Below are 72,089 nucleotides of genomic sequence, written 5' to 3'. Positions count from 1 at the left end.
TCCACAACAAAACCGTTTTGCTCTCTCTCGCTCTGTCTCTCTCTCTCTCTCTCCAACACACACACACTGCAGAAACTCTAAAACCCTGATTTTCTCTTCAGATCTGTATCTCTCTAATCGCCTGTCTCTATACAGCGCAGCTGCTGATTATCACAGAGACGCTAATGAGCATTCTGTTTGTGTTCTACTTAAAGGCCCAATCATTTTTTTTATTTTGAATTTTGCTGGTTCACTACAATTCGACCTATAGTTTATATTCAGCTTTCTGTGCTTTTTTTTTTAACCGACTGAGATGCGCCTGTACTCCCTACTTGTTGTCTATTGCATATTGTCCTATTTCAATGACTGAGTGCATTTCTCACAGTCAGGGCTGAGAAGTATTTTGCAAGTTATTAAAGCTGAAAACCCTTCACGGATGAGTAAGGAGAAAAAATTTAAAAGAAAAAATTGTGTGTTATTCTTACAGCTGTTTTTTTTTCCTTTTCTTTCTTTTTCAAAAAGGCACAGATGTCGATGAATAAAATGCAAACTATACTCGATTAATTCAGTAGCATCTCCCTCTGCCTGACAACACTGTGACCAGTGGAGGCTTGAAGCAAATCAAAACTCATATATGCTTTTGCTTCTGTCCGGGCTAAATGCGGCTCAATAAACTGTGTGAAATGAATGATGTAAATATAATATTTTCTGATGCATAGTGTACAGTTGCCTTCTTTAATCCAGCCTATGGACTGCTTGAGAGACGGAAAGCAGAGATGCTATGTTGCAAGCGTATCCACTGGGTGGCATGGGGCGGATGTCATTGTAAATTATGATTTTTAAACCACAGGTTTCAGTCTAAAATGCAAAGAAACGTAAATGAGGTTCGATATTAGCTTTTCTGCCTGCTGCTGCTCTCAGCCCCCAGCAGCAGCTGTGATCCTGCTCTGCATTTTTGGGGAAAGATAAAAGAGGCAGGGCGACTTGGCGATTAAAAGATGTCACACTCTGCACAGGAGGGAGAACACCGCCTGTAAGAATGGTAAAAGTCTGCAGACAGCTGCGCGAAAATGTCATCTGACTGTCCGTTGGACTTTTTTAGGCCATAAGATGCAGTTCTGTAATATCAGTAAACTACGGCCGCTGTGGACTTTGAAGATGGTGCAAAAACGCAGCTATGTCTGCCCACAACAAGTGGTGCTCTATGGATAATTGGATGAATACAGACAGTTTCTGTTATTTCTACTTACTTAGCGTACTTCTCTCATGCCCACCTCCCATTCCAACTGTTTTTATTTCTTTATTTTTGTCACTCACTAGTTTCAAAGTGGCAAAACATTTCCTCAGATCAGAAGCTTAAATGTTTATAAACAGCTTCAGTATTCTTTAGACGTTTCTGTTGTAGGAGCTCCGCTCTCTATCCACCTTGAAATGTCTAAACATCGAAACGGAGTCAGTTTGTCGTTTTTGTGTCTCGTGCTGACGCTTTTCAGCAAACAAGCCCTCTTCAAAATCCTTGTTCAACGTCAGTCTATTCGACAAGTCGGGGTGTATTCAGGATTATGCCACATCCAGCGTTAGAGTTTCAAATGAACGACAGCCCTCGTCGGTAAAAGAATGATCAAGAATACTGCTGGTGGTAAGATGTATGGAGTTAAAATCACACTGACATCTTCCGTAGCTTACAACTGTCCAATTATAGTACATAGTATAATATACAAAGCTTTTAAAATAAAATGTAACACTTACATTACATTGTTTCTGTTTCAGTGTAATTAAAATGTTACCTTTAACATTCTCTTTATAGGCTACTGCTCATAAACATAGAACATAGAAAGAAAAGTTAGACTGGAGCTGCAAAGACTCTTTCATGCACACACACACACACACACACACACACACACACACACACACACACACACACACACACACACAGTCGCAGTCGCTTTCAGTATCTCCTGGATTTGAAATATTACCGAAACACCAACACAACTAATAATATTAATAATAATAATTTATAATAATTATTATTACATTATATTATATTTATAATGTCGTTGTTGTTGTTTTTAGCGGTAGTACTCGTATTTCCCGTGCGTGTGTGTGTGTGTGTGTGTGTGTGTGTGTGCGTGCGCGCTCGTGTGTGTGTGTTTGTGTGACAGAAGAAAAGAGACAGTTATTGATCGAATGCAGCTATGTCCATGGTTGAGTTTTTTAAATGTTGAAAACCAAAAATCTAATGCAAATTTTAAAAAAAATATTTGATCGAATTCCTAAAAAAATTGAGTTGCAGGATTTTTGTTTGGTCTTCTGCGTTGCAGAAGACAGTTTCCTTTATAATAAGTAGCTTGTCTTTCTTCTTTCTAAAGATCTTCCATTTCTATGAGTAATTAAAGATCCCATGTAATGTATCAAAATGTGACCACTGTCTGTCTCCCTCCGATCATCTCCAGATGAGGCCGGTTGGAGGCACCTGGTCCCGCCTGGCCACCGGCGCCCGGCTGTCGGCTAGGGTAAATAGAAAGAAGCGCTGTCCTTGCACCGCGAAGCAGACCCTGGCGCTGGAGAATGAGTTCCTCGCCAACATGTACCTGACCTGACGGCGCAGCCTGGAGCTGAATTAGAACTGACCGACCGGCAGGTAATGATCTGGTCGCAGATCCGCATGATGAAGATGAAGAAATTGCTGCTCGAGCTCCGGGCCCGCGCACTACCTCAGCGTCTGATAGACTTGTTGAGAAGAGGAGCTTCTGGCTCGGATTATATGAAGCTGGAAAACACAGAGAGGATCTAGAAAAGGAGGCTGTGAGTTGCAATGAACTGAACGTGCAATGCCCGTTGTAGCTGCAGTTTTACAAACCTTTCACACTTTGGACGCTCACACACACAGTTTGCACACAAGGCTCGACGTGCATTGCTAGTTGGCTGGCATGAGATCAGTAAGTTGGTCAAGCCAAAAAATAAGCCGCCAGTTACGACCTAAACCTATTACATCCGAAATTGCATTATTTCTTGGAGATAACAGTGAAGTGAGTCCAGTTTAACGCGACATCGTTGTGAAATATTACCATGGAAATCAAAAATCCTCGTGTTGCTTTGATGGCTTTCCCACTTCTAATTCTCTGGTGTTCCAGCGCATCTGTCCTCTTTCTTTTGTTTTATTTCTAATAGAAATCTGAAGCATTTTATATCTAATTGAATTAGATTTTCAATTTCCATCCAAGCAGAGGGGACTCAGTCTGCCTGTCTTCATCTGATGGTGAGTTTGTGTCTTTTTCCTTTGCATAACGACATGAGATTGTTAAGTAAAAAGCCACAGACTTTGGGAGGGTGTTGATGGGTGTTGATTTGTAATCATTAGTTTATTTATTATTCTCTCGTTCAAGTCCGAAGGGTGCCAAGGAACCAGTGTTGTAGCCGCGGTTTTAGAAATAGTGGGGTCAGACAGCGCTTTTTAAAGCATGTAAGCTCTTTTAGACAACTCAATACATTTCATGTAACTACTATATTGTTTAAAAAGTAGGCTACAATTGTGTTTTTTTAATTAGCACTCTGATCAATTATACTACAATGACTGATCAGCAGTACATATGTGAACATTTTTGTCAATAGTATCATCACAGAACAAATATAAGTACATTTTAAATGATGAAACTCATTGGCAAAAGACTTAGGTACATAAATATACAAAATAGCAAGACTCCAGGATAAAAAAATATTTATTGGATCTATTATCCAGTCAAATGGCAAAAGGCAATGATTTAATGTCCCTGGAGGAGAGTAGTCAAAATTAAATATTTATAACCAAAAAATACTGGAATCAGCATATGAAATAGCCCATCATGTATAAGATTTTACTTGTGGAATGTAAACATCCCCCGGGTATCTGAGGCAAGCAAGCAAGCAAGCAAACAAACAAACAAACAAACAAACAAACAAACAAACAAACAAACACAGGGTATTGACCCAGAAGCCTCAATGACTGTCTACAGCTTTTAAGTGAAGATCTAAATTTTCCCTATTTGTAATTTTTTTTTTTTTAAATGAAACATAATGATTTGTGTGTAAACTCTGTAAGGCTGCTCTCCTGTCTGCATGACTGAAGCTGCTATCTGTTTTTACCATGACACACTGTTTTAATAAAGTGCTCTCACTTCTACTGTCTGTGTTAGACATATCAAGTTTAAAATAAGTTCCATAATTTGATCATTTGTGATGCTGAAATCTTTCCTCAAATCAAATATAGTGTGTATTACTATGATATTTTAAAAGCGCTGGTAATGTTAGATGCTTCTTCTTTTAAACACACTGAAATTCCATAGTTATGATATATTATCATTTATGGTTGTCATCTTTTCTTTTTTGTATGTCCAAATCGGCAGCTGTAATTTTCCTAAAAATAAACCCATCTGCGCGTCAGAGACGGTTTAAATGTGATGTACAATCAGAAAAAAACTTCACAATTAGTTTTATGTTTTGACTTTTCCAAGAGTTTATTTTGTATTTATATCAAGTAACACATGAAGTGTGTAGATCAATTAGTGGCACACGTTAGTGATGTAAAAGGAAAGGCTTACGTTACCTTCTTTGCTAAATGCAGCAATGAAAACACAACAAATAGGAATGACATCACAGTATAAGTAATCACACCAGTACTGTTGCTGGTACACCAGTAGTCACACAGTGGTAGAGTCACACGGGACTAGTATTAGTTGTACCCGTGGTAAAATAAGCATCACCAACAGTAGTACAGGATCAAGATTCATTCATATCATATTTGTGCCACTGGGTATCAGAATTCCTCTGCTTTTTAGTTTTGCTTTTTGTGCCTGCTTTCTGGGTCACTCCAGTCTGTGGGAAACATGTTAGTGGTTTTACTGATGTAATGTATCCTGTGAGAGCTTTCTAATTTCTATTTCTGAATTTTGATGAGTTATACTTCCTGTTCACTTGAGTTCAAAAAGCAAGAGAGACAGATGGTGCAGGAGACTTCCTTCAGACAGAGAGACGCATAGATAAAACACAAACACAATCCATTGTCTTTTAATTAGTGCATAGATCAAACAGTGCACAGACATACATGTACTGTATATATTTTGGAAGAACAGGTTATTTTCACAGTAATTCTTACTTTATTTTCCTATTTCCTATCAAATTAATTTCTGATTCTTGAAAGGATTACAGTAGTAGTATCAGTTGTAGTAGTAATTGCACCACTAGTACTAGTGACAGTAGTAGCAGGAACACTGATAACAGTTATTTCAGTGTCAGAAACTGCTTGGTTGCATCCACAAGGTCTGTGTTTTACTCCTGCATAAAGCATCACATAGCATTCTGTAGTACAAATTCACCGTGACATTAGGCTCTAGTAGTATCATCAGTATCAGATGCACTGATAGAGCTGTGGTAAATGGCTCCTGTAGTCTCTAGACTTCTCTCTACAGACACACTAAATAACTATTGTCCTGTTTCCTGACTGATATAGGGTTGGCGTTCAAGACACTGGCTGGAGAGTGGAGTATCTTCTTACAGTACATATCTAATTGGCTTACAAAGTAGAGATGTGTTGTTGGGGGTATTAGATGTACAAAAATATATGATAAGTTTATAAAATCAGGCTGCAGTTGAAAATTTCTCATGTTGGGACAAGATAGTGAGTCAGCAATAGAGCTATGTTCCTCAACCTGACCATCACTCTGTTTGATTGCAGGCTAAAAGCAACACTGAATCATTATGTAGCATGAGAAGCGACCCACAGGGCTTCAATGTGGAGCTTTGATCAGGAACACATGGCTGAACTTCCTCTGCTGCTGATATAGCCAGCTGCTATCCGTTTGTTAGAAGAGGAGAGGAGGAAAAGAAAAGACACTGGAGTTGAGGGAAGCAGCGCTGACTGTAATTCAGTGAAGAGAAAATAGAGCAAAATACAAAGATTATACAAATACTGACTCATACAGGCAGGAGAAAACAGAAGGAAACAAACAAGGAGACAAAATGGAAGAACAAAGATGCAGCGCCACACTGCCTCCCGCTTCATATCGGCCCTGTCTGCCTCTCTGGTATGCCTTTCTTTTTCCTGTCTGTCTCTCGCTCCCACCTTCACTTTTACCACATGGGTAATTGACCAACTAGTTTATTGGTGGTTGAAGGAAATGGAGGAGGTGGTTGGACCAGTGGTGTATATTACTACATATTGCTTTATTGCCCCTTATTGCCCATTGGTGGTCAACAAAAGATGCTCCAAAGAAGGATTGTGCCTCCTGGAAAAAACTGCCTCCTTTGTCATCCTTCCTGTCTGTCTCATTTGCTTTTGATGGTCAGCTTTGTCTTTAGAATGCAAATGGTTGGTTCTCCGAGACTGAACAGATATGACTTTTTTTTTCCTTTTCACAGGTATCCTCATCTACGACTCCATCCCCTGATATCATTCCTAAATTAAATTCCTCTATTTAACCCACGTGCCAGCTTACCTCAGGCTGTCTCTGTTTCCTAACAAAGTTTATCATGTGTCATCATCTTGCTGCTTCAGATGATGGCAGAACAACTTGAGAGGTTTCCAAACTCCTTTTCGCATCAGGGTCACACAGTTGGATATTCATTAAGCCAAGCAGGAACCTGGGGCTGAAGGGATTTTACTTATTAGATGTGATTTACAGCAGTAGTCTGACCTCCTGCTGCTGGAATCAGTCACATGCACTCTAATCATTTGATTATAAACAGAGGAAGGCAATGCTGCAAAGTCTCGACCAATGGCAAATAAAAATCTTAAGTGAGTTTTTGTACTGGCATGACGGTTAAACTGCAATTCAGTTAAAAGGGATTTGCATTTGTCTGTCTTTCAGATGATTCTTGGCACATAGTCTGGTTTCTTTAGGTGTTTTTATTCTTTACCACAAATGTGAACTGGATGCAAAACAGAATATGAAAAACAGGCCAGGCTAGCTGTGGAGAATAGTTTTGGAGATAAAAGTGAAAGCAATGAAAGAACCTAACTCTGCAAAGAGTTTGTGCGAAATTGTTCTGTAAAGTCATAAACATTTAGAACAATAAACAGCAACAAATTTCCTTAATTTTGCTCACATGTTCCTGTGCCTGTTAACTTCACATCCGCCTTGTGTGTTCAGAGAGAATGCAAAGCAAATTTTAGTGGTGTTGTGACCGCATCAAAGTCAATGGAAAGATGAGAGTAGATGCAAAGTCGCCCAGGGCGCTGCAAATTGATGCAAAGATTCATCTGCACGAGTTCAAAATGTTTCAACTGGAACAAAAAATTTGGTGTATCCCATGACTTTTGAATCTGCTCCATAAATGTACAGAGACGAGAGGTAAAAGGAGAGAGACTGGAGGGAAATAACAGAAAGAAGTGGAGTTCCTGTTGAGTTCTGGGCGAATACTCACTAAGTTCATCGTTGCAAATGTCAGATGATTATACATGTTGTAAATAAGGCAATAGTTTAGCAAGATGATCTTAACCACTTTATTTGGAGGTCAAACTGAAAGTGAGCCAAAAAAAAAAATCAATGACATATCTCAGTAATCAAAAAAATCGTATAATTTAATAGGCAAAATGTTATGAAATTTGCTAATCAATTTCAAACTTCTAATAAGATAAGCAGCTCTGTTTAGTTTTAAAGCACACAGAGCCTTTTGTCTTTTATATTGTCAGAGTTTTGAGACTGTCCTCACGAGAAGCACTACTCATTTGTTCAACTCAATTTTGTTCAACCTAAAAAATGCCTCCTCTGTTTTCATGCTTCACACGGTGTGAGTAGTTTTCAACACAACAGTTGGTTGCCTTGTTAAGGAGTCAGAGCTGTGTTACCTGTCACCTCCAGCTTTCTATCTAGCAGCTCAGCTCCGATACTACCTGACATACTCCAAACTCATCTGCTGATAACGAAATTAACACAACGACTGTTAACTTGTTTTGTAGGCACATTTTTGATCATCCAGCACTGAAACGCCTGTAGGAGAGTGAACAGTAAACAGTAAGGCTGGTGTCAAGGAGATCGAAATAAACACAGTAACACTGGATTACATGCTGCATTGTTTCGAGCCAATCCCTCGTGCCAAAGTAGGTTAATTTAATCCAGTGTGGGAATGGCAGATCCTGCCACGAACAATGAAATCTATGGCTAAGGTTAGGCAACTAAAACAAAGATCATGGTTACAGTAAATAAAAAAAAAAAGAATATTCATTGCAGGCCAGGTTATACTGGGGGGAGTCAGACACGCCACACAACATACAGTACTTTGTTTTGTCAGGTCTTGTCAGGGCATGTTGAGAGTTTCAGTGTCAAGTGCTCGTGTTAGTTTCAGAGATCATTCTCAGGATTAGTTTTACTGAAGAGTTTTAACCTAATCATGATTCTGTTTAAGAAAAATTGGAATCCACTGTTAAATCAGTTTCTATTCTATTGGTTTTTAATGACGAGTGTTGCTACTGTTGATCCTGTCTGAAATCCCAGAAGCCACTGTGGTGTTGCCACCTTTACCAGGAGAGAAGTCACTAGATTCATACAAGAGCTGTGTGATGTAGGTAGTTTCAAGTTGTTGGGCTGGATGCTTAAAATCACAGGAACCTGAAACTGCCTGAATCACACCAGCTGCATGCCAACAGACTGAGGAGAGGAGGAAACCAAGCACAGTCAGCACTTAACCCAACACCACTTCTTTCGGCTGTTTACTGTGTCCTTTGTTCAGCTGACAAAATGCTTTATTTTCCTATGCTGCTATATGAACAATCTGATGGATAAAACTAACTACAGCCATTTCAGATTTGTCGCTTTTGCAAAAAGCCCCATGTGAATTCAAAACACATGTTCTTTGATGTGAAATTGAAAATGGTTACATGGTGGAGTTCCCATATGTTGCTGCATCAGAAGCGTAAAGTAAATATTTTCTTTGTTTGCAGCAAGGTGCTTCCAAATGTCTTTATATTTTTCACTGTGGTGTCTTTGGCAGCCCTTCTGCCTGCTGCATTTGACAAGGATATCATTTAATGTGAAAATTACATTTTTACCAGCAATGTCCCTCTTTGTACTTGCAACTAAGTTTTCCACTGCGGAATAATTATTGTTATTCAAAAAGTATCCATGAAAATGTAGAGATGGAATGCGATGTGAAAAAATATTGTTTTGTGTCTATAAAGCACCTGTGCTTTGAATTCATGTGTAGGTTTTGATATGTGACCATTTTTTGTCTGTCTTGTCTGTCTGACGGTCGGAGGGGTCAACGAACCATTTAAGTTGACCTGAAATAAAGTTTTAAATTTTGCTAAAAAAAAGTTTTGCTAAAAAAATCTGCATATATCTCTTTGGTTTTTGTTTTGAATTGTGTACTAAAATTGGTTAAAAAAAAACTGGTCAAAATTAAGAAGAAATGTGGCCATAACTGATACTTTACGACAGCAATGTATTAAATGACAATCTAAAAACAAGGGGACAATGAGAAAGATGTCTCAGGCAGTGATGAACGTACAGAGAATTATCACATATGTTTTCCAGGTCTGCTCTGCTTTTTTATAGTGAGTTTCAGCACATTGTCTAGCTGTCCACTCCGCAACTTTACTGTTTAAGTTCACCCTCACTGCCTTTATAGTGTCATTTTCGGCCATCAGCTGTTTTCAGGAAAAGCTCTAAAAATCCACTGTTCACTATCTGCTCAGTAGCAAAGAGCAGACAGACACAGTCAGAGACCAGCTGGTGAACATACTGGAGCATTTAGCAGCTAAAGAGTCAAATATTTCCTTCAGGAGCTGGTGGAGACCACATTGGAGGGCAAAAACAGTGCTAAAAGGAAAGTGAATATTGGACTTGCGTTCATCAGGCGGACACAAATGAATTGAATTGAAATGAATGATAATGTTGATAATGTTGCTCCATAAATGTTGGATGTGTAAATAGGCAACTGTTTGCTAACAGAGTCGCCATATCATTTAAAGATGATGACATTTCAATGTGTTGATCAAACAACATGTTCACGACGTGTTTCCACTACTCGCAAGTGGCCAAAAAATGTTTCCTTTATTTTTCTGCATAGACAGTAGTTATTGTATTTGACTTCCAAGGGGGTCTGAAATTTTGGTTATAGCTGACAATATCCATACTGGAATTTGATCCATGCAATATTTCTTCAGTTCCAACAGCACATTTGTAATACCATGTCAAATACGACGTGATATTACCAGGAGTAACATACAGAGTCCTAAAGTTACAGGACTACCCACTGCTGTTAGTTTTGATCATTTGCCCTGATCATTTGCTGTGGCCATCTGGACCCATACAAGAAGGCTTAATCTTCCTTTGTACAAAGCCACAAGAACACAGCACTGAGTGTAAAGGACCTGCCAGTGACTCAGCAAGTGTTGTCTATTGGGAATCACTGTAAATGTTAACAAGCTAGGCTAACTAGCTTCCACTTTCTGAGTGAAATACAAACTTAAGAGCAAGATGGGCCCCCCAAAAATGTTTAATGTTCTAAAGGGACATAGCCTAAATCTCTTAAGTTAATAACAGTACATACATGAGGACCTGAAATATCAGTCAGCTAAACCCTGTGCCCTAGATATTATGTTTATGTACAACTAATTTACAAAAGCAAAAACGTTTTTAGGGAAACATAATCACGAGCAGATTAAATGTTTTCTATTAACATAATGAGGATATGTTTTTAATTTACGTATATATATATATATATATATATATGTTGATACTGAACATATCAGTGGGTTACAATGTTCCCAGACAATGGATTTGTTTTCCACCAAAATATATATTGCAGTACAACAACCACTTGTAGTGTCTACAGCATTATTAAACTTTTTAATGGTTATGTTTAGGCACTCACAGCACTTGGTTATGGTTAGGGAAAGATCGTGGTCTGGTTTAATACAGAAAAAGTTCACAACAACTTCAGAGATAACATGTTTATGTTTGTTTACATGCTTCCCTGGCCTTAACCAAAGTGCTCTTGTTGCCTAAAACTAACAGAAGGGACTCTGGATGTGACCACAGCCGTTGGTGACAGTCCTACACTTTATATGGCTGTCATCTAACCCAACCACCTCCTGATGACTTCACTGCCGTTAATAAATGTAGTGCTTCATTCATTCGAAAAAAAAACCAAAAAAACAAAAAACTAAACCGAACAAACAAACCTTACCTCTGAACATAACCCAGCCAGTGGTTACGTGGCCACCACAACATAACTTGGAAAAAAGTTTAGCAGTGTATGAAAGTAAAATCTCTGAGACAGGGTTGGGCGACTGCTGCCACTGGAGCAGAACAAAATGGTTTTATCTTCCTGTGAAAAATGGAAAATTATGCACAATAGCTGCAACATAATTATAGTGTACATTTCTTTACACATAGACTGAGGAGAATTCTAATTGCAGTTTGGCTGAAATGACAAGAGTGTTGTGCAACTCCAGTTTTTAAAGACAGTGTGTCCAACCATGCAGGTGTGTTCAGTTGTTTTTGTCGATTTAACCTCCACTCAGGTTAAAGTGAGCAATTGTTCGGTTGAAGCCATCAAACTCTTTGTTTTCATAACATTAACAGGTACAACAACAGTAAAAACACCTCTGTGGGTGTGCAGAACCTAGACCTATACACACTAAGGTTCATTCAATTTGTGTGTAAAATAGTAAATGATTGTTTACACCTATTCTGTGCGATGAATTGTTTTGCCCATTTTTCTTGAATCAGATTGCATGAGTCTGTGCCATTGATGCAGTGATTTTAACAGATGTTTAAGCTCTTACACTTCAATGTGTGTGACCTGGATTTATTATTATGAGGACAGACTTTTGTTTGTCCACTTACACATAAATCTTCTTACTCATTTGGGGTTGTATGACATGTTTGCCATTCCTCACACTGAAAAAGGTAATGGTAAAGGTGATAAAGTGACGATACACTCACCGAGCACTTTATTAGGAACACCATACAAATACTGGGTAGAGCCTATCTTTGCTTTCACAACAGCCTCAATTCTTTGTGGTATGGATTCCACAAGATGTTGGAAATTTTTCTCTTAGATTCTGGTCCATGTTAACATGATTGTATCACATAATTTTCTGATTCTGCAGATTTGTCAGCTGCACAAGCATTCAGGTTGTGGCATTAAAATGCTGATTTATTGGTATTTTGGGGCCCAAAGTGTGACAAAGAAACATTCCCCACACCATACACACAACCTCTAGCCTAGACTGTTGACACACGGCAGGTTGGGTCCATGGATTCATGCTGTTGACACTAAATTCTGACCATATCATTTGTATCCCTCAGCAGAAATCTAGATTAATCAGACCAGGCTATGTGTTTCCAGTCTTCAACTGTTTTGGTGGGCCTGTGCCAACTGCAGCCTCAGATTTCTGTTCTTGGCTGACAGGAGAGGAATCTGACATGGTCTTCTGCTGTTGTAGCCCATCTGCCTCAAGGTTGGAGGTGTTGTTCATTCTGTGATGCTTTTCTGCCTACCTCCCATCTGGCTCCAACACCAAAAGTCACTGGAATCACATTTTTTCCCCGTTCTGATGTTATATGTGAACATTAAATCTAGCCCCTGACCTCTATCTGGATGATTTTATGCATTATGCTGCTGCCATATGATTTGCTGTTTGGATAATTGCATGAATAAGCAGGTGTACAGGTGTTCGTAATAAAGTGTTCAGTGAGCGTAGTTCAAAATTGGGGGAAATACCCTTATTTGCTTGGTTTCTGAAAGTGAGACTGAGCAGCATTAACACTATATTTCTGTTTGTGTATTGTTCAACCAAATGAAATACAATGTGTTGAGTTAGTGAGTTTTAGAAGTGTTGATAGTTGTTTTTTATTTCCACTTTGGACATAGCCAGACTAGCTGTTTCCCCATGCCTCCAGTCTTTATGTTAAGCTACGCTAACCATATCCTGACTCCAGTTTTTTACTTAAAACACAGAGATGAGATTGATAATGATGCTCTCATCTCACTCTCTGACAGTATATCAAACATTTTCCTTTAACCTTCTGGACCTCACTGATAGGCCGGTTGGTCATTACATATTCAAGCTGTGCAGCCACACTGTTCGAACCTTCAGACCTTTGTCTTACATTTTCAAGAATACCAGATACGGCAAGTGACTTTTGGAAAAATATGTGTTGCATAAGAGCTGTGCAATGAAAATGTGGATGAAAACTGTGGTCAGACTAAACGCGTCAAGCCCTGGATGCAACTCTCCCAGCTCACTGACAAAGTCCTGTTGGAAGAGACACTGGCAAATGTTAACACAGCTCTACTCACTATACCCACAACCACCTTCACAGAAACCAATGAACTCGAATATGCCACTGCAAAAGTAATCCGAGAGATACTTGGGTATAAGATCAAGAAAGCAACATGCAGAGAGTGTTTCCCATGGAGAAGAAGGTTGGAAGCCAAGTTCAAGAAAGCCTGGAGGGATGTCACTTGGCTAACAGAGGTGCAGTGGGGTGTCGTGAGAGACAGGTCCTGGATGGAAAAAAAAGTACAACAAGAGGTCCATAAATGAGACTCTAGAGACTGCAAAAAAAAGACTCACAGCTCTGGCTGCTAGGCTGAAGAGATACAACAAAGAAGCAGAGGCCAAGAGAATATATAAAACAGACTGAGCAATACTGGAATGACATATGGGAGAAAGAGGCATCAAACAACACCAATGCCAAGTGGCTGGTGGACCCAAGAGTGGAACACAGCAACCCTACCAAAATAAGAACCAGTTAACCTCACAAAGGCAGATCATTGCAAAGAGTGGATAAGGATACAGATTCAGAGATGGATTGACCATTAGCCACTTCTAATACATGGATCACATTAAGCTGTATGCCAGGAGTGAACGAGACATTGATTTACTAATCCACCTCACCAGAATCTACAGTGAGGGCATCAGGATATCATTCAGACTGGATTAATGTGGCAAAGAGAGGGAAGGTGATTGGGACTGAAGGGGTGGAGTTACCAGAAGGCAGGACACATAGGACAGCTAAAAGTACCTGGGTATCCCACAGGCCAATGGGAGCCATGATTAGGATGCAAGGAGGTCCGCCACAACCAAACACCTCCAGAGGGTAAGACAGGTTCTGCGAAGACAGCTCAGTGGTAGGAATAAGACCTAGGCTATCAACATGTATGCCCTACCAGTCATCAGACTACTCCCAGTTGGAATAGTAAATTGGTCACAGCAGGAGATAGACGCCACTGCGGTCAAGACACGCAAACTCCCGGCAATGCACAGAGGGTTCCACCCAAAGTCCAGCAACCTGAGATTCTATGAACAATGAAAGGGAGGAGGGCAAGGATTAGTGAATGTCAGAGCCATGATCCAGGATGAAACAAGGAGCATCCATGAATACGTCAGAACGATGCCTCCCTGGGGTGAACTGCTAAGAAAGTGCCTTAAGCAAAACAAGACAGACGGTGATGAGGAGGAAGAGAAAATATTGTGGAAGAACAAGCTCCTCCATGGGATGTATCATCAGTAGATAGCCGAAGTTGCTGACATCAAGAAATCCTACCAGTGGCTAGAAAAGGCTGGCCTGAAGGACAGCACAGAGGCTCTGATCATGGCAGCACAACAACAGGTCCTAAGCACCAGACCCATTGGGGCAGGGGTCTACCACTGTAGATAGGACCCAAGGAGCAGGCTGTGCAAAGATGCCCCTAAAACAGGTCCAGCACATAGTAGCAGAGTGTAAGATGCAAGCTGGGACAGCGTACACTGAAGAACCCTCAATCTCCCAGGCCTCCCTGTTAGAGGACCAGACACACACCACCCTCTTCCACGTGTGGGTGAGAGGGAGATATTTTTATTTATTTTTTTATTTTTTATATATATAGTGGGGTCCAAAAGTCTGAGACCACTTTCCAATTCACATGAATGTATATATATATAATTAAGATAAGCAACAGTATATAAACCAGTTAAAAGTAGCTCAATTTTTACCAGCTGCGACATTAAACTGATGTACACATTCATGCATCAAAAATTATAATCCAATAATATAATATATATTATTCTGAAATGGGCAATTGTGCATAATGCGTACTTTACTCTAAAAAATTACTTAATTAAAATTTTTGCAACAATCAAAGTCAAATTCAGCAGTCCATGTCATTTAAACACACTAAATTTAATTGTCTAAAGTACACTGCCCGGCTTAAATTCGGGATTAGATATGTTTAAAATTTGGTTTCACTGACAAATAAATTGTGTGTGTGTGTGTGTGTGTGTGTGTGTGTGTGTGTGTGTGTGTGTGTGTGTGTGTGTGTGTGTGTGTGTCAGGGAGGGGTCAGATGGAATTGGCCTTCCCTTTTTCCTCCTCATGCACCCACTGTAGTGCTGTGATGACGAACCCTGCTTTTCATTTTCAAACATAATATGTTTTATGAAGTTCAGCGTGCTGCCATGAAGCTGTAAATCTGTTCTCTCGCTTTCTCCCCTGTGTCAGCGGCCGAGGGTTTCTGTATAATTTGCAGTGCATTTAATAGCACATTAACATTTAACAGCCACAGTTCACTGTCTGACTGCGTTCTGGCACTGCTGCCGCTCCACCAGCCGTACAAGCTCCCCGTTCTATCAACATTACATCAAACACAACACGTAGACTGTTGTTGACATACACACTGTAAATGAAGCAGGTCTCTGTAAAAAGTCATGGTGCATTTTATTGAAATCCACAATTTTTAATCATTGCCTCGGTAAACGTAGATACGTTTTTTAAGTTTCAGCATCAGAGCTGTAATCATGAGTTCCTGTTTCACCACTTAAATTCATAAAATGAATGAAAAGTATCATCTCATCATATATAATTATCTTAGACATTTTGAAATATCGTAACCTTATTAGCATGCTTCCTAAGATTGTAGGTTAATTTTTGAAAGATAAAGTGCTGGTTTTCAGCTTTAATTTGATTACATCCACAGGCGATGAGCAATGATTGTAGCCCAAGTAGTTGAAAACTTTAGGGGGCAGAGAGTAATTGTGCATAAACTTGAAAGGACAGACTACCAATTTTACACATCTTGTTTAGTTTACTCAGCCTGTGGAGTCATACTCATCCTGTCAAAACAGTTATTTAATATCTTCTGTTGCTCTGGAACAAGTCTGAGTAAAAAACCCTGATAATTTCATACTGATGTTATCTGAGCTATCTTAGCTTGGGCATTGCAGACTACAAATTTTTTAATACAAATCTTGCGTTACAGGCAGGGTCTAATGAAAGATGCTATTGAGTAGCATTATGGGAAAAGTAGGGCTTTAATGAAGTGCAATTCTTAATTGCTGGAGTGTCCCTTTAAATAAATGAAATAAAAAGATAAAAAAATTAAAAGAAGTATTCAGACCCTTTTTGAAAGTAGTCCCACAATGTAAAAATGCAAGAAAAGTTTACAAGATAAGTCCCATGTTCAAAAATGTTCCTAAGTGAAAGCAAATAAATATTGTTAAGTAAATGTACAGTGCTTAATGTATCAAAATGATATGTGCAGCACTCATTAGAATTGTTAGATGCTTCTCATGCTGGGGAGCATGCTAGAACATTGTGTCATATCATCACTTTATATATTATTACTTTACTGCCTCTGTAAGCAGCTGGTTCAGATGGAATTAATTTGAACCAGTTCATACAATGTTACCTTAGTTTGATCCCTAAGAAAGCATCAAATTTTATAAGCTCGTCATATGCTTTTTATGTAAAATGTGTATCTGTAGAGTACATATAGCTGTCAGATAAATGTAATGGATTAAAACATACAGTATTTGCCTCTAAAATGTAGCAGAGTAAAAGTTATTATCAGATCGTGGAAGTTATCAAGTTAAGGTCAACTACATCGAAATTGTCTTTAAGTACTCTAGTACTTAACTAAATGTAATCAGGAATGTTCCACCACTGTCAATAACTGTCTGAAGTCAGTGACCTACACAAATCAGCAGACACTTGGCCTGGTCTTCAGCAGTGAACAAATGATCAGTTGACTCTAGGTCAGGCGACTAGCTTGAATAGACTGTGTAAAGTAGTATCTTTTTATACTATTGAGATAATCCGATGTAGAGAAACATAGTAGTTGAGAAGTCTGTAGGATGTAAATGTTGCTTGGTGAAATTTTAAGGATCATCAGTTGTGAAAAGTGGAACCTTTCTTGCAATCCAAAACCTTCCTTATGCTTCAGTCCCAAAAATCTGGGGTTAATTGCATGTCATTCCGTTTTGGTAATTCAATTAATTGCACATTTGTCAGAGAATTTGCACTAATATAGTACAATATGACCAATGGTTGGGCCATCTTGTTAGAGTGCCTTTTGTCAAAATCTTACTTCCAAGATCTTTATTATTTTAGTTTATATTATGCTCACGTAGTACATATTCCTAAATAAAGTTGTGTTTTTGATCAAATATCTACAAGCTAATTGACAGATAGAAACCTTGAGAACAGGTAATGTTATAGCAGCACTTGAATATTGGTCTGTTTCTGCATCTTCACAGAATAGACACACATAATAAAGCTGTCATGTATTTATCTGCTGTGTGCATTGTACTTAATGGGAACAATGAAACACCAGGGTACCTACACAATCCACAGAAGGCTGGAGGTATGGGTTGGATGTGTGGGGTCAATAGGGGTCCAATAGCATGTGTGCAAAACAGGAAATGCAGTGAAACTCTTTAGAGTCACACTGAGCCCTTGAAACCGAGCAGCTAGCTTATTCAAATAATTTCAAGCTTTTACAGCTTGAAATGAACCCAAACTGATTTAGAATACCAAAAAAAAGAACAAACATGAAGTTCACAAAATTCTGATTTTTCCAAATTATTTATATTATTCATTGAACATCTTTTATCTAACTAATACAGCAGATCATGTCAACAAAAATCTGTGAAAAGGCTTTAAGTGCCACTCCAAAGTGAGGTTAAAGTGAGGTTGTTGATACAAATGTCTCCTAAGGGCAACTGTGACAAATGTTAGCCAGCACCTACTCTATAAGCTAGTTAATATGAAACATTTAACTTTACTGTAGTTCTGTCTTCAGTTCTGATGCAGAGTAAAGGACAACTGTGGAGTAGCGCAAAAAATTAAGCACTCTTTGCTAGAGATAACCTTCAGTCTGAAACCATTAATTTGCCCCACATGTATTGTATTTTATAAACTGAACAAACTGGTCCAACTTTTTACTTGTTTTATAGTGATGAGGAAAATAAAACCTGGACACAGAGACAGGATTGCTGGGCTTGTATGGCAACGGCACCTTAAAGACCCATGGCACACATAAAAACCATCTTTTTGATGTAACGATGTGAAATATTACATATACATTATATGTATGTATGTATGTATGTATGTAACAGTGCTTAGTTGAAGAACCTTTGGCAGTGATTACAGCCTCCAGTCTTCTTGGACATAATGCAACAAGCTTTGCACATCTTGATTTGGGGAGTTTCTGCCATTCTTCTCTGCAGATCCTCTCAAGATGTGTCAGGTTGGATGGGGCCCACCTGTTTTTCAGCCATTTTCAGGTCTCTCCAGAGATATTCGATTGGGTTCAGGTCAGGGCTCTGGCTGGGGCACTCAAGGACAATCACAGAGTTGTCCCAAAGGCACTCCCGCATAGTCTTGGCTTTATTCTTAGGGTCATTGTCCTGTTCAAAGGTGAACCTTCAGCCCAGTCTGAGGTCCTGAGCGCTGTGGACCAGGTTTCCATTAATGATGTCTGTGCTTTGCTCTGTTTAGCTTTCCTTCAAACCTGACCAGTCTCCCCGTTCCTGCCACTGAAAGACTGCCTCACAGCACTATACTGCCACCACCATACTTCACCGTTGGGATGGTACTAGGCAGGTGATGAGTGCTGCCTGGTTTTCTCCAGACATGGCGCTTAGAATTGAGGCCATAAAGTTCAATTTTGGTTTCATCAGACCAGAGAATCTTGTTTCTCACAGTCTGAGAGTCCTTTAGGTATTTTTTTGCAAACTCCAAGCAGGCTTTTATGTGTCTTTTACTGAGGAGAGACCACTCTACCATAAAGCCCAGATTGATGAAGTGCTGCAGTGATGGTTGTCCTTCTGGAAGTTTCTCGCATCTCCGCACAGGATCTCAGCCAGAATGACCATTAGGATTTTGGTCACCTCTCCTACCAAAGCTCTTCTGCTCTCATTGCTCAGTTTGGCCGGGTTGACAGGTCTAGGAATAGTTCTAGTTGTTCCACACTTCTTCCAATGAAGAGTAATAGAGGCCACTGTGCTCTGCGGAACCTTCAGTGCAGCAGAATTTTTTTGTAGCCTTCCCCTGGTCTGTGCCTTGACACAATCCTGTCTCTAAGCTCTGCAGGTAGTTCCTTAGACGTCATGACTTGGTTTTTGCTCTGATATGCATTGTCAGCCGTGAGACCTTATTTAGGCAGATGTGTGTCTTTCCAAATCATGTCCAATCTATTGAATTTACCACAGGTGGACTCCAATCAAAGGGTAGACACATCTCAAAGATGATCAAGAGAAATGGGAGACATCTGAGTTAAATGTCAAGTATTGTAGCAAAGGGCCTGAATACTTATGTCAGTGTGATAATTCAGTTTACCCTTTTTAATAAATCTGCAAAAATTTCTAAAATTCTGTTTTTGCTTTGTCATTATGGGGTATTGATTGTAGATTGGGGAGGGAGAGACTGAATTTAAATGATTTTAACATAAGGCTGCAATATAACAAAATGTGAAAAAAGTGATGGGGTCTGAATACTTTCTGAATGCAAAGTAGATATATTAGATATAACAAAATCCTTCCCCTGCTCTCCAAAAAAAAAAAAAGACCATATCCAAAAATAAAAATGGCAATACCCTCCCCCTTTTTGACACCTCCTTCCCCTCCCAATAATTTTCGTATAGTCACTAAATAGAGATGATATTTGTTACAGTGTTGTGTTGAAAAGTTCATCTCAACAAAATGAGGAATTTCAGAATCAGTTGTATGAATAACCTTTAATCAGGAATCTATTTTTTTTCATTTATTCTGTATAAAGTAATTACAAATGCATTTTGTAAGATCACAAAAGTGCACACATGCTTTCAATAATAAATGTATCTCTCTTACACACACACACATAGTGCATGTACACAGTCTGTGTCTATAGCACATTATGCAATAAAAAATCATGTATTATCTGTAACATTAATAGCGACACAAATGACATAAGGAAGATCCGGCTTCTAAAACACACATGATGTTAAACTGTGTCTGACGGTTGGTAGAGCGGGACTGCAGCAATAACATAACTATCATACATGTTACACAGGTCTAGCTTTGCTATCTGCATATTTTCTTACATGACAGTAATGTCATTCTACATAAAAGGTTCATAGATTTTAGCACATAGACCTTTTAATAAAGTCTTTGGTTTTAGCTTCACTGAAACAGGATGCTGCAAAATGTTTGAAAGAGTATTTAAGGGGGAAGTGAAGGTAATGCACACACACACGCACACATACACAGTCCACAGCGGCTGGACTTTTCTCTCTAAGATGTGTCTCAGGGCATATCATGTTGCTGATGAGAGCCCGTCCCACATCATGACGCCTTATTAGTTTTCCCTATCGTCCTGGACAGTCAGTAAATAACTCTCTACTGACTTTGTTTACAAAGACAACTTTACCATCTGAGCTGTAAAGAGGCTCAGGGAGAATGCCTGGAGCCTCCTTGTGGTTTTCAGCTGAGAAATGTGATGCTGTACATGATCTATGAGGCCCAGGCATTAGCTCTTATTGAAATATATAGCTTGTATCAATCAAACAGGTTATCATGCTCAATAGCCATTAATGTTCGGTATCTGACACCTTTTCATCAAAATAGAAAGCCTAAATCAGTCTTTAAAAATTATGTTTTAATGATTTATATTTAAACTACAGAAGAGTTAGTGTTTGTTTTGGTAAGTATTGGCCTATATTACACAAGACTGAATATTAAATTTGAGGAATGGTAGAATGAATATTCAGGCATATTTGCCAGATACATAATCAATCAGTTACTTTTTTAGCCTATATCTGACACCATGTATGCAATGCATTTTTATGGATCCATGTATCCAGTCTTAGATATATTTTAATATAATGGATGTTTATTGAAAAATATCAATTTGCAATTGAATATTTCGGTTAAAATATACACGGCATAAGTCCACCTATGTTTTTTCCCCACCTACCATTTGAACAAAGTCATATACTGCTTTACGTTAAATTTTGACTGTATTTCACTGAGCAGCTATGCTAGACATCTTTTACATAGACCTCCATTATCTTAAATAAATAAATAAGATAAAAATAACGTATTTTTGAACCGGATTCGGAGCCTTAGATTATGCCTTATTCCAGCACTGAAACTGCACTGAAGAAAACCGACAACTCGAAGTTAAAAACACCATATAGCCAAGAGGGATTATTTCGACCGTCTTCCTCAAATATTCCGTATCTAAGTTTTATATTGAAAGAAAAAACGTTTTAGTCGATCTGAGATATTTGATCAATTCTAAACGTTGACTACAAAATATTTTATACGATGGCTTGAGTTTAAGGTATAATGAAGTCAGTAACCTGCAATATTCTACTTTGCAGCAGTAGACGGGTCTGGATTTGACTGCGTGGCAATTAGGTATTTTAAACTGTTTTGACATCTACTTGACCCGCTTTCTGTTTCAAAAAAAAAAAAAATCGCGTCAAAAGAAATCTGTCGTTTTTGAGATTTTTAATCAAAAAAAAAAAAAAAAAAAAAATCCATCCTATACCTTGTCTTTGTAGGTGCCGGAATATTTAAGGAGAACGTGTTAATTTGACCCTTTTTCATGAAGTTGAACGCCGCTTCTGATTTGCCTTTAGCAAGGTTTAGCAAACAATAATAAACTGTCAACAGCTAAATAAACGTTAAACCTAAAATAAGATATTTAGCTGATTATAATGTGATAAATTCTTTTCATCCCGAGACAACTCGTAGACAATATTTCACTTTCAAAACAAGATACCCCCTGGAAGTGCATCAAGAAATACGATCTAAATCTAAGCTTTCTAAATCCAGGTCCGTTGGTGGAAAAGCAAATTACTGCCCTGAAGTCACATGTCAGTATTTCAAAACAGCAGAGAAGACTGCGGCCTCAGCCAACGTCACTGACACGGTCGTCTCGGTTATCTCAGATCTTTTGGGGAGAAAATTGTGCAGCTCTGAAATGTAAGCTCGTCTCCAAGTTGAGTTCACCTGTTTTTTTTTGTTTTGTTTTTTTGGTTTAATAACGTCTGTTTTTTGTTTTTTTTAATGACCCAGTTGGTTTTATGGTCGTTCGCTAACTTGTTCAAATCCTGTGCTTGAAAAGGACAGAAGATACTATAAATGCCATTTATTTTACTGTAAATACTTTTATTGGTAGCTCGTAAACCTAAAATACCCTTAGTCGACGGATTCGGTCACAATCATTCACTTTGAAAAAAAAATCGATGTTAGAACTTTACCGATTCATATCAGCTGACAGTTCATGGTTCATTTCCCAAAAGCTTGAAATGTTAGCTTATCTCAGCTTTACGGTCTGGAGAGATATAAAACAACGGCTCAGAGTGAGCTGACGAGGCTGTAACCTGCATCTACTCTGTCATGCCCATTCTTCTGAAAGCAAAAGTCCCGTTTCTGGCCACAAATAACCTCCAGTGGCCTGATTCCTCTGCCCTAACCTGTGTAATGACTGATGGAAAACTATTTTAACGTCATGATATTGGAAGCTCGTGGCCAATGATAATTGCAGCAAGAAAACAACACTCACAATATTACATACATTTCGATTTAACCCCATACATTCCCTAATATAAGCGCACATTCTGCTAATTCTGTGTAAGTGTGTGTGGAGAGCGTTAATTGTCCGAGACTTCTGCTGTGGCAGCGAGGCAACGTGTAGAAAACGAGGGTGGTTTTCAGAAAATGTCTTCAGGCTTTTTCAGCACCAGTGTCTCCAATTAACGCGCTGTCTGGATGGCAGCCCAGCCTGCAGGGCGGAGGCCCTCCGAAAATTAAAATTCCCACAGCCTGCGGTCTGAGGAGAGGCCATTTGGACTGAAAAATATCCCGAGCATCTCCGACTGGAAAACAAAGTCGATTTTATAACCTAAACATGCGGGAAACACTGCCAGCGACGTGGGATTGTGTTAATGAAAAACAAGTTCCGTTACTATTTGAACTGACACATGCAAAGTACCCAGGTTGAGGGGCACTTGGTATAACATTTCTTGCTCCATCACTAAAGTGAGGCTATACACTATTCCATAACACACAACACTGCTACTATTATTGATTGATCGATTGATTGATTGGTTGATTAGGTAGTGATTAATCATTCGGGACGCAACTAAAATTTCTAGCTGTTCCTTTATGCGGAAACCTTAATTATCACATTTTACGCATTTGACACATTAACCTGTAATGAAATCTATACTTTTCAGTCTGGTCCTTACTGGTTCGCAGTGATCCAGCGGAAGCTGTCCAGATGTGCTGGAAATAGGTCCTTCAAGACGGATGGATAGAGGAATGTGGTGGATTCCAGCTAAAAGGCCAAGGCTGGACGCTAGAGTCGCGACTGATGTTTGCTCTGGTCTGTCTCCGGTCCAACTCATCATTTCTCCTCAGCAGGTCTGAAAGCTGCGCTATGGCCTACCTTAATCCTCGTAAATAAAGGCGTTAGCCCCAATAAGCAATGCGTAGTTCATATTTATTTGTCGTAAATAACGGTGTTAGCCGTATATGCCATGCAGAGCTCAGATTTATAGCCCCGACCAGCAGCCTGCCTTCCCCAAAGACTCCAGGACTCCACGTCTGTGATAATTATAAAGAAATATAAACACTTACAATCCCGGTGACTTTGATAAAGGTCAGCAGGAACTCAAATGTCTGGACTCACAGCCAGTCCAGCCTGCTGCTGCTCATGACTCGCCTCATTAAAGGCGAAATGACCGACTGTGCTCAATTGCTGCCGTTTGAGCACAGGTGGACAGCACCGGTAGCCCCAACACAGACCAAGCAGAGCCAGGTGCCCTCCTATTCCATCACAGAAGAAAAGCTGTTACCAGCGACGAGCCTCAGTCCCCGATATCCCCAGAGAAACCAAGCCCGGGTTGTGTTAACTCATGGCATTCTGACCGCTGAGTGAGAAGCGCCCTTTACCCGGCCGTGAAAAAGGCTGCAACAGCCTCAGTCGCTTTTACGGTCCGTGCCACCACAGGCCATATATCAGCCCTATAAAACCAAAGCAACCGCCCTCATGTAGGATTTTATTATGGTATTAAAACGACCCCAAAAAGTAGTTGAAGTAGTTTGCGCTGTTGAGACAAGGCGCATAACCACGCAGGACCCGGTTTAATGGCTCTCGTTAACAAAAATGACTGTTAATCTGCCAGTAAAAGAGTGTCAGAGGCTCTGCAGCTCTCAGAAAACCTTCCAAGCAGATTTAGAGAGCGGGTAAATAATTAAACACACCTATGTGTGAATTTCACTATCTATCTTGGCCTGGATAGAAAATATCTACGCTGCTGGCTCGCCTCAAGTGTAAGACTATCAGCCCTTATACTAATGGTGTTTTAAATGCAGACTTCCTGTGTTGAGACTGATTGAATTGATTGCTTGTGCACAGTTCAACCAGAGAGAATGTGCCATGGAAATGCGTCTCATGCTCTTCACACTGAAATGCACACACATCTATTTTGATTATGTAAATAAATAATAAACGAATAAAGGAATTTAAAAAATGGCGTTATTTAGTTGTCAGCCATTGTCTCCGCTCTGCATTTCAAACATATACTGTCTAGACGAAGCATCTACGGATTTCTATAATTCTAGCTTGACAGCAGCCATAGATTCACCGACTCGATATACGGAGGAACTGTTCATTTTGCATATTGCATATAAACAAGACAATTTATTTAGAAAGAGAGAGAGAGAGAGAGAGAGATGGAAAGGGGGGTGAGGGGGGGGGGGGGGGCAGTGCAGAATTGACTTACGCTCCATTGACGCTTTATCGGGCTCGAAGAAAAAGGAAAAAGTCCGGCCAATCATTTTGCGCCTCGCGCAGAGTCCCGACTACCCCCACCACCACAACCACCACCACCACACACACACACACATACACACACACACACACACACACACAAACACACACACATGGACACACACACACACACACACACACACACACACACACACACACACACACACACACGAACACCCTGCATAGTGCGAGACTGTAGGCTGTAGCACTTTGTTTCACTATAGTGAGCAAGTTGTTTGGAAGGAAGGGAGCTAGAGGAGAGAGAAAGAGAGGCAGGGAGAGAGATAGAGGAAGGGAGGGGGATAGCTAGCAAAGGACAGAACAGAGGAAGAGAAAGAGAGAGGAAGAGAGAAAAATCTCGTAATGTCTCTCTTTTTGTTCTCTATTTAGCGAACTCGCGGCGTTTCGCAGATAATGTCCGAGAATGTCCATTTCTGGGACTTTGAGCAACTATTACGTGGACTCCATCATAAGTCACGAGAACGATGAACTCTCAACCCCGGCTCGCTTTCCCAGCGTCCAGTATTCCGGCTCGAGCTCCAGTGCAGCCGCGGGCGGAAGGCAGCCTGGCGGCGTTGTGCACGCAGAGCATCCCCATCCCGAGTCGTACCCATCTTGCAGTTTCCAGCCGAAGCCTCCGGTCTTCTCGTCGTCCTGGAGCCCTTTCAGTCCGCACCACGGTGCCAGTGGCCTCCCTACTGTCTACCACCCTTACATCCCAGCCCAGCACGTGCCCGCCGCGGACACACGGTACCTACGCTCATGGCTGGACTGCGCACCGCGCGGCTCCGAGTCTGTCCCCGGGCAGGGCCAGACAGGGCAGGTTAAGCTGGAGCCTCAGCTCGGCCATATCGGTGGGGAGATCGCATCCAAAATCGGCGGGCAGCACCAGCACGAGACCACCACGTACATCTTGGAGTCGACATCCACGGCTGCGCGCGAGCTAAGCCACCATCCAGCCGCCATCCCTGCAGCACGATTCGAAGAAAATAAGGACATTTGTGAAGGGAGTGAGGACAAAGACGGCCTGGATCAAAGTAAGTTATTAAAGCAGGAAATAGCGCGGGAGAGAGGGAGAGTGGAGAGTGAGAGATTGTAAATGCCTTTAATGCCGCCATAAAATAAGAACAAAGAGCGAGAGAGCCGAAGTGCCCCCACCTTCTGCTCTCTACGTTTACTGTGATATTTTCCCCCGTATCATCCCTGTGCTACCAGCCGGCTCCTGCAGGAACCGATTGCCGGTAGCGGCACGTAGGGAGATGCTCGATAACCGTGTTCTGTGAAGTGACCTCAAACCTTCCGCTGTGTATTATTTCCCCGTAGTTTTCTAATGTGGCACACACGCTCACTAGCCTGCAAGTGGTTGACAAAACAATACAAACAATTTAAAGGACAATTATCATGATTTTAAAAATTAAAATTAAAATTTATATATATATATATATGTATATATATTAAGATTAACACTCCACGCAGGCTTGACAAAAACTGCGGAGACAAAGGTTTCAAGCCTGCTGCTCTTCATCTTCAAATCTATCACTCAGAGAGTAATTACCTCTCGATTGTTGCTGAATGTTACTAATCGCCGGTACATGCGCACTGCTGGCTTGCTTGAAAAGGGTCGCGTGGTTGGTGCTTTAGATTTGTATTTTCGAACTGAAGGTAGATTGTAGATCACAGGGCTCTCTTCATCTCCCTGTCTTTTTTTTTTTTTTTTTCAACATACTCCGCCCGTGCGCGCACATGGTCTTGTGTCTGCGCTCCATTGCATTTTAAAGCTGCTCCTGTCAGTCAGTCTGCAACAAGCCAGGACTGATCGACTGGTCCTCAGAGTGAACATCTCTCTGGAGCAAAGTCACACTGCTGCACACCTGTGTATAGCGCTGTAGGCCTCCTGGTCTTTATCCTACTGCCCACTGAGTTTTAATGCATTGCAGTCGATGCTTTTCTTCGTCGTGACATGAGCTGTAGAACTTTATGTGGCATAAGGACATCCTGGATTATCTTTTATAGGTTAAGGTAGCCAGTCATACAATAAAGTGACGCTGTACAGCATAATATGTGGTGTTACGCTTCTGGGAGGCCAGACGGGCACAGAGCCTTACTGTTTTCCGCTTTGCTTTGGTATTATTTCTTCAGCAAATAACTTTCCATCATTTCCCTTTGTAGAGGCATGGACGCATGTCTGCGTACTTCTCGGGGAGGGTGCTATACTGTCATATTTCTGTTCAAATAGCCCTCTAAAACGGCGCCCTTCTGTAGCCTCGGGTTGTAAACATAATAATGAGGATAAACCAGCTCCTTGTTTCCGCCCCCGTCTCTTCTCTCTGTCCGTCGGCTGAAATTATCCTCTGGATGTCAGCCATACACATGGCCCGTCTTATTCTAAAAATCTTAAAAACCATAAAATGAGTCTGGTCGTCCATCACTGGCCCGGCGGCTCGGAGCCGCAGAGCAGGCAAGATTAGTTCTCAATAGAGCAGACGCCTCATAACTCAGCCTGCAGCATGGACCCGCTCTTCTCTGCGGGACTCAACACCGCTCACATCTGAGGGGACAGTCAGAACTCTGGACTCTGAAAGCATGTATAAATCTGTTTAGGATCATGTAAATCCCACAGCTTCTTCTGATGGTGTCTCGGTCTCTAGACCAGCGCGAAGACGAGTAGAGGACAAAAGAATTAAGCTTTGTCTTCCTTCCATATACGAAGTGTGTGTCTTTTGTAAAAGAGACACATGAATCATCAAAACAATACGATTTTTTGAGGGCGTATCTCAAAAACTATGACATATCTCCTGCGCTTATTCTTTTTTAATTTTTTTATTCAAAATATGGAATCAAACGTATCTCAACACTCCAAGTTAAGACAGTGCCCAGAAAATGCAGGCCCTGATCATTTATTCAAGCTATCTCCTGGCGTTGAGCAAATGCAGCTGATTGAACATATACTCTATGATATTTCACACCAGGCACAACTCTTTTGATGTTATTATGCTCTGCAGTCTGCGGGCCGAACAGTCGCATGTGAGTTGCTGTTGTATTCATCTGCTCGCCCTGTAATAATGATAATATTTTACCTGTCTTGAAATCGCAATCATCTTGATATAAAGCCATCGAGGGTTTGGCCAGTAAAACACGGATTTGCTCTGTTTTTCTATCATCACTTGCACTAACAACAACATTTAATCCATCATGTTCTGGCCGGGTTGGCTCATACTGAAGCTCTTTTCCAAAGCGTTCTTGATTTATTTTTTGAGCGGTATAGGAAAACGCTCCCTTGAGAGGTATTCATTTGATTTTTTTTTTTAAATTATATTTATTATATATGTTTTTTTTAACAAGGCCGGTTGTGAATGGGTTCTGTTTCCCTCCTCTAATCCCGCCGGATTGATCTAAATTTCTGACAGGAGAGTCTGATCCATGTGTCTGAGCGTGTAACCGTTTGATCCGTGTACGTGCATTGTCCGCGCGCGCGTGCACGATGAAGGGAGCACGAGGGAGGCCTCCACCCCCATATTTGCCTTTTCAGAAGAATAAATACAAATTACAGACACTACACATATTCTTATACACACTTTATTACTGCACTGCCACTACACAAACACGCACGCACGCACGCACACACACACACACACACACACACACACACAGTTCTTTTCCCCTGTTTTTTCTCAGACACAGACGCATGCAAACACACTCATTCACCTTAGTGTGCTATCCATCAGAGAAGAGGGCTGGTTAAGGGCTGGATGGAGCCCAGCCTCCAGGCTGAATTATTAGACTTTCCACCAGCAACACTGTGTATCCCGATCTGGCTGGGTGGTAGTAAAACATAGTCTGTTCAAACGGGCAAAACTCAGAGTCTTCTCAATAAAAAAAGTGTCTCTTTGAGCTTTTTTAGATCGTCAGCAGTTTTTCTTGTGGTTTGTCTTTGTCTGTATTGCAGTGGGTCAGTTTGGCAGGTAGTGGGAGCTGTACTGGTGCAATTGAATGCTATGTCTATTGTTCAAATGGCAGCCATTTTGAACACTACAGTATATGGGTGCAAACATGTACATGTATTTCTCTATGCAGGCTATAACTATCATCACTTCAATACAAGTTGGTCGGTGCATCCTCAGTTTAGTAGCTGCTAGTATGGCCGCACTATTTGAACATGTCTACTGAGAGTATATGTCACCTTCAAGGGAATTTGGTTGAAAATACACATTATACTCTTAAAGCTATGTTTTTTTTAAATTGGATATCTTAGGGTATATTAATTTGTGTTGCAAAGACAGAGTGTTACAACCGTGATTATTGATGAGTGATTATAAATGAAATGTGTAACGACACAGCACGCAACTCTCCCTCACAGCTGTCTGGTTAGATTTTGTGGCAGTTTTTGTCTGGTTAAAGTTCAAGGAATACTTTGGTATTTTGTCACACTTATTCACTTTCTTGCAGTGTTAGATGTTCAGATTACAGTAAATGTGAGGGTACAATCAGCAGCCACTTATCTTATCTTATCTTATCTTATCTTATCTTAGCTTAGCTTAGCTTAGCTTTGTTTAGTTTAGTTTAGTTTAGCTTACCTTAGCTTAGCTTAGTGTATGTTGGCTTGTTTTAGCTTAGCTTAGTTTATCGCAGTTTAGTTTTTCTTATTTTAGTTTAACTTAATTTAGCATAAAGACCTGAAGTAGGAAGAAACAGATAACGTGGCCCTTACTAAAGGTAACAAAATCCACCTACAAACATGTCTAAAGCTCACTAAATAACGCATTATATCTTGTTTGTTTAATACTTAAAACAAACAAAGTGTAAAAATGCCGCACTTTTCCCAAAATGTGGAACTATTCCATTAAGGTACGTGCTAGATTTCAATAACATTTTGCTCTTGGTTTTGCTTAGTCAAAGTCAGAAAAAAATTCCTCATTGTGTCGACATTTTACTTATTTGGGCAAACTATATCATAGTCTACAAATCTTCCTTTCCAAAAAAATAAGTACAAAGTTACTGAGCTGTCAGCCATGTGACTAATATGTGTGAGTTTTATGCATGACAATTTAAATACAGATCGAGAACAGTAACATAAACAGACACTACACTGAAAAATAACTTTTGGCATACTGAAAATATGAGCTACATCATTGTTGCCTTGACCCACTGTTGGCACACTGGGTTTTATGTCGTCTGAAAGTTATATTTTGTACTGTGTCCACTCGACATGACATGAGTGGCCTGACAATGTAGCATTCAAGAAGAGCCAAATTCCTTTGAGAGCTTTGACTTGTGAGCTGATAGTATGCTAAACATTACAGCATGGCAGAATTCCCGGAAGTCCTTGCTATTATTGATAATTACAATGAATTTTGGACAGACAGTTAGTGTTTCAGTGGTTCTAAAAGTAAATAAGTTGGTGCCTCTTATACGCTGCCAAAGAGGGACACATTCCTATGAGGATGCTGTTTTGGCATCACTTAAAATTTTATTCTTCCCACTTCCAAACTGGTAAATTTGATCATATGAGGGCATTGCGAAGGCCAAATTCCGAGATCACCAACATGGCTTGAAGGCAGGATCTTGCAACATGTGTCAATTGCTCAAATATGGTAAACTGTTAACCTGGACTCTTTGAATTCGGTTGTCTCTGCTGCACTTTTAAGTGTCTACATGATGTATCTTGGCCGGCAATAGTAGTACAGATCTAGTCTGAGTTTCCCTCCCCCGGTATTCAAAATGACTGCTGTGTGAATAACATCAGTAGTATTCTACCTTTAAAAATATCACATCCAGTTAAGGCCAGCTTCCAGCTACAGATACTCTTTGTGTTACTGGTGCTAGGCGGCCATCCAGAATAAACTACAAGGTTACACTTCAGTCTTTGTGCTGTTGCTGGCGGGCAGAGCGAGAAAGTTATTACCTCCGAAGTTTATTAAGTTATAATGCTGGTTGAACAACCCCATTAATTGGCGTGTTGCTGTTGGTGGCTGGCTGAGATGGGGTGTAAGGGTTGAGGTGGGTGGGGGATAAAATACGACTTCGGGAAATGTAATAACGTGCCTTTGGGATATATGTGAGGTCAGTTTCTGGAACTATTAGGATGAAATTGCAAAGGGAGGGAGAGAGAGAGATGAAGGGATGGGATGTGATATTAGTCTTGTAGCCGTTTCGGTCACTGTTTCCATACATTCTTCACCTTGGTCTCTCTCTCTCTCTTTCTCTCTCACACACACACACACACACACACACACACACACAGACACACACACACACGCACACACACGCACATATACTGTAGGTAAAAACACAATAGGCAAACAATGAAACACATCGTGCTGCAGGGCCATAGTAGGCAGCTTTACGGGAATATCAATCTTTTCATTCCTGTGCCTGTCCATATGACATCGGGGCTAGACACTGCTTCTGCAGCCACATGGATTAAGCCTAGAGAGAGAATTTCAAGTTAGGACTATACCAGCTACACCACCTCCCACGTTCTCTCTTTCTGTCATAATCCTTACTGTCTTCCCACCCCTTGCGATAAAGAGTGCATACCATCCAGCATCACCAGCATCACCCAACTCACTTCCCCCGTCCCCATCCCCCCACCCCTCAACTGGTTCGTCACCCTGGGTGACAGCCACGGTCGCAGCACAGCTACGAGGGTAATGGATGGTATTGGAGGTGATTGTACATCCAGGGAATGCAAAGCACCCACTTTACCGTGTGACAAAAGCACCGCACATCCCCACCCCTCGCTCCACCCTCCATCCTCTCACCTCTTTACCAGGCGTTATTTTGTTCTGAGATGAAATCGATCCTCTACATGCTGGCCATGTTGGAGGGAATTGATTCCAGAGGGTATTAAAGACGTATTTACTGATGATGGCCGCTGACTAAGTCGGCTGGTGGGAACAACACACTGGAGGCTATTTTCTGTCAGATCGCGAGGCTGGGTGACGCAGTGCACATCACTGTCAGCCATCTTAGCCCCACGATCGAGTTCCAAACCCTGAGCCTGCATGACCAAGTCTCAGCATCTAACACGCTGAGTTTAAACCATCAAACCAATCAGAAATGCTTGCAAAAGAATTCTAATCTCATCTTGTTCTCAAAGTCTGCATGTTGGCTGACAACGTTGGCCACATGTCTTTATTCCTACATTTTTGAGTGCGTCAGGCTTTCATCATGAAATTTATGGACCAAGATTGAGTCCACGCAGTATGCTTGATTTTGTAAATTTGAAAGAGCAGTCTACTATCTTTTCTGAGGTTGAAATGGGCTTGTCTGCTTATTAATCTTATTCCATTATTATAATGGGATTTCTTGCCTGAGTTCTGTACGGAGCTCCCTCTTCTATAAAAGTGAAAATAAATTAATAGGGATTGCTGTTTGTGGAATTTTCTCCTAAACTTGAAGAGTGTTATGAAACTGTTGTGTTGGCTCATATTTAGTGAAGGGATAGTGCGTTGATCAGTGGATTAGATTTTGGTGATGAATCAGCTCTAGAGTCGTCACAGTTAGAGAATTTCTTTTATACTGATCATCCAAATCTAAATTATGATTAAAGTTACATCTGTGACATTTTGTGTCAAAAAAGAGTTTTGACTGATTAACTTGTACTTTTTAAATTTTCCATCTCAACACCATGACTTAGTTTTTCATAATATATATTTAAAAAGCAAGGTGAAGACTTAATTTCAATACAAAATTTTTACTTACTATCCCCTAATTTTGGCTCTTCATGAGTGTATAAACATACATATATACATACATGAAATTGAGAATCTAGGAATCCAGTCAAACATAGACTAATACTGCCCATGGTGCCACACAAAAAGAGTGTGTTGTGTCTAACTGGGAGAAAAAGAACATTGTTATCAATGTCATATGGAATTATGTTAATGCCTTGGCATTGTAACAAGTGTGATTGTCATAGTAGTAAAATATTACCAGTGAAATTGAAGACAGACGAAAGCTCCACCCAAAATCAGTTAGGAAAAAGACTGGCTCCTCAGGGAGGGACACAAATGCAGATTTTCCCTGCATGGCATCAAAAGGTGCTGAAGCTCAAGCTTTCCCCATGACTTTTGAGGGATAAGATCATCCCTTCTGCCATTTTAGGCCCGAGAACTGTGGCTACATTTTACATGGGAACAGAAAATCTCCTTTATAACACCTTTGCCCTGCAGAGACGATCCGGTCTGCAGCTGATCCTGGCTGCAAGGCATAATCTATCTTTTGTCATTTTAATTTTTTTATGCGATCAGACAGTAACAAGGAGAAGCTTTTTGGCCCTAATGTTGCACAAACTGATTTAGATGGTGCTTATAACAAAATTTACTTTGATGGTTAGGCTACATGTGTGCTGTGTTTCATTCGGTCTGACTTCAGTAGCCCGAGGAAGGCTGAAGTATAACAAAAACAGTGACTCTATGAAAACCAACCTTTTTACCAATACATCCAGAGGAGAATCTCCTCTTGGAGTAATATTTGGGTTGGGTAATTGCCCTGCTGACGGAGATGGTGTTAGTAATAAAATGCAATGAAGAAACAGAATAAAGAAAGTAGTTCCAACATGGTCTTGGTTTCTGCTTTGCGTGCTGCTCCTCCCTGCTTCTCCTCATCAGAGATGGTCTTTAAGCTTTTGTAACAATTTTTTATTTGTCTTTGCTTTTCAGAATAAATTTTAAGAAATAGTTAGCCCCATTGAGAAAGCAGAAATTTCAATCTTTACTTGATCATACATTGTTTTTGTTGTTTTTTTACAGACTCTAGCTAGTGGGAGAATCTGTTTCTTGGCTTTACTGAGCTGTGATTGACTTGAGGAAGAGCCTGACCTAACCACATGGAAAGATTGCTCTTGGTTAAAGGTTTTATTTAGAAGATGTAAAAGTGGAAGTCAACTAGAACAAAATCTTTCCTCTCCTAAGACTAAGGCAAGGACAGTGTTAAAGGGATGAAAAAAGGTCAAAGTGAAGAAAAGAGCTTCTTTTTTATGGTGGAGTTGTCCTTTAAAGAGCCTCAGTGCCGCAAGACTCCCAGCAAGCTACTTCATAGCTGAGATGCCTGCTGCTTTCCTGAGGGGAAAAGCAGATAGCTTTCAGCCCTAAACCAGAACCATGCGTCCCAAACCAGAAGTCTCCACTAATTACATCGGTCTGAAAGCTGTATGGGGTGGAGTGGTGGTGTTTTTGTTGTTGTTTTTTTTTTGTTATTGGTTTTTTTTTTTGGGGGGGCGGGGGTGTAGGAGTAAGGGTCGCCTGGCAAACAAGAGATACGAAAGAAGTAGAGACAGAAAAAACCAAGACAACAGCTCATACTGTAATTTTCTCTCACTCGAAAATGACGAACATCCTATTTAAGAGTCTGTTATTTACCATTTCAAACACGTTTCCACAATGAAAGAAGAGATTCCCATTCCTTTTTTTTTCTCTCCCTCTCAAGAGCCTTGAAGCCTGCCGCGGTTCTGAAGTGGCAAAACGGAGCTGGGTGTCATCAGAAATCCTTTATTTTATCACAACACATTCAACTTCGTACCGACGCTCACTACAAAACGTCGCCAGACTTTGTGTGAAGAGAATCTGCGTATTTATTAGTTAATTTACGTGTTGATGTTGAAAAATGTGCTGCCCACAATGTGTTCAAACGGGTTCAGTGCAATCTATTATGTGGACTGTGGTGAAATGATATTGAGTCTATGTACCCGTAATGAAAGACGAAGGATGAACACAAGAAGTATTTTTCCTCTACTCCCATCAGGGCCATAAATTTACCGACGCCTATTAATTTAGGAGCAATCAGAAGTGACGCAGTGACAGCGTGCTGAGCTGCAACTTGATCACCATTCTCATGCAAACAAAGAAGAAGAAGAAGAAGAAGCAGAAGAAGTATTCGGCCTGTAAAACATCTTCCCTGATGTGTGTGTGTTTTTTTTTTGTCTGTTTGCTGTCATCGCGCGGGGAAAAATCTCTGCTCCAGTTTCTGGTCTTAAAATGTATTTTTTTTTTTACAGATACGCACACAGTGCTGCCGCGCCAAGCGCTGACTGGTAGCCTTGCTTTATTTTTCGGTTATTATTATCATGTTACCAAATATTGCCCCCTTGATCACAGCAGCTTCGGATTTCCCGCTGGAGGTCACCTTCAGAGGGAAACCTCCAGAAATATCTCCCCGCCCTCTCATATCTATAGATTAATCTATGCAGTTAACAGCGGCGGTGACCATATCAGCTGACTGGCTGGCGAATTTAAAATGAATTATTGCTTTTTTAATACTTTTGCTTAAATTGTGACTTAAATCGGTGTATTTCTGCAAGGTCTGGGCTGGTTCAGGCTATAAGCTCACATTAAATACACGCACCAGTAAACTATATTGGGATCAGACTGTGTTATATCTATTTTCTCATGTTATCACTTTTTTTTGTTAAAGATTTGTATTTTCCGTTTACATTTGTCCATTCTGCCTTCTGCAAGTGTGAAGAAACAGGCCGTCTGTCGTTCACGTGGTGTCAAATAAAACAACCATGGATCCACGTGTCAAAATTGCAGCCCTACTGACACCATAAACCTAGTTTACGCACCAAAGTGTCAATTACAGAGTCGGATGTTTTCGAACAAAGATCTAATGCACAAGGTTCTGCAACTTTTAGGCATTTTAGGCATGTTATTTTGATCTTCTAGGGAGCGTTTTTTGGGTGTGCTCTGTCATTTTGATGTTATCTAAACACAAAAAGAGAACCAGGGAGACTACATGTGCATATGCCCCCCCCCCTTTATAATGAATCCTTTTCCTTTTCTTTTTCTCTTCCTCCAGATGACCCCTCGGCCAACTGGCTACATGCTCGCTCCTCCAGGAAGAAGAGATGTCCTTACACCAAATACCAGACTCTCGAGCTGGAGAAGGAGTTCCTGTTCAACATGTACCTCACGCGGGACCGGCGGCATGAGGTGGCGCGCGCGCTCAACCTGACGGAGCGGCAGGTGAAGATCTGGTTCCAGAACCGGAGGATGAAAATGAAGAAACAGAGCAAGGAACATCCCAAGGACTAGCGAAAATCTCACTCGCGAGCGCACACACAGTCTGACACACGTGCACGCACGCTGACATCGTGTATCCAACATAAAGTCACTTATTACTCATGTCTAGAACACAAAATGGCCTTCCCAAGAACTGCAAAAATATACACACAGATCCACTGTTTCTAATTTCTTTTAACCATCAGGCAGAAATCAGGCGAGCTTCAGCCAATCGCAGCAATCTGTGCAACTGATCAATTGCGTTATTGATCCCTAACAAACGGCGCCACGTTAACACCGAGGTTTTAAGAACGCCTGATGTTCAGCAAGATGGAAAGAGGCTGGAGCTTTGGAACCATTTGAGTTTGTGTTAATTGAGGATGATGGGTAAAACTCACAGACCACCCACAGTTCCTCCTGGACTTCCTCGCCATTAAATGGGTCGGACGTCATAGAAAGCTGTTGACTGGACTGTTTGTTTGATGTAATGATAGCTGTTGTGCGTCCAGCGTATTCATAGTTTTATATTACGCTGTTAATTAGGCTTTGATATTTGGCTACGATGTGAAAGGACAAGAAGCAGCAAACCACCTAGCGATGCTACAACAGTCTGTGGGTGGGGGCAGACAGACACAGAGAGAGAGGTTTATCTTTTTTCTCAGGCACTGCTCTTCCTTTATTAGTTATTTATTGTTCCGTCGCTGACACCAGAGGCTCGCGAAGGTGCTGAAACCGGGGTTTCACGTGGCCATTAATAAGCACAAGGAGCGGAGGGGGGCGCACACACACACATATGTTCATCCTTCTTTTTCTTCCCCTCCTTTCCCCTTGTTTCTCTCATTGATGGCCGAATTTGATTAGAAAGCGCTCAATAGTCGTCATTGATACCATCAGCAGGCCGCCATTTGTTTCCCGGTTGTCGGCCTAAGTAAAGAGCAGATACGGGGGGCGAAGTCATGGGGTGCTAGGGGTGTTCAACCCGACTCAGCAACCGGGGATCCGATTAGGCTGCTGTTGATACTGTAGATCCCCACCCTCCAGCGAACTCTCCGATTGCTTTATACGCTGCGGCGGCGGCTCGTCCGCGACTTGTGTCGGCTATAGATAGTCGCGATAGTCCCATTCCGCGTCACAGGAGCCTCGAGCAGGCAGGGTTTTTCTGAGAGGAGACACGGCACAAGCACCAGATTTTTAGATCATGCCCAAGACTCCGTTTTGGGTCAATCCGAGTCAGATTTCTTCAGGTCAAGCTTGATCACCCACTACTCGGTAAAGAACCCAGATAATTCTCACACTGCCTGACCCTGCAGGCTTTCGCACCACACGCTCTCAGACAACAGTAAAACACTTCTAAAGGTGATTCGAACGCTTCTTAGTTAAACTGGTCCGTCAGTACATATCTTTCATAGCGGCTATTTTTAGGATTTTGCTATAAAGATAAATTTTAACTTCAGATTCTGCAGCGCACAAAGTCCGTGTATGCATGTAGCATGGCTAAGAAGAAAAAAAACCAATACCCCCTCTGGTACTATCTTCCAGTCTTTATTCAACGTGGTTTTTGTGTTGCATTTCAAGAAAGAATCAGCTCTATTTTTATACGTACAGTATATTGTGTATTATCTGCTATGCAAGGCGGTTTTCTCTCTCATTTCAGGAAATTGTACAGATAGTCTGCTCAACGATGGTTTCCAAATGCAATCCGGGACTGAAAGACCGAATTACCACGATGTGCTCATACATTTACTGACAATTTTTGGATTCCTGGTCAGGGGTTTCTTTTATTTTTTTCCTAGAGCTTTTGTTACAAGATGATATCCACAGACACAGCAGCACACATACGATTTATTCCTGCACGAAATGTTTTAGCAATGGTGCCTACATTTAATAGCTCGGAGTATTAGATGGTTAGAAGTTCAGTTTATGCAGAGTTTGATTGATCTGAGTGTTAAAGAGGCCATGTTGGAAGGCCGACAGGCTACAATGGCATTATTTGAAGTGTCGGCGTAGTTAAATGGCGTCCGATGGCAGTTTTATGGCCGCATCATAAACAACACATTGGCTTTACAGCGTTTACAGCTTTGTGTGTGTGTGTGTGTGTGTGTGTGTGTGTGTGTGTGTGTGTGTGTGTGTGTGTGTGTGTGTGTGTGTGTGTGTGTGTGGACGTTTCGGCTTGCAAGCACAAAGGCAGCTTGTAACAATAACATTTTAAAAAATTAGACACTCACACACAAACACACACACACACACACACACACACACACACACACACACACACACACACGCACACACTCCCTCCGCTTTAGCTGACATTACTTTAATTTTTAATCTACAAGCAGAAGTGAACGGATCTACAACCAGCCTGTTTTGCAAAATATTAAACAGAGAAGCGCGGCAATTTGTCGACCAGCGTCATCAAGTCCTCTACTTAGGAGTAAAAATGTTTACATAGTTTTCGCATGCCTCAAGTCACCCGTCACCCGTTTGAAGACGTTATTTCGTCGTTTAGCTCTTTATGTGTGTTAAATCTGTCGGAGGGGAATGCTTATAGAAAAGAAAAAAAAATTAAGTAGAAGTTCTTGATAGGAAATATTTCTAATTTATTGTGTATAATGTTAGTAACCTCGTCTTTCTTATTAGAATGAGTTAAATATGCTGAAAATTGTTTTGTCTTGTTGGGACATGGCATCTTGCTGTATTAAAGAGGATTTTTCTTATTGTCATGTTCTTTAGATTCTGTTTTCTACGTTGTTGTGCCGACTGTCTGAATGATCTGTTCTGATGTCAGTCCGATGAGCTCTTTTTTTGTCTACGATTTGTTTAACAGTGAACAGTAACGTGTTGGACTTTGCTGGTGTAGCCTAAATGCCGCTATGTGTTGACATAGAGAGGACGCAAGGCTTTGATTAAAACGAAGCAATGCTTCTGTATAAATGATCATTTTTATTTTAATGACGGAATCTGATACTTCCTGCTCTCACTTTGCCTGGCCCTCGTTTCCTGTCTCAGTATCTGCTCTCCTGACTGAAGGGACAAAGTGTCGAGAGTTTTGCTTTCTGATAAATATGGACGCACTTCCAGAAGTCTTTTCATTTTCCCTCCGGGTTTTAATGAGACAAATCTAAGCCAGTAAAGGCTTTATGGACGAGCAGGCGACCTCCAGTCACTCTGATCCTCTCTTCCATGTGAGATGTTCCACTCCCTTCCTGTATGTTTTTCTCTCTTCTTTCTTCTGTCTTGTTGTCTCTTGTTTCTCTGTGCGATGGCACTGCTGATGCTGGATTCCTATTAAAGAACTGACTTTACAGTACGACCAGGCTTCTTTTGAGTGCATTGCTGCTTCTCTATGCTTATTCGGTAGAAGCTTGTGTGGGATAAATGGCGGGGGGTAATTCGTGATTTATCACTGAAATCGACCATGTACAATATTTCTTTTATAGAAAGATCTCTTCTGCTTTTCCGGGTGTCAATGTGGCTGCAATGGGGAAGTTGAGAGAGAGCAGCTCAGCCTCCCTTTTGGTTTCTTCTCTTCATACTTCTCCAGATTGAATTTGGTCTCTGTAAGAGACAAAGAGACAGAGGGGAGAGGGGGGGACCGGGAGAGAAAGAAAAGGACGAGCCAGCATGTGTTAAAAATATGCTTCACTTGTACACTGCTGCTTAAAGGAGAGGGGCGTCTGTTTGGCTGCAACACCAAAAGACTGTCATAAACCCCTAAACACCCCCCCCCCCCCCCAACCACCACACACACACACACACACAGATGATGAGTGCATTCATTAGAGGCGTCGTCATCCGTCCATTAGGAGCTTGTGAAGCCACTGAGGTTCCTGTGTTTGTCTCCACACCAAATGACTCTGATAGACACAGAGTCTGCAGGATATCTATTTCATCTCCGGCTCCTCGCGTTATGTGGAAACATTTATAATCATGCAGTTATTAAAAGTTGCCTTTTTGTTGCTGCCCATGCAAAAGAAGCCCAGGCTGCGAAGCTGCGAGGTATCACAAGAGTAACGGAGACAGTGGAAGCTTCAGTAACTGCTTGCAGTTGCAGAGTATCATTGTTATTAGATTTGTACCAAAGCAGTGCTAGTAACACTAATAGTAGATATCCTAATAATATTAGTCGGGGTCGCAGGCAGAACTATTGAACTCATGCGTCCACATTCCACATCACGCAATACACACATAAATAAATAAATGAATGAATAAATAAATAAAAAATCATGGCGTGTCATAAAGCAAGTATCAACTGTTTAGACGCATGTAAAAATTATTCACATGTAGGTTTAAAACAAATCAATATATATGATTACAGCTATGATATATTAAGTTGTCAATCGTTCACTGACTGTTTATATTGTTATGAACGCATAGGAGGGGTTAAAACTGTTGACATATGCATTCACTGGTAAGCACTTAAAAATGTCTACCTGTTTACGGCTACACTTAGTGTCTTTATTAACTGTTTCTGCACCAGTTATAAGTTATGGTTGTTTACAAACACACTGATAAACCCTAAAAAGATATTTTTAAATCGGCTTGTGACTACATAATAGTTGGGTAAATGTGAAACAAACCATTGATTAATTTAGTTTAGAATGCTTCTGGTTGCTCATTGTGAAAGGTAAGGTTATAATAAATTGTGTCATTGTTTTAGTAACTCTATGTGTAGCTGTAGCAGTATTTGCAGTAAAAAACAAACAGTGCTGACAGTGAAAGCAGTGTAAACAACCTAAAGAAGTACAAATGTGATGACAAACAAAGTGTCAGCATAGCCTCTCTCCTTCACCCTGCTGTGCTGGGCCCAACCAATGAGGCCTCAGGATTTAAGCAGATTTAGGCTCAGGCACCAACAAAGCCGTCCCATAAACCATCTGTGGAATTATGGCAAGTGATTGTGATACTTCTCTAAGGTCTAGAAGGGCTGGGGCTTCATTAAATCCAGAAGCCCTGCGTTCCATGCTGCAGGCCTCCCTCCAGCCTCAGCCCGCTGTCCCAGGGAAGAAGGAGAAGAGAATGCTGCGGACAGGAGCCTCACACAGTAACACACGTTCGCATCAGTTTATAGATGTGGAGTTATGGAGGCAGAGAAACACCGGCGGACATCATGGTCACATCTAATGGAACGGCAGCAATGTTAATTCTGGGTAAAGGGTGAGGTGGTTGTATTTCTACATGTTCAAGAGTGGGCCAATCAAAGAACTAGCTGTAGGTTTAGAACAAGGAAGAACATTTTATACTTGCACAAACATTTTCTCTGACATGCATTAGTTTAGGAAGATTAGTTAGATTAGTAAGTAACACTACGCAATCATAAGCAGGAACAAATGATCTGTCAGACACATTCTATGCATACCATACAAATAAGCTAAAGTAGTTTAAAGAGAGGAGGAAAATATTCCTTTAGGTTCCCATAGCTCTCTTTAAGGAAATCATGCGTGAGTTTGTTGCCTAGCCCTGCTGTAAATGTTCCATATATTGCTAATCTACCTATAAAAAATCAAAAGATATCATCTGTCTGTGATTTTCTGGAGCTTGCGCCAGAAGAAACCTGGATCGAGTGAAACTACTTTTATTCTATTTAGCATGTTTCTAATAACATTCCTGAAATGTGTAAATCACTGGTCTGGAGTCAGTTGTTGGAGGTAGTTACGTTGCTGAAACAGTCACTACAGTCACACAGACACACTACCCACTGCAGCCCACCCCCCAGTTCCGTCTCCCTTTCTCTGTAAGCATGTGAGGCAATGGAAAAATCCAGACTGTCTCATTACACAGTGATTTAGCTGTGCAGCTAAAGTAGGTGCAGGTCTCATCCTTTCAGTTATATTTTTAAAAACCAAATGAGCTGCACAAGACAAAGCTTGTGCTGCTGCTGCTGGCAAAATTCATATTTCAACCCAGGAAAATGTGGCCAGCCCAATATGTCTTCACTTTATCCTCTCACATTAAAACTGAGTCCACAGATAATAACTGGCTTCACTGACACACTGCGAGTGGATGTTAGAGTGCAGCAGGCCCTGAGCAGCTCTCCCCTGTCCCCCACACTGAATGAGCTGTTTTACACAGCACAGCCTCTATAATTCATCAAACAGCAGAGAATATCATTCATATTCATAAATTTTCTCAAAGAGAGTTATGGTCCAGCTGATACAAACGGCTGTATGAATCAGATCACATAAGCCATTCCGGACTCATTAACAGTTGGACAGCACGCCAAATGCTGCTGGCAGCTCTGCACATGTTACATCTGCCTCTGACTGGGCAGCAAAAATTTTTTAGATCAGACATATAAATAATAACAGTATTTGCAGTTGTTACAGCTGCCTCTGACTGGACAGAAATAACAACAACAACAACAACAACAACAACAACAACAATAATAATAATAATAATAATAATAATAATAATAATAATAATAATAATAATAATAATAATATGTACATATGTTACAGCTACCTCTGGCAGAAAAAAGTGACCTTGACTATAACGTGTGCATAAATACAGCATGTATATATATATAACTATTAATTAAATGTGCAAGTTGGAGATCTTTCTTTCGTACCGGCTCAAGAAATACAAAAGATAATACAACAGTTGTAAAAAAAATAAATAAATAACAACCTAGCTTTTTGCAGCGCTTTCGATTGCATTCCAAGGATCCCCTTGGAAGACTGAGTTTGAGGAGGGAAGCTATGGAAAAAGCAAGGAAATGGACCTTGAGTTTTCTCAAACTACGTTTACCAAAAAATAAAATAAAAAATAAATATAATGGGTGCTCTAGCAATGTGCGCACAAGATGTATATATATTTTTTATAGATTATATAATTTATTTTTGAAAATAATATTTAGAAAAATGTATAATATTTTGTAATAATTGATTGCTTTTTCATAATAATGACTAACAAAATAAAAAAGGAAAATAGGTTTTAAAGTGCTAATAATAATAATAATAATAATAATAATAATAATAATAATAATAATGCGTTTTCTTGCTTATAAGCACTACAAATAATAATTTAACAAAAAACATAAAAGTAAAGAATCCGGCCTGTAGCAGACAGTCTCATATTATTTGTTTGGCTTGATGTTCGCCCCTGTTGGCCCATTACTTTGAAAACGGTAAAGGCAGCGGCGCATACACAACCGATCGCTCCGTTTCTTCCAAATGATTCACATCCATCTGAATTAACAGTAGCTGTGTTTCAAAGCCACAAATCTCAGACACGTTTGATTTCCTGCATAGAGTCGCCCGGTGGAGCTTCACGGGAGAGATGAAGCTTCCTGCATTTATTTCTTCTGTAATTGTAAAACCACAAGTGGACTCTGCCGGTCACAACAGGCCGCCGGGGTTTATTTTGTTTGTTTTATTTCATTCGGCTCTGAAAAAAAATATATAATGGCATTCCCCCCATTGGGTCAATAAAGCTCCAGTAGCTTTCTCTCCTCCTCCTCCTCCTCTTCTTCTTCTTCTCTCTCACGTCGGTTGTTTTGAACACTTCATATTTTGAAACAAGGAAACAAACAGCACGATAGGAGCAGGATGTGCTGCACGCACCGGGTCTCTTGAGCTCATGGGTAAAAAAAAAAAAAAAAGGAGGTTGGGGGGTGGGTGGGTGATGAGGGATGCGGGAGCGGATGCGTGCGGGTTGAAAGAAGCCGCCGCCGAATGTTGTAAAAACAGCAAAGAGGAAGACGGAAAAGAAGAGCAGAGGAGAGAGAAAGACGATTCAGTGCGGTGCGGCGCAATAAAAGAATATGACGGCAATAAAAGTTTATAGCGTATAAATTTCTGAAGGTTAAGAACTAAACGGCTGTAAAGCAAACACGCCGAGAAAAAGAGAAGGGGGGGGGGGGTAAGATACACGGAAATATTAGAGGAAAAGTTTCAAATTCCCCTGCTTGGTAATTTATTTGGAGGTTATAATGGGACTGATAGGAGATGAAGACAGAGGGAGAGCGCAAATATTAGCGTAAAGCTTCAAATAGCTGCTAGGTATTAGACATTGTAGACTTGAGAGAGGCAGCGGGGTGATGGAAAGGTTGGGATCTGCAAAGAAAATGACAGAGATTTTTAAAAAAAGGAATAGTGGTGGGATTCTCCTCATTTTATTTTGTGCTACTTTTGTGTTGTAGTAGACGGGTTTCCCTCCTCCTCCTCTTCTTTTCAGCTTCGGGAGTTTTATTGTTTTGTAGCCGTTTGGCTCTATGGGGGTAATTTTGCAGGGCGGTTGTATGTGTATGTGTGTGTGTGTGTGTGTGTGTGTGTGTGTGTGTGTTTGTTGTCTCCTGTCTAACCTCCCTTTGTCACTCTCAGATGCACCCTCCAGCCGGGGCCCCAACTCTTCCTCCCTAAAAACACCCAAAACACAGCCAGACAGCAGACCCCGTCAGACAGGGTGTGCTGTGGCTGGCTCCCAGGCTTCTTTTGGGGCCTAGAGGGCACAGCGGGAGCCCTCTTATTTAGACCTCATCTCCACATGATGTTGAACCTTCTGCTGAATCACGGGGAACCTTCTGTGGAAACAGGAACCTTGAATTGGGGTTGTGCCTCCAGGACGGCTGTCTGCATTTTTTTTGTATGGTCAAAGCGGTTGAAATCTCGCGCTATTTTCTTTCTGCGTTTTCACCGTTATGGTAGCCTGACAGGGGTTCATAATCCACATGGTGAAACTGATGATCTGAGCTGCAGTGTCTTCAGATAATGGTAACAATTGTTTTTTACAGACTGTTTACAGCCTGCAACCCAGCAGCCTGCAAACACACACGCACACACACACACACACACACACACACACACACACACACACACACACACACACACACACACACACACACACACACACACACACGCACACAAAACATAAAAGCAATGATCATCGATGGTAGCAAAACAGATTTTCGAGGGTTGAACTGGACTTCAGAGACACAGCGGAGGAGATACGCTCAGTTACACTTTCCATCCTAAAACGCCTCAGCTATTCACACGGTCTTAGTTTTATTTGATTGTTCTAACATCGGCGAGGCTTGTGGCAAAATTTCAGATATGTCTGAAACAAACCAAAAAAAAAAAAAAAATATATATATATATATATATATATATGTATCTATATATATCGATATATATATATATACATATATGACATATATATATATACAATATAACACTGAGACTATAATATTGACAATTTTTATAGTTTAATTATTATAATTTTAAAATATTGACAATTTGTATTGTCTAATTATTTTTTGGTTGTAGTCTTAGTATTACTATTTTGTTGCATACACAAACACACACACACACATATATAATTATTTTTAATAATATATATTATATACTAATTAATTGTAATTTCATTTAAATTGATATTTGATAATAATAGCTAATAATAACATTATTATATATAAACTCTGTAACTGTTGTACAAATCAATACATACAAACACCAGTAATAGGCGCCCAAACCCCGGTATTAAATGATGAATATATTAATAACAACAAAAGTAAGCTGTCTAACAAATATGGTTTAAAACTAACAGAAAAAAGAATGAAAAACAGAACACTAGTAAAGTGATCACATCTGGCGAGAATTGTTTATAGCCCACAGTACAGTGATATTGATAGAGTGTAAAGTAAAAAGCGTTATATAGTATTAGCAGTGTTAGCCCTGTGTATTTACCTACAAGTTACAAGCAATAGTGCACACTGACCTTTTGATCTTTATTTTTATGCTGTTGGTTTAATTTGCCAGCCTGGTTGAGATAAGAATAGAAAGAAAGTATTACAGGAGGTACCGTTCCTCGTCCGCCTATTTGCAGTTTCTAAAGTACAGTTCAGACTTGACTCTCTAACAGTCGAAATAAAAATATAACCGTATATATATATATATATATATGTCTGTGTGTGTGTGTGTGTGTGTGTGTGTGTGTGTGTGTGTGTGTGTGTGTGTGTGTATACCGTTTAAAGTTCATTCCATGTGTCATCAAGAGAGGATTTTGGATTATTTTATGGTCCCATTTCCAGTCAGACGTTCCGATGAAACAGACCCGCACCGCCTTCATTTCACTCTTTTTTTGTCCCACAAATCCCCAACCAACTCTCTTATCCGGCCTCCAATTACAACACACAGTTTCATTTTAAAACAGCTTATTTCGCTTTGTGTGCGGACCTAAATACCCATAGAGTCGCATTCCAGGCCAACTTCCCCGTTTGCCTTACTAAGGCCGACCGCTTGATGGCGCGCTTGCTCCACCGATGAACCAGGGCTCGCCTGGGGCTTGCCTTGCGTTCATGGAGGACACACATGCAGGGGCTCCTTTAAGGGGGTCAACCTCGCCGTATTCCTTTCCCTAATGTGTTTTTAAGGAGGTATTTTTAAGAAGGCGTGAGGTGATTAGGCCACTTTTTGACTTTGCCCTAGAACATCCTGACATTTGAAGCAGTTTCAGGTCTTTCTCACAGCGTACAGTGGACGAAGAGGAAGGGTTGAAGCCTTGGAAAATAATAACCCACGGGCGTGCAGGATACGTATAGGTTGCCAGGAAATGTTTATTTTTTCAGGTGCAAAATTCACACTCAGTACGCACACACCTCAACTTTTTGTGGTTCTGCCTAGTAGGCTATGCAGACATGTATGGGTGAAAAGAAACTGTGAGAGGTAGGCTGCAAGTGCTCGTGTACTGGGAGCGAGAACATTTTTCCACAGGTACGATGTGAAAAGCGCATGTACAATACACACAGGCCTTTATGCGCACTGCTCCTACGGTCAAATCCAATCTAAAATCAAATCCAAGTGAAGATTTTATGCAGGACGCGACGCATATTAACGCGAGAGGGGCGATCCAGTTTTTGATGCATATTCCGGCTCCAAATACTTTGCTGTGACTGTGGACGCAGTTGTTTACTGCCGTTAGCGTCTCTAACACTCACTGAGGCGACTTATTTTGTCAGGTGTGACTGTATTCTGCAGGAATGACCCGATGACAGGCTTTCACGGTCTTCTAATTTAGTTGTCCGGCTTTGACAGCGGGGATGTGTGGACACTTGTTCAGGGGCAGGGAAGCTGGTCAGAAATTTATGACTTGTTTGGGCACCACATTCACATCATAAGAGAACTCTTTATTGGAAGTGTAAAACACGGCGCGGCGAATTTTCAATAAGATCATATTCTAGATAATTAAAAATTGGAAAAATACTCAGAAAGTCGCGCTTACGATCAGCTGATTTACCACAACACAGTCTGTGATCCAAGAAAGTGCTGGCAACATTTGGGCCTCTTCTATCAGCGCTGTGTAATCTCAATGAATTAAACTCGGGTAATGACATTTTGATTTGGCAGATACGAGCGCGCATAGCTCCAAAACAAAACAATATTACTAGAATCAAAAGATGAACTTCTGATTCCTTGCACAGGCTGCTGTACCTGCAGGAGCCCACATCACCAGTCCCTCATATCTGCTTGATAGGCAGCTTTCAGGCCTCTGGTAGACACAAATAGGTCTCTATCAAGGAAGAATCAACTCCACAGTTGAGTCTTTTTGGGCTAATCGCTGCACTTCGGGCCATCTTGCTTTTTACGAGCCCCGGCTGTTCTACAAGGCCGAGCTTAACCTTCCCACAACTTATCCCTCGTTAGAAAAGCCCTCCCTCTACCTCTGCTAAAACAGGGAGGACCACAGCAGTATGGAAAACAGGGCGAAAATGACAATTAAATACCGGCCAAGGATGAGGCACTTATTACGCCTCCGATCGCGCAAAGGCCGCGTCGTAAAAGAGCCCTTTTTGTTTCTCTGCTGCAGGGACGTAAACAAGCAAATACTGCCCCTCCGCTTTATGGAGCTTTATAGTTTGTTAAAGCGTTTACAGCCACTTTCGCCTAGAATATTACCCTCCCCAGTCCTTCTTACATGTTTATGGAGATCATATTTATAGAGGTATACCATGATCAGAAAGCATGTGTGCGGGGTCCCGGAGCTGACCAGCAGCAGTAGTCAGGAATGGAATGGAAGACAGGAAAGGCTCCGACACCTGACTTTCGTTTTAAAACCTCAATTACATTTATACGCTAGTGCTTGTTAAAACCGATACCATTACGAAGCACGACACCTCTACCCAGTCTCTCCCTTTCTCCTCAGTCTGTGTAGCTTCTCTTCCCGAGGTTCTCTGACATTTTCGGGGCCTCATTCCCATGCAGCGAAGCTCTCCCCTTAAAGGATTCAGGGGGAGAGATGAGAAAGAGCAATTAATGAAAGAGAGAGAGATACTCTCAACGATGCAATGCAATACATATACCCCCCCCATGCTCCCTACACCACGCCACGCCACCTCACCCCACCACCATCACCATAATCAACTAACCTCAATCTCAGCTGTGAAAAAGGAAGAAAATCTCCATCTCCTTTTGTTTTGGTCGGAAGAGTAGTTAGTGTGTGTGTGCGTGTGTGTGTGTGTGTGTGCTTGTGTTTGTCTATGTGTGCTTATGTGTGTGCATTTGATCAGATGCAAAGCGGCAGAACTCTCATTAACCCCCTCGCACTCCTCCTCCTTTCTTGCCTGATGCTACAGCTATTCTCTTTCACACCCGTCCCTTATTCCTCCTCTCCTCTCTTTCTTCATTCTTCACTCTCTTCGCACCATCGCGGAGCTCCTCGAGTCGACGCCGGGAGAATATCATCTATGTTTACAGGCGCGTGCGCAAAAAAACGAAGAAAGTATAACAGACTCTGTGTGTATGTGCGCTCGTGCACGTTTGTCTGTGTGCGTGGAAAAGCCAATGGGATGAAGAGCTGATAATAGATGCAAATTATCCCTGAAACCGACTCTCTCTCTCTCTCTCTCTCGCACACACACACACACACACACACACACACACACACACACACACACACACACACACACACACACACACACATTCACCAGGTCCAGGACGAGAGAGAGAGAGATAGAGAAAGAGAGTGGGAGAGCGCGCGCCAGGGAAAGCCAGAGAGAGAGAGGAAGAGAGAGCGAGAGCGAGAGAGAGAGGGAGAAAAATATGAAACAACTCATTTGCAGAGGAGTAAATCACGGAAAACCCGTTTGAGAGCGCGACAGGGCTCCCGCTTACAGCCTAACACCGGAATTGTGATGCGCACGAGCCCTTCCTCCTCTACTACTCCTTCTTCTTCTTCTCCTTCCTCTTCTTTTTCTTCTTCTTCGCTGGAGATTTTATGGAATCGGTGTGATTGTTGTCATCGTTGTTGTGGTGGTGGTGGCTCTGGCTGTTACTGCTCTGGCTGGCTGCCGTTACCGTTACTCACATCGCAACCGGCTCCTCTGTTGTGGCCGTGAGGGGGAAAACACCACAACAACGGTCACCGACACCGGCGGCAGACCTGCCTCACTTTCTCTCTGTCTCCCTCCCCTCCGTCTCTCTCTCTCTCTGTGTCTCAGTGTTCTTTTGCCTCCAACCGCACGACAGAGGCAGAAAAAAAAAGAAAACATAGGCTAACTGAAAGCCGGCGGTCGCTTCCTTCTGCCCCACTCTGACTCTGCCAAGCCGAGCACAAACTGAAACAACAACACACAACAAAAAGATGAGTTCATATTTCGTCAACTCGCTCTTCTCTAAATATAAAAGCGGGGACTCGTTACGTCCGAACTACTACGAGTGCGGTTTCGCGCAGGACCTGGCCGGCAGCCGGCCCACCGTGGTGTACGGCCCGGGATCCGGCGCCACTTTCCAGCACGCTCCGCAGATCCAGGACTTCTACCACCACAGCGCCTCCACGCTGCCCAGCAACCCGTACCAGCAGAGCCCCTGCGCGGTCACATGCCACGGCGAGCCGGGCAACTTCTACGGATACGACGCCCTGCAGCGGCAGACGCTTTTCGGGGCCCAGGAAGCGGATCTGGTCCAGTACAGCGACTGTAAGCTGGGAGGCGCACCGGGGCTCGGCGGCGAGGACGCGGAGGGAACCGAGCAGAGCCCCTCGCCGACGCAGCTGTTTCCATGGATGAGGCCGCAAGGTGAGGAAGCGGAGAGACGGACTGCAAGGGTTGCTTTCTTTTTATCCTTTGCTCTTTCCCTGTCCATGTCAGGAGCAAAGCTGCTCCTCCAGAAAGGGCAGATAGAAAATGTAGACGCAGACAGAGTAGGAAACAGTGGGAGAAAGTTGAAAAAAGTGGTTGTAAGAGCAGCAATTTAAGGAAGGCATTTAGCACTTCCTGTGTTCAAAGTGAGAGACAAAGGCGCGTTTATGGTTTTATTGGCAGCACAGAAACTTGTGAATGACTTTAAGGTTTAATTGCCCCGGTCATACAATGAGAGAATCGACGGGGAGATCCGGGACAGAAGCTCAAAGAGCGAGAGAAAAGTAGTCAAAAATAGGCGAGAAGTGGTGAAGGCGGGTTAAAGGAGAGAGTACTGAACTTTACATAGCCTGCTCCCTCATTAGAAAACCCATTCCAAAAACTGAGAAACACCTGTTTATAGCAGAGGGGAATTATTGCACATATACTCATTAAGACATGCAGCTCTGACTCTCTCTGACTCCAGTTAAACTTTTACTGTTTTTTTTTTTTTTTTTTTTTTGCTCTTTGACTTTTTTTGCTTTTACGACTTGCCTCTGGTCTCCAGCACTATTTGGCTACATGGTGGCCAGTTTCCCACAGGGTTAAAGAAGGAGGGAGGACGTGTATGTGTGTAGCAAGCAAAGCGAAAAGAATGTATTTTGACTCGAATTTAGCACCTTCACAGCGTCTGTGATCTCGGAACGCGCGGCTCTGCCTGATCCGTTAACTCAAATATCGTGATTATCCCTCCGTGTGGTTCAGATTTGAGCTGGTTTGCTTTGTGTCTTGCGTGTGGGCGTGCATGTGTGAACACTTAGTGGTCTTCTGTGTGTCTGTGGCACACAGCCTGTGAATAGGGATCAGACCCGATTGGCTCAACTGGATCAGCTTATATATCACACAAGAGAATTTAAAAAATGTGGGTTTTAAAAATTATTTGCGTTATAGGGAAGACGGGTTTATAATTGATGGCTTAAAGCAATACAACAATAAACTGATTATGCGAGAGGGCATATTTGTGTGTAAGAGAGACCGGGAGAGAGAGAGAGACAGAGAGAGCAGGCAATGGACTGATATATATATATATCCTATTTTGTTCGAGCCCATATTTCTTGTGTTGTGCTGCTGTGTGTGGCTGTGTGTGTGTGTGTATGTGTGTGTGTGTGTGTGTGTGTGTGCGTGTGTTTGTGTGTGTGAGCGAGTTGTGTGTGTGTGTGTGTGTGTGTGAGAGAGAGAGAGAGAGAGAGAGAGAGAGAGAGAGCTTATGTTCTTGGCTGTATTTTTTTAATTTATTTTTAATTTATCTATTTTTTAAGTGGGGCTGCAGACGCGTTATGGCCTGACGCGTTATGGACGTTTGTGGCTATGATCATAAAATAGAAAAATAATAAATAAAAAACAAACAGGTCTGTATTCACCTGGAGTTGCTTTACTTTTACACACCTGCTAAACTAACAGTAATAATAGTAGCTAATTTGCTATTTACGCGCGGTTTTATAGGACGTGAACACTTTTCCTGCACCGTGTCCTCGTCAGTGCCTTCCAACACTGTGTTGCTACTTGTGTGTCTGTATTGAAGGTTTCCTGTTTGTGCTGCCTCTAAATTGCCATAATTTACACCTTTAAAGCATCTGTTATATTTTCCCAGCACCCCCCCCCCCTGCACGTAAACGCTTTGCCAATCATTCCCGGCTTTAAATACGACCGTCCACACTGATGCGGGCGCGTTGCTGAAAACGACTTCTTAAGGGGTTCAGCCCTTCTTTAAAGACGATGACATTGATTAGTCCATTGATTAATAGTTTTCGAACAGTAAAGCCGGGCTTAACGGAGTGCAGTTCCCGGGTGCAGGCAGCTCCGATCATTCGGGGCAGAAAAGTCGAGTCAAAACAGGAAACCAGGCGTATCAAGCCGTGCAACACTGCACCGCTACGGTCCGAAAATGCTTTGTGCGCACGAGGTTACAGCCCGTGCACAATTCGATGGGATATTGTCCTTTGTCAGTGTGAGGATTTATTAGTTATAATAGCAGAAAAGGGCGGACCGGCTTTTATGGGTGAAACGGGAGGATGGCGCACAGCGGCGGAGGTAGATTTCACGTTTAGACTACCTCGGAAATTTCTCTTTAATGAGGTGGTACATTGCATAATTTGTATTATAAAGAGGACTATCGCCTGCTCCACACCTTTTATGTTTTAACCCCAGTATGGAAGGAGGCTCCTACTCACTGAGTATGTTTTGAAATATTTTTGAGCCCCGTAGCTGGATGTTTAATATCCGAGCTTGGATCTAAACTCGTGAATATGAGCCCATTTTACGACTTTAACTGCTGTGGCTGGAAAGCTTCATTTTCTTTGCACGACCTTAAAAATGAAAAAATACAACCAAAATCTGATTAGGCCGAAGAATTAATTTACGTCTGTAATAGTATTAGTGTCTTTTGCCTCGACTCTCATTGGCATCTATTGTCTAGCGGATACCTCGTTTCTCCTTCCTCCAAAATGTCAACTGCCAACTGCCATTCATTTGTTTAGGGCTTGTTTAATTGGCTTTGTAAAGGTTTCATATGTAATTGGTTTTAAAATGTTTCGTAAACCAAAGGCTTGTATCATTTTCTCCAACAATAAAACAACATGTAATAATTTAGCCCACGTTAAAATGGGAAAATGACAAATAAATATAAAAAATGAATAAAAGATGCTGGGTTTATTTCTCTAAAAGCTGTTTGATCCTTACAAGCAACAAAGCTATAGTGGAGTGGTATATGATAGGTGTGATGCTGTGAAGCAGCCAGGGTTGGGGGTTAAATTCCCCATGCATGTTGTTCCCTCAAAAACCCTTCGGATCAAAGCGTCCGTGCCGTTATTTTATCCAGGAAAGTGTTTCTCATTTCCCTTAATTCATGGCTGGTGACAGCAGTGAATGTGGCGCCCACTTCCCTTTAGCCTCTAAAGCACGAAATCACGGCGCCAGCCCGGTGACAGATAACACATACAAGGCATTTACATCACTTACAAGTTCATGCATTTCCATAAAGACTCCCTTGTCTTCTTCCTCTGGCTGCTTTAACATAAATAGCAGCTCTGTACCCATAGATGGAAACTATGTGGAAATCTAATGAGACCAAGAGAGTTACAGCACTTTTTTAAAGGTAGAAACCGTCCTGCAGGACTTTGGTTCTTGGCAGATATATAATGGATACCGACGATATTTTCACCGTTTACCTGCAGGCTTTATGACATAATACAACGTGTTCAGTGCAGATTGGCTGACAAGACGTCTATGTGATTATAGCGACAAATGACCCTCCATCAAAGTCATTGCCTTCTTCCTTAATTTAATCCTGAAACTGCACTGTCCTGGAGAGAGAGAGAGAGAAAGAGAGAGCACAAAGCTCCTCCCAAAGAAAATCTAAAGTCTACAGCTAATTAGGCTCTTCATCATTACACAAGGAAAGAAATTGCAAAGGAGAATTCACTTTTCCCCAAAAACCGTCTTTTCTTTGCTTTTCTGCAATTTACAAAAATATTTGAATTCTGCCAAAGCTACATAGGTCGTAGTATGTTCCCCTTCCACTGCTCTGTTTATGGTTATGGACACTGATCAATTCTAAACTTGCCAGTCATGCACAATCAGAATTTCCCTTCAGATCAGTGATTTAGAAGCAGCACGATTAAATCAAAGCTTTATATTGGTATATTGTACAGTAATCAAAGAGAAAGACGAACATTTTAATGGAAATGTAATTGCACTATGCGTAAACTTTCGGGAGTCTGCTGCTGGGCTTTCATGGTTAAATGCGTCAGTTTTATTCCCCCTCTTTATACTGAAATAACTTCTAGTTCCCTACCAGTGTTGATCTTCAACGATACGTCTTTTTTAAATTAAACGTATTTAGATTTTTGGGTACTACCATCAAGGTTGGACAGTTTGGGCTATTGTAAGCATATATAATTACAGTTTCACCCAGTTTGATGGAATGAGTGTGTAGAAATTATATTTTCCAATCATCTGTCTTTCCTCCGCCTGGTTCACAAAATGCGGGTAAATGACGTCTATTTCACAAGATATTTCTTGAAAAAAGTCGTACTTCTTTTTCTTCCATGCTTGCCCAGTGTGTATTCAAAAAAAAAAAAAAAAGGTAATATCTGGACTTGTGTGCGTTTATTGAGTATAAAGCATTTATGAAGTATTGAGCATTTTATAATGCGCCTGTGTATCGGTTTCCCTGCCTGCGCTATTTTGAAAGCTGTTAAACAGAAACAAAGAGACAGCAGTAGATTAGCTGTTGGTTTCAGTGAACGTTTATAGAAATAATTTGTCTTTATCTTCACTTTTCATCGTTTAAAAGTCTTCTTCTTCCTTGGAGTCCGCTCTGTTCTGATCCTGTGCTGTCCAGGATCATTTTTCCTCTCTTAAAAGTTTTTTACGATGTATTTATAGCATCAAATATTTATGTGCACTTCTGTAAGTGCTCAGTAGATTTGTCGTCGTTATATTTTTGTAATGACTGCAGTTGGCTGATGGTGCGGTGTGCGTTCCTGATGGACTCATGTCTACGGAGAAGTAGTAAAGATTGTGTACGTGTGTGTTTGTGTGTGTGCGTGCATGTGTGCGTGTGCTTGTGCGTAACATTAAAGTCACATGAGGATCACTTGATTTTTTTGCATCCGAACATTAACGACTAACATCGTAATTCAGTTAGCCTGATTAGCTGACTAATCGAAGGACCATTTCTTGATTGTCACCAGTTAAATTTTGATAATATTTTGATAATCAAATAATTAAACAATACTTAAAAAATTGATCAAGTTTTTCAATTGTAAAAGGAATATGCCAATCATGCTTCTGTTTCAGCTTGGTGAATGTGAGGATTTGTTACTTTTGATCTGTTTTATATGGTTGTAAATGGCGTATCTTTGGGTTTTGGACTCCTGATCGGACAAAGTAAGTTATGTGAGGACGTCACCGTGGGTCTTTCGGACTTGTTGGGGGGCATTTCCTTTAAGTAGGTTTTGACATTCCATAGACCAGGCTATACGATTAATCTTAAAAGTAGCCTAATCAACAGAGATTGCAGCCCTATACCTATAAAACCTAAAATAACATCCTTTCTTTCAATGATTAATTGGGTCTTCTATATTTGATCAGGTACATCGTTGTAAAGGGCCAATATGAGGGGCGGCGATAAGCTAATGACCATGTGAAGATTTAAGATGAAAGGATGAAAGATGTAATATGCAGATCTGTCTCTAATAAGCGCCCCCTCCCCCATTTTTTCCTCCCCTCTCCCTACCCCCCACCGTCCCCCCAGTAGCTGCGGGCAGGAGGCGGGGCCGGCAGACCTACAGCCGCTACCAGACCTTGGAGCTTGAGAAGGAGTTCCTGTTCAACCCCTACCTGACCCGGAAACGCCGCATCGAGGTGTCGCACGCGCTGGCGCTGACAGAGAGGCAGGTGAAGATCTGGTTCCAGAACCGGAGGATGAAGTGGAAGAAGGAGAACAACAAGGACAAGTTCCCCAGCAGCAAGAGCGAGCAGGAGGCGGTGGAGCGGGAAAGGAGGGAGAAGGAACTGCGGGAGGGCGGCGGAAGTGGAGGAGGAGGTGGAGAAGGTGGAGGTGGAGGTGGCGGCGGAGGCTCGGTGGCGGTGGCGGCCACGGCGGGATCACAGGCCCCCGTGATTGAGGATTGCTGCGAAAAAACCCACAAGCAAATGTAGGGAGGAAAGCGGTGAATTTAGGGGGGAGAAAGATAAAGAGGGGAGAGAGATGGGGGACAATGAGGGTGTAAATGTTGGACAGCAAGGGGTGAGGGTGGGTGGGGGACTGATTTTGTCTTAATTAAGGCCATTGGACTGCCCCGCTGTCTCCATTATCCAATCCATGGAAAAAAACTTGAGTCTCCAAAATGGCGACTGGTGATCTGGACGGACTGGAGGGGCCTCGCGCCTCTGTCTGCTGACTGTAGAAACCGCGGGAAGGGAAAAAAAAAAACGATGCAATGAAGCATAACATGAACTTTAAAACATAAAATAGATTGGGTGGAGGGGGGGGGGGGTCAATCCAAGTCAAACAAACATAGTCTACTCTAGTGTTTAAAACAAACAAAAAATGAAAGAAAAATGATAGCTTCATTTCTTTGTGGAACAATTATCGTGGAAACATTTCTATATTGTTAGAAATTTATCATTAACAATTTTATCTTTGGCAGCTGTATAGTTTTTAAGTTAAAAATGATGATGGTGCACTTTTTACTGTACTTCTCACTTATATGTTGTTGTTGTTATGGTAATGATTGATGATGATGACGATGGCGATGACGTAGCAATTAATGACATTTCCAACAACATGAAACTGCCTATTTATGCCATTTTAGTGGGTCGGGTCTCTTTTTTACACACTCTAATTGTCGTTTTAGTTCGTTTTTTGATCGATGGTGTTTGTTTTATGTTGTCATCCTTTTTCTCTTTTTGGGTAAAAAGCATGCGCACAGTGCAGATTAAAAAAAGAGAACATTCATAAAAATAAATACGGAAAAAAATGCAATAAAAATGTTGCTTTCTGCATTTGATGTGAAGAAGAGTTCTGCTGTGAGTCAGTGGTGGTTACAAGCGTTGATTTTATTGTACTGCTTTTATTTCAATGATCAGTTGGGGAGAAATTAGAAGTATGACGAATTCGTCAACTTTCAGTAATCAGAAAGTGGGATAGAATGAAAAAAAAATGTAAAAGAAGTTGCTTTTCCTTTCCCTTTCTTTTTATCTATACTTCACTCCATCCTTTTGTTCATCCTTCTCCTCGCCCTCCCTTCTTCCCACTTCTTACCCCCTTTCCCACCTTCCCCTCCTCTCTTCACGGCCCTCTCATACCCTTCCTCGTTCCCTTCTTCCCTCTTCTCACTTTGCACTCTGTCAGCACCCAGACTGATAAAACCGTTCAGTTCACGAGGCCAAACATTAAGCCTTGACTCGGAAGTGTGCCCCCCCCCCACCCCCCACCACACACAGACACACACACGCGCACGCACACACACACACACACACACACTCTCCTCTACCAAAACACACGTACACACACACTTGCACTCACACACATACAATCCACATCTTATCCAAACATCACTTTATTTATGGCCTAGTCCTCCACTTACATTATTAAAGGCCTGTATACACTGCTTTCCATCATCATCACGATGACGACTTGAGGTCGGATTGTTTCCATATGGGGAGATCAAACACACTGAGTGTGTATATTTAACGATCATATAGATCCTCATACAGTTTGAACTCGAGCTTGCTATTCAGACTTTAGGGGGAATCCCAGGTCTTGGCAAAACACTAAATAGCTTTTGTGACCAGTTTCCAGGCGTTAATTGGGAAACAGATTGAGCGTGGAACGTTTTGTCTCACGTGAAAAGCTTTGATAGAAAGCCCAACACTTCTGGTGGAGCGTACTTTAACAGGCAGAGATGCAGCAGCCTTCACAAACATGTCTCCTGATGTCTCCATCAGGTGAAAGCAATGAGACACGCAGAGACGCGAGGAAATGCACCTTCGCCTGTGAGCGAAGAGCCTTTTTGACGGAGTGACGCAGGGTCTGCCGCATTCTGAATGCAGTTTCCAAAATAAAAGTCCAAAATAATGCCAGTCAGGAGCGTCTGTGCAATGCTGCTGCAGATTGTTCCGCCTTGATGTCGTTATATTTATGTTTTAACAAACTGATGATGACAGTAATGGACATATTTGACTGTCCTAGTAAGCAGAGTCGATCAATTGTTAAAGGGCTACTCCAGCGATTTAGTATTGCACATCCATTAGGATTAAATTAGGGGAATCACCACAGACAGGGCTTTAAAAATTGGTTAAATCCTGTCCAGATATCCTGTTTATGGATCCATGGTATATCTTCCAAAACACTGGATCCCACATTTCCCATTATAGCTCCCACCTTAATAGCTTCTTTCCCTAATGTCCACTACTTTCAAACTCCGTAGGTTCAGTTTTTGAGGCAGGCTTTCTGTTAAAAACTTTAATCTCAGACCCAACCCAAGACAACCCTGATATTTCCAAACTTTGGAAAGCTCCCTTTACACACAAAAAATGATATTAACAAGTGTTTGCATAAGATAAGTAGCACTTTTGGTAACAAGTAAACTGAACTCCATGGGCGAATTTGGTGGAGTGCCACTTTAAGTTTTCCAAATGGTTCTATGTATTGATGCTTTATGGTTTGTTTTAGTGACAACATTGCAATACATTTATAAAACTAGAATATGCTAAAATGAAACCAAGTGCATGGCTGGATTAAACTCTTAAGGGGCCCTGGGGCAAAGGTTTGCTTTTTGGCTCCAACTGACACCCTAACATAGAACACTACACATGGGGGCTTCATTGATCTGCCCAAAGACTTGATTTAGGATTATGCACTATTTGAGCCAAATAAAATAATACAGGAGTTAAAACTACATTTTCACACAGGGCTGCTCTAAATGGAGACTGCACAGCCTATAGGTACTTGGTGCAAGCATCTTATTAAGACCCATAGTTTTATTGTTAAGTGACATCCGTCGGCTGTATGATTACACAATGGCATGAAATGACATGCAAAAAGCAAACGAAAAAACAACAACAAACATTTACAAGGCATTCATAAGCAAACCAGCAAAGTTTACTTTAAGGGAAAGGTACTTTTCACACAGTTCCTTCAGTGTTTTTGGATTAAACAAACAAACCTTCTCTTTCTAATCTGATGGTTGTTCCACATCCTTCCTGCTAGGGAAAAAAATCATCGGATTTTTATGCATGCATAACTCCTCTTTGGTCTGTTAAACATTACATTCAGCAGAGATTTTATCCCGTTAAACCCAGTGCTGCGTGGTGGGAAAAGGTTGGATCTAAGCACGGAGCCGAGCACCTGCATGCCAGGTGAATTTCTCCTACTGGCCGGGAAGGAGCCGGAGCAAGGGAACGGAACTAATCAGACCTGAGCTCAGAGGCGGAGGTGGTTTATCTTGAGTGGGCTGGAGAGTGGAGACACACGGGCAAATACGCCATCAGTTACGTTAAATGCGCGGCTTTTTTTTAATTCACCTAGGAATCTATAATGGATTCGTTTCTGCGTTTCTTCTCTGAAACATCAATCCTCAGTTGCTTCAGCACCCACTTGAGTGTCCAGTTTTGTTTGTCTAGCTTATAGATCTAACATTTCATGGTTCACAGTGGTGAAAACAATAACCTGTAATTCTTCGTGTTTTGATTATGGGTTGAATCACGGTGGTGCAATCTTTCATTGTGACCCTTATTGCAAGACTCTTCTCAAAATTAAAGGTATGACTGCGTTCGTCTATGTCCCCAACCTTCCCCACTGCTGTTTACACGGTCCTCGTCGATGGCTCCGCTTGCATTGACCAGGCAGCAGCGGTATACTGTACACTGGGAGCCGAAAACAGCCTGTTTTGTTCTGCTTTGTGGTCCGCACATTGTACAAGTCAGAATAATGCCCTGAAAAACAGGGGGGATCAAAATCCCATCGATTTTATTCTTCTCGGCAACTTTACACACGTGCATCTGATGGTGTTTTCCGCTTATAGCGGACACGTTCACCCGCTTCCAGTCAAGACAGTGAAAGGTTTAGGTTCGAGCTGATATTTGTCACCTTCAGCCTTTCTGTTTTCCAGCTCTACATGCACTCGGTGATTAGTGGACAGGTTCCGAGCTGCTGTGTATCGATTGTATCATATAGATTGAATTGTATGCCGTGTGTGCTGCAGTGGCCACTCCCTGTGTGTTACAGCTAATTTCGCTTATTAAAATACTGCATCCGGAGGGAAGCCCAGTCGGCCATTGGGCATCTGACATCACGTGAACCCGTGGTCATGTGGTCAGCGAGGTAATGGAATGGAGGATAGGAGAAGAGTAGGGTGGGGTGGGTTTCTCTCTCTTTCTCTCTCTGTCTCTCTCCCTCCGTTTGTGTGTGTGTGTGTGTGTGTGTGTGTGTGTGTGTGTGTGTGTGTGTGTGTGTGTGTGTGTGTGTGTGTGTGTAAATCTAGACAGTTATATTCCGCCAATAATTCACGGTCGACATTATACCGCCCCAGGTCAACAAATCAACAGCGCCAAATTATGAGTTCGCTCCACTTCGCCAATGCGCTGTTTTCCAAATACCAACCAACCACTGCGAGCTGCTCCGCTCTGCTCTTCACAGACTCTTCAACTTCTGCTTCCCCGTCTTCCTCTGCTTGTCCTGCCGTGTCTTCTTCGTGCGCCCTCGTTTCCAGCGGATATCACCACCATCATGTCTCCAATGGGAGAAGCAGCGGAAGACTCCCTTCCCCCCCCCCCTCCTCTTCTTCTTCTCCTTCCTCCTCCTTTCCCTCCTCATCTACTTCCTCATGGTTCTGTTTGTCTCTTTCGGGACTAAACGGGAACAGTGGGGGTACTCAGCCCGGAGCGCATCCTCTGAACCCCGCAGAATTACGCACAGGAGGTGCTTACAGCGCGCCGCCGGGAGCCGTGCCGCTGTGCTCCTCTATGCAGAGATGCGCCGCGGAGCGGTTCCCCAGTCGGCCTCAGCTCTGCTCATTGGCCGCCAGGCCTCCCGAGCCGGCCTGCAGGATGCAAAAACTCCCGAAGCAGCAGCAGCCCCAGCTAAACCTAGAGAGGCTACGGATTTACCCCTGGATGAGAAGCTCAGGTGAGGAGTGGGGTAGGGGGGTGGGAGGTGTTGGCGGGATGGAAAAGTTATGAGAAATGATGAGATAATTTGGCCTAACAGGTGAATTGGAGGGAGAGTGGTAAGGTAGGGGGAAGGTGGGATAATGTTTTTGTAGAAGAGGGTAGTGGTGGTGGTGGTGGTGGTGTGTGTGTGTGTGTGTGTGTGTGTGTGTGTGTGTGTGTGTGTGTGTGTGTCGGGGCGGGAATGGTGGTGGGGCTGGAGGGGGGGGGGGTATTATTTCGACCCAATAATTACGTTAAATTCTCTTTAAACTGTTGGCCCGGTTGCGCAGAGGCCACTGCCGGTAGCTGAGCTATGCCTTCCCGTCCCATTCTCTCTGTCCCTTTTTTTTACAACCTCTCTTCTCTCTTTGCAGATCTTTAATGGCTCGGCGACCTCCATAAAACCATAATTTAAGACTTGCTGAATATTCATTAGCTGGTATTGTTTTAAGAATTGGACAGGGGAGTGTAGGGGTGGCTGGAGTATTATGCCAAACTGAAACTGACGAAAATCTTTAGACAGTCTTCTCCCTCCCCCGGTGTTCACAGTTATCGCTAATATTCAGTATTTGACTCAGTTCAGCTCAGCCTCTCCGTCCTGATAGCCTTGAGTTTCTCTGTCAGTACTAGCTGGCCAACTGAAAGCCCATTGTGCCATTGTACTGTCACCACAATCCGCTAATACTATAAACACTATAAATTAGCAGATGGGTTTGATCTCTGAATGCCTGCCCTTTCTACAGATTGTAAAAGCGGCTTTGTGCGACAGCAGCGGGATGGATGCTGAATGGATGCGGGGCCTCGAAACCTCGAACCACAAAAAGCACACACAGCACAAAGAGCATTTTTATGTTTGCGTTAAAATAGTGAATGGTGGCGCGTCAAAACTGGGAAATATGGTGAGAGTGTTTGTGCTAAAAGTGAAGGAGAACCTCAGAGGAGACGTGCAAGCTTGTTGAAGCTGCATTTTGTTTTGCACAGATTTGTCTGCTTATGTTTGGTTTATATGGAAACCCGATCCATCCACTCTGTGTTTAAGCATAATCGGGTAACTTTTAATGAAATAGTTTTCTTTCTTTCTCTACAGAAAGACAAGCTATCACTTCACACACACACAGGGAGAGAGAGAGAGGGGGACTGCAGGCTTCGGTCAAGCTCACTTTAAAATTGTTTTTGGAGAAATCCCTCCTCATTAGCAGGAGCATCCGGGCAGAGGTGTGTGTGTGTGTGTGTGTGTGTGTGTGTGTGTGTGTGTGTGTGTGTGTGTGTGTGTGTGTGTGTGTGTGTGTGTGTGTGTGTGTGTGTGTTTGTGAAAAGTATTTTATTCGGTTGCGTTTCAGGGTCATAAAGTCAGATAACCAGGACAGAGAAGGTAACAGAAACTATAAATAGTATAAAAATCTAGTAAAAACATTAAATGAAATACACATTTTCATGACCGTGATGGGAGGAAAAGCATTTCTGAAACGGGGGTTACAAAAATAAAAAAAATAGACCCACAATTTTAAAAATTCCTATAAAAAAAGAAGGATAAAACAGAGGAAGGGAAATATAAAAAAATAAATAAATAACACACACACAAATTTGTACTTCTATCTTTGTGAGGACATTCATTGACATTATTGACATTATGAATTCCCTAGCCCCTTACCCTAAACTTAACCATCACAACTAAGTGCCTAACCCCAACCCTAACCTAAACCTAATGCTACATTGAAGTTGTGAAGACCGGCCAAACTATGCTCAAAGGATGGTTTCAAACCAACATTTGAGGGTTTAGAGTCTGTGTGTGTGTGTGTGTGTGTGTGTGTGTGTGTGTGTGTGTGTGTGTGTGTGTGTGTGTGTGTGTGTGTGTGTGTGTGTGTGTGTGTGTGTGTGTGTGTGTGTGTGTGTGTGTGTGTGTGTGTGTGTGTGTGTGTGTGTGTGTGTGTGTGTGTGTGTGTGTGTGTGTGTAGGGAGGGGGCTGAGATTGGACCAGCCAGCTTGTATAAGGGATTTATAGATTTTAATTTAGATCCGAACGCAGTCCAGTTTCTAATTAACACTGGCGAATAAGACAAACACTTGAGCGCTTATCAAGGGAGGCGCTCGAGCCCTCACAGGGACGCGCATGGACGCACATATAAAAACATTAACACCGTACTTGCTCTATAAATATGTTTTGGCTTTCATTGTGCGTGCGTGAGGTTGTTGTGTTGTTTGAAGTTTATTATTGTTTTAACATCTGCGACACACTGAATTAACAAACATCTACAACCAGAGAGGACTTATTCGACATATTAGCAGTAAAATAAAATAAAAGTCCAGATGTGAGGCTGTGTGAAGGCCTAGCAGAATAAAGGGCATGGGTCATATGCAGGGCTGTAGCCAGGATTTTAGAAATACTGACATCATGAGCCCAAGTCTCCCTTTTTCAGAATTTAGATGTTTAGTTAACGGTTTAATTATATTCCCAGTACATTCTCTCCAACATGAAAAAACTAAATATTATTGTCTAAATTACTATTATTTCAAAATCATCTTTTCACTTCTAGGAATAACATTCCAGTGCAGAAATACTGAATCCTGTACATGGCTGGGTATCACACCCCAATACAGGCTGGAATATGCTTTTCCAAAGCACCAAGTATCAAACACTGTCAAGATTTGAACATTGGTATCATATGCTTGGTGAGATTCTTAGTCTGGTTTTCCTTATTTTTTGCCCAGATGTACTCTGATATAAAGCAGAACCCTTTTACAACTTAAGACCTTTAAAGCATTTAATTAACACTAAAGCAATATGCAGTTTGAGATTATTTTTGAGTTGAATTACTGAATGGAAAAAAGGTCAAAACATGTTTATATTTCCCAAGGTAATGTACACTACAGTACCCTGTCCTAATTCTTTAGTAATTTAGTTCTTCTTGGCATGAAAGTGGTCAAATTTTGGTATGTTGACTGTAAAATCAATGGAATCAGCCTGTACAATACCCACCATGTGTAAAATAAGGTTCTTTGGTGTAGATTGTAAACAACTACCCTCAGGTTGCTAAAAGCCCAAATTCTCAGAAAAAATACAGAGGACATGACTTCAGTGTCCTCTGCCCTGGTCATGTACGTACGTGCAGCAGTCCTGCAGTGAGTGTAATAAAGCACTCATCTGCTGTGTCAAATTACAGTCAGGACAGTGGCTGCATGGGAAGCCTGCAGTCTTTGCCAGAGAAGGCTTGAAAATCAATATCAAATCAATGTAATGTAATTCCATTTTTCTTTTCTCAGCTCATTTAGAGCCAGAAAACAGACAGTTGGAGGCTGTGGATTTATGTTCAGGAGATTTATGTCAGACATGAGGAAAGGTATCTCTGCTGCAAAAAAGTGGTGGACTTTGTCTTCTGTCTATCTGATTAGCATGCGGAAAAAACGAAAAAAAAACAAATCTCCCAGCTGCTCTGACAGCTGATGATTAAAGAAGTGAAAACATATCGATTGTAAGTTGTCCATCAGATGAGACAGCCGGCTGATCCAGCGCGAATCTGTTGCTCCTCTCATCTGCTCACTGTTTGGCCTTGTGAAGGATACCAACAGAAAATCTCCCATCACACGTTTATGAGCCTTCACTAAATACCAGATAATGCTGTTAAAGTCTGCACAAGGGCCACAAAGCCAAGGCTGATTTTGTAGAGGCTGGTCACTGCCTTACGGCGCCACTCAAATGACCTGCGGTGTGAGCTGAGGGATATTTAAGATTCCCTAGTAGAAGAGCAGAAATCTCAAAACCTTAGGTTTCAAATAAAAAAACCTATCTAAAAAAACTTGCTAACACGTGCATGTGGCAGAGGCCTCCCCGTGCCTACTAAAATCCGAAACTCAAACTTTTGTCCTGAATTGTACCTCCCAGAAACTTCAGTGCAACAGAGGGAGTTTTCTTTACACGGGAATCTGCAGAGAAAACGAGTTTAGATGTTTCTGTGGCCCAAACACGACCTCTGAGCAGTGAAAATGCGACCCAGTTTCTCTTTAACCTTCAGGCACCGTGTGACCCCATAAAGACAGGAGGTCAACATGGTTTCAGTGGTCTTACTCAGCACTGACCAGAGCATATTTGACACGAAGAGCAATTGATTTTATCTTTTCTTCAAATCGAATTAGTAATGCTCTATCTTGTCAGTTGTATAATAGCAGCCTGACTCTCAGCACATTCCTACCTACAGTATTTTTCTGTTTCTGCTAACTTTATCGATTCAAGGACATTTGTACTGGAAGCCCCTCCACAGCACATCAGCGGTCACAATCAGTCCGATTTTGCATTTTTTTTCCGCCGCAAATTCTCCATTTAATTGTGTGGTTCACTCAAATCTGCATGCATCTCTTTTTATGGGTAAATAGTATGTGAAGTAAATGTCGAACGCTGGCAAAGACAGTAGCTGAACCCACAGTTTAACCGCATCATTTAGTAAGGGCTTACTAGTGTTTACCCAGCCACAAGTCAAATGGGTTTGCCAGGAAGTGGACGTGGCAACAAGTGGCTACCGGGTTTGGATGAGACGAGTAAACAAAACTAAAATACAAAGAGATGATAAAAATGTTTAAAGTATTTATTTATTCATTCATTTTGGAAATCAGAGTCAATTCAAACATTACAGTTATTGATTGAGGAACTAAAAAGATAGATTGTTCATAGAACAATTTTTGAATGTTTACTACTATTGCTAAATTTAAACCAAATGGCCTTTAGGTTTGGATTGTGGGTGAGCAACACTGTAGTCAAAGCAAACCGTTATACATGATGCAGTTTTTAAATAAAATATTTCGAACTCAGTAGTTTGTGGAAGTTTTCAATTGCAGGAACTTTTTTGTTACATCTTTCGATAACAGTCCCATGTTTCATTATTTCCTGCCAGATTACTGTTAATATTTTTGACACACTTCTTTTTCAAAATAATACACTCTTTTGGTTGATGTTTCAAAACTTCATCAGTGAAGTGGAAGGACAGGGGGCACTGCTGTATGGAAAGCATTATCTGCCAGAAAACAAAGAAAAAAACAACAAAAACTAAGACAAAATCTTGAGATTTTTTTGGTCAGAAATTCCAGTTATTTAATCAAAATTATGTGATAATACGTCTTTTTTTTAACCTTTAAGATGAAATTCAAAATCTAAAGTAAAATTTTTATCTCATTATATTCAAATTTTGATAATTCACATTTTGTATTTACTGAAATAATTAATTTTTTTTTTCATTCCTAACATTTTATCTTTTTTGTTCTATTCCTGACAGAAAACAGTATCCTGAACCAAAATATTGAATATAATCTTAACCCCATACATTAAACCAAAACCCAGGTAGTAAATCAAAAGTATCACATAATAAGTCAAAATTTAGGAAAATTTAAGATTATGAGCTTTTAAACAAAATCGATTTGAGATAATACATAGATACATATTTAACGTTTAATCTCATAGTCTCATAATTTTGATTTTTCATTCTTTCACTCCTAACACTTCCTGCGTTGTTCTCTTTTCCTTATCCCTGGATGCTGGGAAGAAAAAAAAAGTGATTCAACCAAAATATTTCACATACCCGAAACTCCAATCAAAACCAAGGCGGTGTGGGGTTTTCTTTGTTGCTTCACGATACAGAAACTTATTGTTAAGATGTTTGTGAGCTTGAAACCACAAAGTTCAGCTGTTACTCCAGATACTGTGACCTGAATAGGGATTTCACCTTTACTGACCAGCTACCGCTGGAACCGTTTTTAGGCCTATCACGTTTTATTTTTGCTATATATTCAGATACGCGCTAAAGAGTGAAAATTTGATACCTGTGCCTGAAGGTCTGTCTGTGGAGCACTAACGCCTGACAATACCTTTTTAGGTAACAACCACCCAAAATAAAGCGAGAAATGATTATTAAAAATAAATGTTTGCGGGAGCAATATAATCCACATTTCTAATCAGGTCACAGAGCTGGGTGTAACAGCAGAGCTTTGTGGTTTCCAAGCTCCTGAACATCTTAACAGTGAATTTCTGTCTTAAAAGAGAACAACGAAGTTCCCGCAGCGCCCTGGTTTTGGCTGGAGTTAAGGTTATGTGAAGTATTTGAATTGCGGTTTAACACCTGTCTGCTACACGAGCTCAGTCCCTGATAGAAGACTTTGTGTGTGTAGGGAGACTTTATTTGGACTGGGTAGATGTGCTCTTGTGTGCGCAGGTGCCGAGAGGAGGCGCGGCCGGCAGACGTACACGCGCCACCAGACGCTCGAGCTGGAGAAGGAGTTCCACTTCAACCGGTACCTCACTCGGCGGCGGAGGGTGGAGGTTGCGCACGCGCTCTGCCTCACGGAGCGGCAGATCAAGATCTGGTTCCAGAACCGGCGGATGAAGTGGAAGAAGGAGAACAGGGTGGCTGAGAGCGGCTCCCCAACAGCAGCTCTACCGACGCCTGAAGAACAAGAAGAGGAGGCTGATGAAGAGGAGGAATAAATAGTAACTCCACTGGACACTTTTAGATAACAAATACTAACAAAGTTATATTTTCGTTGGTGGTGTAGACTTCCCCGATATTAAAAAAGTGACCTTCGCTCTGCAGTCATGTTGTTAGCAACCAGCAGGCAACTGCCAGTCTGAGAAACTTGCAGAGAAACTTACACCTTACAACTAAAATTTACACCAATGTAGTCATATGCTGTAGTGTTTAGATGGTTCTATTTATTTCAGGATAAATAAAAGGCAGCCTATCCTCCAAATGATGGGCCTACAAGGTCGTTTTACTACCATCTTAAACCATGTTAACATCACATTTTAGAAAATAATCTTCATGATTTAGCTCACCGTGTCTCTTAAACCGGTCCTAATAGTGGAGAAACAGCAGAGGGAGAAATCAGGAAATGAGGATAATAATTTTCCTTAAGCTTCCATTTCTGTGCGGTTTCCGCAGTTGCAGTTCAGGTCTTCTAGAACTCAGATGGAATCGTTTTATGTTATGACAGCACCTTTCTCATCTGATCTGCAGCAGAAAGCGACAAAATAGTTGTTGTGGGTACAGCGCTTATTGTAATGTATTGTAAGGAAACCGGTGCATAATCCTTCCAAGTGAAACGACGTAGGGATGAAATTACTGTTTCGTGTTGCATTTTTTTGGGGGGGGGGTATTACACTTAAACATCTCCATGGGTTCAACTCAGGACTGTCACCAGGGCTCTAACCAGGCTTTAAATTTATACTGAGGTCATGAATCCCTCGCTGACTTCACCAAGCAAACTCTGTACACTTTCCTAGCTATTTAAGAAAGAACCACATGATTTCACATTTTATTACTTTAACTTTGAATTTCTGTTCAGTTTCTTTATGGTCTCAAAAATATCTGAAAGCCTTCTCTACAGGCATGTATTCCTAATGGAGGATGTGGAAACCTTTTAAATAATTTATTCTTTTGCCTAAAAAACAGTTATTGTTGAAGCTATTTAGTCTAATCTAAATCCCACAAATATCAAAATAATTAAAAAAAAAAAAAAAAAAAGCCAACACGTGACATATGGTAGCTATGGCTACTGTCAACAGTTTGCACTTGTGTGTGGAGTAAGAATATGGGTTTGAGTCTGTCCCCGGTTGGTTATAGGTGTAAATTGACTATAAGGCTGCTGATGCAAAGGCACATGATACGGAAACTACACTGAGGTAAATTCTGAGATACTTCATATAACTACGGCTAATATCAAACCTTCCAATGTAATAGTGGGTAAACGACACGCAAGTTACCCTAAAGAGCTGTGAAGTGATTTTTAAGTCAATAATTCATCCTAAAATAAAACTCTTTGTCTGTTCGCACGAAATTTAAAGGGATATCTTCGACAGTAGTCGGCCATTGAGTTCCTGTCTTTGTTTATAAATGGCTCTTCTGGAGTTAAGCTATGTCCCTTGGTTATGTCCTTCTTTTCCTGTATGTATATAATAATAAAAAAAAGGGTTAACTGCAATGAGCTTGTCGCCATACATTTTTGTGTCCCTTTTACCTGGGAATATTCCCAGATAGCAGCAATTTAAGAATTTAGCATATTTGTGGTTCTGTTGGAAGATAAAACTTACAACAGAAAAATAAAACGACTAATACAAAAGAACAACAACTGTTACACTGCCAGACATCATTTATGTTGCGAGGCCATAACTTTAACATGTGGTTTTCTACATTTGGATCACGTGTCCGGAGAAAGCTTTGCTTCAACAGCACTCATTTCATCCGTTCACGATTCACTTTTTGAAGTAGTTTCCATAATCGAGCCAATGCTGAAACGAGTCGGTAAGTGAACAGGACTTGCAGATCTTCCACAGTTTGGTATTTTTGGATTATCATCAAGCAGTGCCTAAAGTAGAGGTAGCATATAGTCCATTCAGGTCAGCGATTACAGATGCAGGATTTCGTATGTGATCGGCCACTATTCGTTTGTCTCTCACTTTAAAAACAGTTTCTATAATTCTGCTCTAATCAAAGGTCATTTAACGCGACATCTCGGACTGTCTGTGAAACACAGTAGCACGAATCTGCCTCTTCCACCGGTACAGTCACGTGAAAAAATCAAATTGCGAGTGTGAGTTTGATTTTCGCCTGTAAAAATGCTTGATCGACGGAAACATTTAAACCAGACATTTTGCGTTTACGATGAAACGAGGATTTGTATAGCTGTTCCCGTTCCCGTTGAGACAGTGGAAAAAAATGAAAGGTAACATTTTCTACAAAAAGATCAAATATCCTCACCTTGTTTACAGGTTTAAAAGTGCTGATGTACTGTCACAGAATAGCATTCCAAGTGCTAAAGTTTTGGCATTTACGCATAAATCTTTATTTATACACAAAGCAAATTCATTATAAACAAGATCACATTTTGAATCTGGGATTAAAGCGTCTTCCAAAAATACAGGCGTGATAAGACGTTTAACAAGTCCATTACGAGCTGATGACTGAATCTTTAACACTGAAAAATGAAAATTAAGGTACCATTCCTAACTATTTCATTTGATACTCAAAACAGAAAAGATTTTTTTTTAAATCCTCTCCATCCGCTGATGAAGACCGTGAGGTGTATGTAGTTGAAAGTCCCAGGAAAATACACTAGGTAGAACTTGACGTATCATTTTTTCGCCCAATTTTTTGGTAACAGACTAAGTTGTTTTTTTTTTCTGAAACCGGCTGAGACCCTTGTTCAAAGATGAATTGATTCATTTAGTTAGTAAGTTAGTTGGTTGGCTCGGTAGTTATTTGGTTAGTTAGTTAGTGCATATTGAAACTGTCTGACGCTTAAGACGTTGAGACACAAGCTGACGACACATGTGTTGTGTAGTATTTTGGCTTCATTGTCTGGATGAAATGAGACCAGATCCGTCTCGAACGACACTCAGATATCTCCATCCCTCTTAATTTGAACGTTGTCCCAACAAGTGACACCGAAAGGCTCGTGGACTTTTTTCTCCGTCATCAGTTCAACCTGCGAAAAGAGAAGTGACTCACAAGACGGCCAAGCCACCCAGATGTAGATCCGGTAAAAAGGTGTCTTTGAATAAAAAGCAGCTCTGGACTGAAGCCAGACTCTCTGGGTGGCTGCAGCATGACGTGAGAAAAGCGAGGACAACGGGTGACACCACACAGTGTTGAAAGACAACTGTGTAATGTTTATATATAATAATACATAAAATAATAATATAAAGATATAATTATCCGATGATAAACTTGACTGAGATAGTGCACAATTTTTTTGCTGCAATGAACAGATTTTTCTTTTTAACTGGAACCATGTTAAAACGAAAAAAATCAATAATACAATTATACAGAAAGTATGAAATCTCACTTTGTTTCTCTTTTAAAATAAAGCTGACCTTGGAACTTTAAGGATATAGATTTCTTATTTTGAAGGAAATTGAAGCATGTGTGGATTAAAACGAGAACAAGAGATTGATTTTTAAACCCTGCTAGCTCCAGACCGATGGAGATCTTTCAACTCTAAGATCACCGCAAAACCTGCCAAGCCTCGGGCAGTTTCCCCGCCTTTTACCTGAGATACATTGAAGTTGTGCGTAAAACACCCAGGTCTGCTCCTATGACGCTGCACAAACAGTCACCAAATCCAAACGAAATTTCTAGGAGACACCGTTGCCTCCCCGGTAATCTGGACACTAGAAAGTCCACATAAAGTGGTGGAGGGTGTTGGTGAGTGGGAGGATGTTATGGCAGCTCCTAATGACCTTATTGCGCCCATGAAAGGGCCGGAAACCGCAATAAAAGCAACAAACACACAAAGAAACCAACTGATCTGGGGATTGAGCGGCCTGCGTGTGCCTCCTGCTCTGTGTTGCTGCTTTAGTTCCTATTAATTTTTAACTTGGGGTATTAGCATAGAGGAAGCGTTGGATCCGCGTCTCCTGCTAACCAGACTCTGGGATTTGGAAAGGTCACATGTGGGTCACTGAAGGTTTAAAATCGAGTATTCTGGGTTTAAACAATACACTATAGGGGACTAAATCTCCATGCTCCCTGTGCTGGAAACTGATTTTGTTGAGTGGGCTAAAATCCGCAAATTAAAATAGGATGTTTTCAATGAACGCAGACTGAAGAAACAGAATTTGAAAATCAATAATCACTAATTAGTAACTATAGGTAAGGGGCAAATTCTATAACTGGATTATTTGGTGTTATCGAAGCGGAGACATGAGTTGTTTTTTGTCATATTGCAGCAAAGGAGGCGGCATCTAGCTAATTTAAAATTCACTAGGCGTTAGATTTGGGTTCCGGTTCCTCGGTGGGGGGAGAGGAACTTGATTAACTCAAACAAATAGATGCATTTCAACATTTTAACACAGGGGTCAAACGGAGAAAACAAATTCCCCTCCGGTCATTCAGTTGTGCTTTCACATATCTCCTATGAAGCAAACTCGCCATCTATCGCACTGGGCTGGTTTTAACTGTAAAGCAGGCTTTTGTGTAAAAATCCCTGCACTGTGTCTTTGCAGTGACTCTGAGCAGCCTGCGGCTCCGGGCCTGCCGGCCGTTAATACTGTGACGCGTTGCCGCATTGCGAAATGGCTTTTACGCACGACGTTTCAGACCCCCTCCACCGGGGGTTTTGCGTCCCCAAAGTGCATGTGATGCTCTTGTGTCCGCAGATCATCATCGGGTTCGAATTGGCTCTTTCCACGTTGAACACTGTACGCTATGATACTGCACTTCATGAATTTTCCAACACTGTGTGGTGTCACCCGTTGTCCTCGCTTTTCTCGCGTCATGCTGCAGCCACCCAGAGAGTCTG

At 41.4% G+C, this 72,089-nt stretch overlaps 3 protein-coding genes across 9 annotated transcripts; all 3 read left to right on the top strand.

Moving 5' to 3' along the window:
* Positions 1-25,470: 25,470 nt before the first annotated feature.
* On the top strand, positions 25,471-36,079 carry hoxb9a (homeobox B9a). Its single transcript, XM_040122740.1, has 2 exons — positions 25,471-26,083; positions 35,844-36,079. Exons 1-2 carry the CDS (start codon positions 25,471-25,473, stop codon positions 36,077-36,079), a joined length of 849 nt encoding a protein of 282 aa, XP_039978674.1.
* A 13,229-nt stretch (positions 36,080-49,308) lies between these two features.
* hoxb8a (homeobox B8a) lies at positions 49,309-55,817 on the top strand. Of its 2 annotated transcripts, none has more exons than XM_040120534.1 (2): positions 49,309-50,051; positions 55,414-55,817. In XM_040120534.1, the coding sequence occupies exons 1-2, from the start codon at positions 49,619-49,621 to the stop codon at positions 55,815-55,817; spliced, it is 837 nt and encodes a 278-aa protein (XP_039976468.1). In that variant the 5' UTR covers positions 49,309-49,618. The 2 variants fall into 2 exon arrangements, with proteins under 2 accessions (XP_039976468.1, XP_039976476.1); XM_040120542.1 differs by having other exon boundaries at positions 55,411-55,817.
* Positions 55,818-58,998: 3,181 nt separating this feature from the next.
* Positions 58,999-68,314, top strand: hoxb7a (homeobox B7a). Of its 6 annotated transcripts, none has more exons than XM_040123950.1 (3): positions 58,999-59,021; positions 60,194-60,789; positions 67,007-68,314. In XM_040123950.1, exons 2-3 carry the CDS (start codon positions 60,219-60,221, stop codon positions 67,276-67,278), a joined length of 843 nt encoding a protein of 280 aa, XP_039979884.1. In that variant the 5' UTR covers positions 58,999-59,021; positions 60,194-60,218; the 3' UTR covers positions 67,279-68,314. The 6 variants fall into 6 exon arrangements, with proteins under 6 accessions (XP_039979884.1, XP_039979883.1, XP_039979885.1 ...); XM_040123949.1 differs by lacking the exon at positions 58,999-59,021 and adding an exon at positions 59,180-59,423; XM_040123951.1 differs by lacking the exon at positions 58,999-59,021 and adding an exon at positions 59,677-60,021 and having other exon boundaries at positions 60,301-60,789.
* The last annotated feature ends 3,775 nt before the right edge of the window (positions 68,315-72,089 follow it).

Source organism: Xiphias gladius, chromosome 3, assembly GCF_016859285.1.
Source record: "Xiphias gladius isolate SHS-SW01 ecotype Sanya breed wild chromosome 3, ASM1685928v1, whole genome shotgun sequence".
NCBI lineage: Eukaryota > Metazoa > Chordata > Actinopteri > Istiophoriformes > Xiphiidae > Xiphias > Xiphias gladius.
Note: the sequence above shows the minus strand (reverse complement) of the source record. Positions and strands in the feature narration are given on the sequence as shown.

What these genes read in the sequence shown, in the direction of transcription:
- hoxb9a (XM_040122740.1), top strand. Translation starts at nt 25,471, where the DNA reads ATGTCCATTTCTGGGACTTTGAGCAACTATTACGTGGACTCCATCATA. An exon ending in CAAAGACGGCCTGGATCAAA is followed by an intron (nt 26,084 to 35,843) that starts GTAAGTTATTAA and finishes CTCTTCCTCCAG; the next exon opens with ATGACCCCTCGGCCAACTGG.
- hoxb8a (XM_040120542.1), top strand. Translation starts at nt 49,619, where the DNA reads ATGAGTTCATATTTCGTCAACTCGCTCTTCTCTAAATATAAAAGCGGG. An exon ending in TCCATGGATGAGGCCGCAAG is followed by an intron (nt 50,052 to 55,410) that starts GTGAGGAAGCGG and finishes CCGTCCCCCCAG; the next exon opens with TAGCTGCGGGCAGGAGGCGG.
- hoxb7a (XM_040123946.1), top strand. Translation starts at nt 59,994, where the DNA reads ATGGAGGATAGGAGAAGAGTAGGGTGGGGTGGGTTTCTCTCTCTTTCT. An exon ending in CCCCTGGATGAGAAGCTCAG is followed by an intron (nt 60,790 to 67,006) that starts GTGAGGAGTGGG and finishes TTGTGTGCGCAG; the next exon opens with GTGCCGAGAGGAGGCGCGGC.